This window comes from Eleutherodactylus coqui, chromosome 5 (assembly GCF_035609145.1).
Source record: "Eleutherodactylus coqui strain aEleCoq1 chromosome 5, aEleCoq1.hap1, whole genome shotgun sequence".
Classification (NCBI taxonomy): Eukaryota; Metazoa; Chordata; class Amphibia; order Anura; family Eleutherodactylidae; genus Eleutherodactylus; species Eleutherodactylus coqui.
The window spans coordinates 94,441,326-94,513,414 of NC_089841.1; the positions used below are offsets into that span (position 1 = coordinate 94,441,326).

The 72,089-nt window shown below is 43.4% G+C and overlaps 1 protein-coding gene across 1 annotated transcript; it reads left to right on the forward strand.

Annotated features, from left to right (window-relative positions):
* Positions 1-659: 659 nt before the first annotated feature.
* ENC1 (ectodermal-neural cortex 1) lies at positions 660-17,403 on the forward strand. Its single transcript, XM_066602902.1, has 3 exons — positions 660-920; positions 8,301-10,100; positions 14,434-17,403. The coding sequence occupies exon 2, from the start codon at positions 8,312-8,314 to the stop codon at positions 10,079-10,081; it is 1,770 nt and encodes a 589-aa protein (XP_066458999.1). The 5' UTR covers positions 660-920; positions 8,301-8,311; the 3' UTR covers positions 10,082-10,100; positions 14,434-17,403.
* The last annotated feature ends 54,686 nt before the right edge of the window (positions 17,404-72,089 follow it).

The following is a 72,089-nucleotide window of genomic DNA, read 5'->3' on the forward strand; positions in this document are numbered from 1 at the left end:
CTTCTTATTCACAACATACACATCATTTCTGGCACTTTTTCCTATAGAGAAGCCTAGGCTAAAAGGGCAGAACAAAAACCCCAAAGCCTCCATTCTGCACTAATTGCAACCTAAGTAAGAAAACACTACAAAAAACACAGTTTGCAGTGTGTTTCACATTTCATACTGACCTGCTCACATCTAGCCAAAGAGTTTTTGTTGCAAAAAATGCATTAAAAAACCCCTGGTTAAAGATGCCTTGGTCCACTGTGCTTGAAACCACTTGCCTGTGCCCCTAGACAAGGGTGTGCTCCCGAGTCCTGCACTTTACAAGTTACTGTCTAATCTGCAAAATGAGTTGTGTTTTATACTGATGTGAGTGATGACAATCTACGTGCAGCGCTGAGGAATATGTTGGTGCTATATAAGCAACGGGAAATAGATAAATAAGTATGATCTGGCATTCCATGTGCTATACTGGAGGTCTTGGATACAGAGATGAGAATGTGCCTGGGCTGATCCTCAGTCAGGCACGCTGCTAGCTATTGGCAATGCCTTTGTCCTCATTCAGGAAGAGTTTGGGGTGTATTAGCATACCCCGGCCCCTCCTGCAGGAGTAGTTCTGCGCTGTGGGTGTGCTCATCCAGCCTTCCCTCCTCCTTGTGCCTCTAACACCTCTGTGTGAATGAAGACAGGCTGCAGTGAGCCACAAGCTCAGACTCAGTGCAGGCTGCTCCTTACCCCTCTTGTGTGGCATGTCCTCGCCCCACCTCCGCCTGCAGTCCATGTGCCCTCCAGGAAGCCTAGTGAATATCATCTGTGTGCCCCGGATTACTGGGCAGCTGCAGGAAGAGGCTTCCTAAGGTCTTGCAAAGACTAGAACAAGTACACGATTGTCACAGTCCGCACTGCTACATCAGGAATAGTGACATGAGCTGAGGGTAAGTGCCTAGAAACATGGAGGATTGATGGCAGAAGACCACATGATCCATCTCATGTGCCCGTATATTATTTCTCTATGCTTATGCCAGGCATGCTTAGATCCACTTATTATTGATTTTTCAACCATGTCTGCCAGATGTTTGTTCCAAGCATCTACTACTCTTTCAGTAAAATAGTATTTTTGTTGTTATGTATGTTGTGCTTCATACTTGGGACTGTATGTATTATATGTAGGCAGAGTAGTCATGTACATACAGAATAACTTTTAGTACTTCGTAAAGTCAGGATATGCTGCAGAAACACTATTCATATGGTCACCATGAGTCAAAATGACTTATTGATGCTAGTGATCATTGCTACTGGGCTATAAAGATATAGGGCGCAAGCAGTAAAGTAATGCTGTGTTATAAAGATATAGGGTACAATCAGTAATGTAATGCATGCTCAAACACACTAAAACTGCAAATATAGCAGATTTATTATCACCATACACTATTATACCATAATGTGTTTTCATAGGACTGCATGTAAAGCTACTGCATTGTCTTCACTTGGTGATTTATTGCAATGCACAAAGTCAATACATTTGCTCTGCTACATATAACCATGCATAAATGGTACTAGTTATTGGATTTCAATGCTGCCTATAATCTCCTGGCAATACCATTGTAATAAGTAGGGAAGTGCAGTTTTGTGATTGTTATGGTAACTGCGATGCACTTTTGGATTGTCCTGTACTTGTGTTTCCAATGTAGGGAGGAGCAATATTTGAATGAAAAGCGCTGTGTGTTCTGCTTGTTATGTTCCCATGCTCAGCTTTCCAGTACTGTGGATCTGCTCCTAGACAGCATGGCCAGGGATCAGGGCTGTGTATACAGCTGGTTCTGCACAGGAAATGCTTCCTTAATGATCCCACCCCCAGCATACCTGCACCCCATGAACCAACTATTCCATGTTTTTATTTTGCAGAAAACTTGGTGCCTGCAAATATCAAAACACACAAAAAAATAAAAAAAATCAAGTTTACTTCTTTTATATAGTGCATACATATTCTGCTATGCTGTACATCACAAATACAATGTCTAGGTAGTCCTTTTTCCGAGCTATGTTCATGTTTGCATGCACTCATCTTTGTGCCATAGCTAGTACATTAGGTTAACTTCTGTGTGTTGCTCTAGTAGTTTTTTATATTTATACTATGTTGCTATTAGTAGTACATCGTATACAGTATGTAACTACATTTTGTTTTGTTTCATAATTCCTTACAGATGGCATAATAATGCAACATTGTATACTGCAACATAGAAAGATCAGGCAGACAAGGGGAGCTAATAGTTTGCACTGTTTGGCTCCATAACGTCTACTATTGCAAATTAATTACTAGCAATCTTGGACAGAAAATACTTGGCAGTGTGTGGACTTGTGTGCTCTAGGGTTCAGCATTAAATAATTTCATAGACACGGCTTTGGATACACCTAATGCTCCTTGCACGTGCTGCATATTCAGCTGTCATGTTCGTTTAGGCTAAAAGCGCGTTCCCACCATGAGCTGAGGCTCAGAAGAGCGCTGCTTACAGATGCACATTGGCTCTACAGAATATGTGATAAATCCATTGTGGTGTTGTACCATGTGCGGTGGAGAAGGGCGCTTTGTTTGTGCAATGCATGTTCATGTATTATAGGAGCTGATGAAATATGTGCACATATTGAAAGGCTGGTGATTGTGGCTGTATAGCAGTCTAGAAGTGTTTAATTGGGCCTGGTACTAAACAATGCTGGTGGATGCTGCTCAACTTCTAGTAGTTAGATTGTGTCATAAGACATGTTTTTTGGATCTTCCTAAGAACACTGTTCCTATTAGGTCAAGACTGTGGGGATCATTGTCTTATAATATACAGTTAATTCCCATATAGGTCTATGATATCATGATGAGTGGTAATAAATAGCAAAATCATCCCTGCTACATCTGGCCAATCTAATGTGCTCATTTACATTAACAGGGAGCTGCGGTCCTGGGACTCTTTTATTTCCCATGTTATTTTCTATTGTTTTTCATGGTTGGATATCAAACTATGGTTCATATATAAAAGCCCAGAGACGCGAACATAGATTGTACTTGCTTTCTTTGTTTCCAGGTCCAACAATCATACACTATAGGGTAATGCATAGATATAAGTGTAACACTGAAAAGACATTATATCAATATACAGTACACATTAACTCATGTCTCAACCATGTCAAAGAAAGCCTTTGATCAGCAATTACAGAATATGTTGTCATTCCCTTTCTCTGTTCTAAGTCCTTTTTAACACGAAAGGGTGACTGATTCATGTACTTCACAGTTTTGATTGGTCTTGACAACCTTTCAAAGGAATCCTTGAAGTCAAGAAATGCATGTACATTCCTTCCAGCCTGCAAGGGCTGTAGATGCTGTCAGCTAATTCCTCTAGTTTAATGTAGAAGTTAGATACTCATTTTTTCCCCCTTGCAATGAGTTCATCCTCATATACACACAATGTCTTATTCTTCATTAACTCCTGAACAGAATGACAGTTCAGCAACACAAAAGAAGCGTCAACTTCCAGAACACACTTTGCTTTCCTTAGAATTGCTGTCTGGCAGTGGAAGAAACGTGCAGTGTGGACTCTATAAATAATAGGCATTGCAATCATTCTTCTAAGGGAGCTGGGAGAAAACTCGTTTACATTCCTTTTATGTTCTTTCCAGTGATCTGTATGGCTTTCACCCCCTGGTTCAGACAGCTGTGTTGGGTGTCAGTTATAGGGGTGGAGTGATACACTGGATAAAACACATTACTAGAGGGATATTCCCATTTTACACATTTATGGCTTATCCACAGGGTATGCCATAAATATGTGATGGGTGTGGATCCCACATCTGGGAACCCCACCTAATAGGGAGAATAGGGGGCATATGTATCTTGTTAGCTAATTCTATGCGGCTGCTTTCCACACTGATTTAAATAGTGAAGAGGTTGTGCTTGTACACAGTTCTCTCTATTGATGTCCATGGGAGTTTTGGAAACAGCTGGACAAACATTCTGTGGATATGGTATAATCTGTAATATAGGAATATTCCTGTAAATAGAAGTCCTGTTTCTAATTTGAATAGATATTTTTCTCACCATATTGCAGAATTTTGTTTCTACTCATCACAATGGATAGACATTAGTATGCCCTGAAAATCATGTGGTTATTGACTACATTGTTTGAATGTGTGTGTGTGCCTTCAGTGAAAAATATAACTAAGTTTAGCATTCTGAAGCCAAGGGTCTGGTGAACTGTGCCGTAAAGGGGTTTGACCAGGGCTTGAAAAATAGAGTCTACAGTTTTTCGAGAAACAGCGCCATGTCTGTCTATGGGCTGTGTTTTGTATTGCAGTTCATCCACATTCAAGTTCACGGAGCTAAACTACAATACTGGACACAGTGTATGGACAGAGATGGCGCTGTTTCTGAAAACACAGTAGCCCATTTTTTTCTAGTCCCGAACCAACCCTTTGAATATCCTGCTACCTTTAGCTACCAATATAATTATACGTGCAATTTACAGAGTGTCTTGTAAGTTTGTTTTCTTTATAGTTCACTTTTTCCAGATTTAGGCCGAGCATGAACATATTATAACTTTATGCAGGAGCCAAGAACAGGATCAAGTCATGCAAGATCAATAAAAACTAACACTATACATGAATGGATAAAACTGTGTAGACTTTTATTCTACTTCTAATTTACTTTTAGTGCCAACTCCAGAACTCAATGTAACTTTTAAAGTGGTCCATCAATATGACCTTTCATAGACACCTATAAGGCTGTGTTCACACAGCATTTCACTCTACATCCCAGAGTCACATATATGTCGCTAAAAACGGGATTCAGACAGAACCATAGGACTCCAATTGATGTTTAAACTGAACAATTAGCGAACAAATTACCATTCATTATCCAATCATTGGCCATGTTTACACTAAATGATTATTGTTCAAATTTGGATGATCCAGCAATTTCTAAATCAATCATTCCGCATAAAAGCATCTTAAAGCGTACAATGATAACAGCAAAGATTATAATACAATTGAAGGTTGACAAATCCTGTATAGAAGGATGGTATGCCCTTGGAACAATGCCGCATATTGGCTGCAAGGAACCCTATTTACGACCATATTCTTGGGTCAGAAAGGGTATCGTTTTTTCCTTAGGGAGAACACCTAGAAGGGGTCAGGAGACTTATAAGGTCATGCATGCTCCTCTGGGAAATATGCAAATGGGTAGATGGCACAATGCGTCTACAATGCCACCTATTGGAAGGCAGTATTCCTGCAAGTCAATGTCAGATGTATTAACAAGCCATATAACAATGACTATTAACACATAAGCTAATGCCAGAGTCTTCTCCAGAGGGATGGTTATCTTTACCTTTTGGAGAAGATTCTGGTTTTGGCTTATATTGCATTCATTGTTACAAGGCTTGTTAAAAGGTGTGACATAGACTTGCAAGAATATTGCCTTCCAATAGGTGGAGCTGTAGAGGCATTATTCCTTCTTGCCATAACCATTTTCTTGGTCAGTTATCTTCAGTGTTGTTTAAACCCATTAATAATCTCCATCCTGACTATCATTAAGTAGGCTCCTGTCCAGTATGTAGAATGCAGGAAGTTCAGCAGTGAGGATGTTTAATTAGTTAGCCCCAGTAAACTTAAGATCACAATGGTATTTCCTGCCTAATGTTTTGTGCAGCTGTTGACCTGTCACATTTTGGTGTTTTGGTCTTTCTCAACGTACTGCGCCCCACAGTGTTCTCTACTAATTTACAAGGAACAGCTCTGTGATCAATGCTTCCTCATTTCAACACATGCAAGTGTCTGGGCCAACTGCTCTTCTATCCCGGGTGCATCAGAGCTATCAGATATGGTGTTCTGTTATGATTGGGCTATCTGCACGCTGACATATGTAAAGTGACTTAGTTGAATGTGACATATGGAGGTGTCAGGAGGGAAACCAGTGTAGGTCTACTGTATATCTCAAAGATGCTGGTTAACTGGTATTACAAGACTGTTGAGCGGGTGGAAAATAATTTAGTTTAATTATTTCACCCATATACCACATTAGGGAAAGTATGAAGCATAACATCTAAACAGCAGAAAAATGTAGTAATTGTAAAATCCACTACTATTTATAAATGTTTATTCTTGAATTACAGGAAAAAAGCAAAAATGGTAATTGAAATAGGTGAAATCAAGATAAGTTGCCTGCTTCAGAATTGTGCTTGTTAAATGGCTATTAAATCTTATAGGGATTATCCCATGATATCAGTTTATTCCCTATCCACAGGATAAGGGATAAATGTCAGAGACAGGGGAGGTTTCACTGCTGAGAACGGAGCTCCTGTTTCTCCCCCATATGAATAGAGCAGTGGTTACGTATGAGCACTGCCGATCCATTCATCTCTATAGTATTGCCAAAGACAAGACAAGTTTATCACTTGGCATTCTCCGGCAGTCCATTAGAGGGAAATGGAGCAGCAGGCCAAATGCTGGACCGCTGCTTAATTCATACAGGGGACATGGGACCCTCATGTTCATGAATAGTGTGGATATCAGCAGTCAGACCTACACTGATTACTTAAAGGGGTTTTGTCATTAAAAAAAAAAAATTCTATACTCACCTAAATTCTTCCCTGTTAGTCTCCTTATCACATCTTCTCCTCACTGAACTTCGGCAGTGCCCCCGCGGTCCCCTCAGCGCATGCTGGCTGGCTTCTTATGAAGCTGGCATCCCTTGCATTCTCCTTCCTGCGGGTCAGTCAAGGTCAGGTCCCTGTGTTGTAGCGTTCACTGTCTAGGAAGGAATTCTGATCTATTTCAGAAACAGCACACATGAAGTAAATCGCAAGTCTCTGAAGTAGATCGGCACTCCCCCTGTAAACTGTGACATAACGTACATTGGCTGGCAGGAAAGAGACTGCCTGTGAATGTACGTAACCTCACAGGAAGGAGAAGAATCAGCCAGCTGGAGGTGAAGTGACCCCCCCCCCCCCCAGACTGCGAGAGACAGGAGAAGATAGGGGAAGTGAAGATCTGGTAAGTAGACTGATGGGGTAAGAATAAGTAAATATAGAATTTTTTTTAAATGACAGAATCCCTTTAATCTGCTGTCCTTCGAATAGGGGAAAGGTTGATATCTTGGGACAACTCCTTTAATGTGAATTTCCACTTGGAATAATTCCTTTTTGTAGAAGGGTCCAACGATGATGAACTAATCCCGTTCCTGGGACCTCCAGCTGCAATACTTAGGTGAATCTAGCAGAAAGTGCTAAATTTCCCTATAGCACCTCCACAGGCCAAATGCAGGATTACAGAGTGCTGTGGATGCAAAACTCCAGCACTTCCATGGATTCCAGCATATAAACAGCATTTTATTTAAATATCATGATATTAAAACATCTTCCAAAATTAATCCTACATGTTTTGAACATGCTATGAATAAGAACTTTGTTCAAAACATGTAAGCATCATTTTGAAAGATCATATTACTTAATGATATTGAAATAAAACACTGGTTTTATGCTGTAATCCACAGAAGTGCTGGAGTGTTGTCTCTACTGATATTGATGGTGTTCTTGCACCTGGCGGGGAATATCCATGCGGTGAGCTGATGTCTGGAACTGCATTACAAGGTGCCTATTAAAGTCAGTACCTGTTCATTCACCGGGAGACACTTTTTTTGTAGCTGCTCTTTGCTTTCACTAGTAGATGAGGGTCCTGAACGTGGGACTCCCCTTTATTAACTTCCGAAAACTCATCTTCAAATACTTTATTAGGGAATTCTTAACTCGACAACCTATGTATATAATGTCGTATTATTTGTAAGCAGGCTTAAGCTGAGAGTACTGGTGTTCTTCAAAGTGGTTTCTGACATGAAGTCCAAGAAAAATGTCTGACCCTGTGATCCATTCGTTGATATGACTTATCTCCAGTACTATTACACCTTCACTTATTTATATAGATATTTGTGAATTCTATTAGCAGCTCTATCTGTAAACCTTATATGTTTTGTACTTTAAGTTTAGTGCAGTTGTACTCTATATAGACAATTGTTGCATTCATTTCACACACTGATCCGATTCTGACAGCTTTTTAGTTTGTTGTGACAAGTAATATTATTGCAGATTGAATGGTACTAATCCCTTGTGAATGGATTGGCCGCATTTGTAGAAATTTTGGCTCATCCCACAAAGTGATTGGAATCATACTATGTTAAGGACGGGACTGCTGTCAAGTAAGCATAGAAAGTGAAGTTGGATAATTTGCTGTTTCTTCTGTCTGAATGATTAATTATACATCTGTTGTTTTGTCTCTTACAGGAGTGAACAAAATGTCAGTCAGCATACATGAGAACCGCAAGTCCAGAGCCAGCACTGGCTCTATGAATATCTACCTATTCCACAAGTCTTCATATGCTGACAATGTGCTAACACATCTTAATCTTTTAAGACAGCAGTGCCTCTTCACCGATGTCTTATTACTGGCGGGAAACAGGTCTTTTCCCTGCCATCGTGCTGTCCTTGCTGCTTGCAGTCGCTACTTTGAGGCAATGTTTAGCGGAGGTCTTAAAGAAAGCCAAGCCAATGAGGTGAACTTTCATAGCGCTATCCACCCAGAAGTTTTAGAACTCCTTTTGGATTACGCATATTCCTCCAGAGTCATTATAAATGAAGAAAATGCAGAATCTCTTTTGGAAGCTGGAGATATGTTAGAATTTGAGGACATTAGAGATGCATGTGCTGAGTTTTTAGAGAAGAACCTTCATCCAACCAACTGTTTAGGCATGCTTCTCCTCTCCGATGCCCATCAATGTACTAAGCTGTACGAACTGTCTTGGAGAATGTGCCTTACCAACTTCCAAACCATCTGCAAAACTGAAGACTTTCTACAGTTACCCAAAGAGTTTGTTGTCCAACTCTTAGCACATGAAGAACTGGAAACTGAAGACGAGAGGATGGTGTATGAGTCGGCAATGAACTGGATCAACTATGATCTAAATAAACGTCACTGTTACTTACCTGAGCTGCTCCAGACTGTACGATTAGCCCTGTTACCAGCCATATATCTCATGGAGAATGTGGCCATGGAAGAACTGATCATTAAGCAGAAAAAAAGCAAAGAGCTCGTAGAAGAAGCAATTAGGTGCAAGTTAAAAATATTGCAAAATGATGGAGTAGTGACAAGTATGTGTGCAAAACCTCGTAAAACTGGGCATGCTTTGTTTCTCCTGGGCGGACAGACTTTCATGTGTGATAAACTATACCTTGTTGACCAGAAGGCAAAAGAAATCATACCCAAGGCAGACATTCCAAGTCCTCGCAAAGAATTCAGTGCATGTGCAATTGGCTGCAAAGTCTATATCACTGGGGGAAGAGGGTCTGAGAATGGTGTTTCGAAGGATGTGTGGGTCTATGACACCCTTCATGAAGAGTGGTCAAAGGCTGCGCCAATGCTGGTGGCACGATTTGGCCATGGGTCTGCTGAACTGAAACATTGTTTGTATGTAGTAGGAGGGCATACAGCAGCAACCGGCTCACTCCCTGCATCCCCATCAGTGTCCTTAAAACAAGTAGAACAGTACGACCCAGCAACCAACAAGTGGACCATGGTAGCTCCTCTCCGAGAAGGTGTCAGCAATGCTGCTGTAGTTAGTGCAAAGCTTAAATTATTTGCCTTTGGGGGGACCAGTGTTAGCCACGATAAGTTACCTAAGGTTCAATGTTATGATCCTTCTGAAAATAGATGGAGTGTACCAGCCACTTGTCCACAGCCATGGCGCTACACAGCTGCAGCTGTTCTGGGAACCCAGATCTTTATCATGGGTGGGGATACTGAATTTTCTGCCTGTTCAGCTTATAAATTCAACAGTGAGACCTATCAATGGACTAAAGCTGGAGATGTGACGGCCAAAAGAATGAGCTGTCATGCTGTAGCATCGGGCAATAAACTGTTTGTAGTTGGAGGCTACTTTGGAATCCAGAGGTGCAAAACATTGGACTGTTATGACCCGACAATTGATGCGTGGAACAGCATAACTACAGTACCTTACTCGCTTATCCCCACGGCATTTGTGAGCACATGGAAACATCTGCCATCTTAAAGCACCATAGACTGGCTTGGTAAGATTAATGTTGTAAGAAACAATTCTAACAAATGTCACAATACGTCTGTTGGGCACAGTATAGCATCTAGACCTCCGAGGGGGTCCTTAACTGCTGGGAATCTGTTACAATATTTATAATACCTGTGTGCTATGGTGATAAAATATGGTTGAATTTTATTTTTAATATTTAGAAAGGTCAGCCCATTACAAATCTTAATTTTCATTGGGAAATACATAATTGATCATGTAGTGCTGAAGAGCATCTTAAATAGATCTACTGGGGAGACCCCTCACTTGACGCTATCTATCAGCCTAAGTGGACAGCTGCTAAGATCGAGTGGCTCCTACTCTAGCCAACTTGTCCTGACTATGTATTACGTGGTCATCCATTTGTCGGAATGGGCGCCATGTAATATTACATTTCCTTTGTATCTCCCACTCAAATGGAAATGGTGTGCATGTGATTTCAAATGTGGAAATGTGACGTTACGTTTGATTGATACTGGGCAATGGAGACCTCCAACCTAATAGAAGACTAGTGACGAGCTCTGTAAGTAATGGAATCTGGTGCAAGTGAGTGGGAATCTAGAAGCAAAGCAAGCTTTGCTTGTCAGAGGGCCTGAAAGGTCCTTTTTAAGGACTGAAATGCAATTATGTAATTTAGAATAGCTGACATGGCTAGGCCTGGGGTGGCAAAAAGTCCATATGCATTCACAGGAGTGAGGGGACTAAAGTGAAAATGATTTTCTAGCTGTCTTAAAGGGGTTTTCCAATATATTAAAATTGGTGGCAGTGGGAGGTAAGGGGGGGTCGACAGTGAAAAAAATACTCACTTCCCTGTGTGTTGCGATGCTACTCCAATGCTACTGCCATCCTTCATTGCCTTCTTTAATTGCTCCTGTAGCGGTCATGTGGGTTGTTTACCCATGTGACCATTGCAGTCAATAGGAGGCGTGACAGGGATGTCATCAGTGACGTTCTGTGAACCTACATTATAAGATCATGTGACAGGTTTATGGGATGTTGCGATACTTCTGGCCACCTTTAAGATGCTGTGGTGCCAGATTGATGAAACGGTAGTCTGGTGCCATGGTGAGTATATTGACTTTATATAGTTAACTTAGAAAACGCCTTTAAAGCATCCTTTTCTTCTTTTCCAATCTATTACCGTAGCTAACCATGTCCAACATAGCTCTTTAAAGGGCTTCAGCTATCAACTGGAAACAGTGGATGCCCATTGATTTTAATGGGAGTTCTGCAATGCAGGGAAAATCAGTATTCACTTAGTGGCTCCCCTTCGATAGTACTTGACTGTAGGGAATCATAGAAACAAGACCTCGTGCAATCAGCTGCTGACAGGGCGAAAATCTGGAAAACCATTTACATAATAATTATTTACTACATGCAGTTTGAGCTTTATTACACAGGCATTCTATGTGAGTGAAGTATAATATTGATACAGCCAGTTTGGTGGGTAATAGGGGCAAATAAGACCCTATCTATGATAAATTCCTGGTCTTTCTTTACATGTAGTCTGCCTTGTTCAGGAGCTCGGCTTACACAAAATAGTCAGTCTTAAAAATGTTGGTGCCTTCAGCAGGAACAGACAGTCACATTCATGGCCATATAAAGGGAGCTCCTGGCCTGAGTGTTGGCCATGCTCACCCTCCTCCTCACTATTGCTTATACAGTACATAACTCTCCAGAGGCACTGCTGTGACGTACCCCTCTCCATGTTCTTTTGTTTCGGCAAACATTTCTTATCACAAGCATGTGTAAGTGTTTCAACCAGTAACACACACGTTTCCGACTCCATGTAGTTGTGTAAAGAAAACAATAGATTCCTCATCTGCGTCAGTAAGGGTTAACCCCGTGAAGGCCTTGCCTTTCTGTTACTCATTTCTCTGAGCTTTGTTTCATTCCTTAGAAGTCTGAGCTATGATTAATAATCTTCAGCTGGGGAATTGTCACATGAAACTTTTTGTTTTTTCCTCATATTTAACCTCATAGGGCAGGTGTGACTTCATGGTTAGAATGTTGAAGGTCAGCCGACCTGTAATCCCAGTTCTTTAAAGGCTTTGTAACTGTGTGAACCAGGGTTAGGGCAGGTAACCTCATTTCAATGTAATCCAGCTGACTTGGTGCTAAATGAAGATATGATTATGCTTGCATGCTGTCACCTTGGGACAGATTTAGCATTTTAAAGCCTTATGTACGATCGTTCATTAGAAAAATATGTGTGTTTTAAGCCTCCAACAAACTTCCCATGTGTGTGAGTTGGGTGTAACTCGCAGCAGACAGCACATGGACAACAGTCCCTGTGCTGTCCGATTTATGGACAGGCAGCACATTGACATGTATTAGGCATGTTCTATTTCTCATCCATGATACAGGAAAGAATAGATTATTCGGTGAGTTTAAAAAAAAAATTTAAAAAAATCAGTGTTCATGACCTCATAGCCCTAAAATGAGACTATGTGCTGTCCCTGGATTATTACAGACGGCACACGGCCCCAAATATGCTAGTGTAGCGGGAGGCCTTAAAATGAGGAACACTAAAAAATTCTATATAGAACAGAAACAGTATATAGTTTAGTGGTTAACGGGGGTTTGTCATTTAAAAAAAAAAATAAAAATTCTATACTCGCCTATTCCTCCCCCGTCAGTCTCCTTATCACATCTTTTCCACTGTGAGCTTCTGCAGTACCCCCAGGTAACCACACGCCGGCCAGCTTGTTATGAAGGCTGCATTCCTCACATTCTTCTTCCAGGCCCGATCAGTGAATGTCACGTTGTTCACTGGCTAGGAAGGAATGCTAATCTATTTCAGAGACAACTCGTATGAGCAGTCTCTGCAGTAGATCAGCACTCCCCCTGCTGACCTGTGAACTGTGACGTAACGTACCTTGGTCAGTACGAGGTCTGAACACAGGGACTAGAACTGATCTTGAGAGCAAAGTAGGGCTACGTTGTCTGTGTTACATGTTGATTGTGCAGTGGATTCACCATGGATTAAACCCTTATATATTGAAGGAATGAGATTGAGCATGTGCTGTAAATTGCAAATCTGTATCATTTGAAGTCACCCAAACTATTGTTTTGAGCTAGCACATGGACAACTGAGTTATGATAACCCGAGTTTGTCTGTGTGGCTTCTTACTGGGACAGTCTTGCAGCAGCTCTGACAGCTCCCTTCTGCCCTGTACATGTTGTATAGCTATTAGTAAAGGCAGAATTTTTAGATCTATCTACCCTGACCTCACTTCCCTCCCTTCCCATCCTATCCTTCCTTTCCCTTCTCACCCTATGCACTCCTATTCTATGCTCCCCTTCCCATCCTATCTTATCTTCCCCTTCCCGTCCAGTCTTATTCCTCCCTTCCTATCCTGTCCCCTTTGATCCATCCCTTCCTTTCCCATTCTATTTTATCCATCCCTTTCTATCTTTTCCTCCCTTTCTCACCCTATCATATGCCCCCCTTTCCATCCTATCTTATTTTCCCCTTCCCATCCTGTCTTATCCCTCCCTTCCTATCCATCCATTTCTTCCCATTCTATCATATCCTCTCCTTCACCTTCCATCTTATCCTATCCTACCCTTCTCATTCTTCCTATTCTCCCCTTCCTATCCTATCATATCCATCCCTTCATTTCTCATTCTGTTTTATCCATCCCTTCCCATTCCAGCCAATCCTATCCTTCCCTTCCCATTTTATCCTATTCTCCCCATCTCTTCCTATCCTATGCTCCCCTTTCCTTTCCATCCTATTCTTCCCTTCCCATCTTTTCCTATTCTCCCCTTCCCTTCCTATCCTATGCTCCCCCTTCCTCCCCATCCTACCCTATCATACCCTTCCCATCTCATTCTAACCTTCCCTCTCTTCCTCTTCCCAACCTATCCTATCTCATCCTACCCATACCTTCCTATTTCATCCCTTGCCATACTATTTCTCCCCTCCTAGCTTATCCTCCCCATCTTATCCCTCATTTAAGGAAAAGATTATTCATAGAAGACCCTTTCTAATGTATAAGTTGACTAGCCCTTTCTCCAGCTTTACAATTCCTTGTCTTCTCTAGAGAATTGAATTTCTGGTGGTTTCAGGAATTGCTTCTAGCAATACATTACACATTAATTAATGCAGCAAATCTAGCAGTCACAAGTTACTATGAAATCCTCATGGTGCGAGGTGACTAATCTTATTTAGAATTTAGTAATATGATTATCGCGTCATTTTGTGCCTATTATATGGGTGATGGATGATTTGATTCTGGTTTATTTTCTGTACATCTGCCCGTGTTAGTAGAGATGAGACTAATGGCCATCCGCTGTCTCTCTTTTATCTTCCACAGAGGACCTCAGCTGTGAAGATTCTGGGCCAGCTCTTAGATGAACGTGACAAAAGGACTTTTGATCTTAACAGAAGACGTTTGCCAATCCTACATTCGCCCTCCTGCAGCTGGGGATTCTGGCGCTCCGACTGCAGAAACGGTTAAGATTTTTCTGAACTGAAGATACATTTTTTGTTTTCTTGTGCTTCAGAAGTCAGTATTAACTCCTTATGATCAGAATCCAAATGTATCAGAAAGAAAATATTTTTGGCTTTGTATTTGGAACCCCCAGGAGCCTATTTAATATGTCTGCATTGCTTGAATCCATCTGGACAGTTCTCTCCGCGGACGAGTTTATCATCTGATTCCAAGGGAGATAGAAATGTCAGCACCAGCTGTGGGGGAAGCTGGCGGGTTCCAAGTAGCAAAGATGTCAAGCTGCATATAGTTCTAGCCGCACGTATCTTGATATAAGACTACACAAGTGGGCCATGCCACTGGCGATTTCTAAACTCGCGGTTTAATGCATTCTCAACATTAACAAAGCAGAAAACCACAATTGTAACCTAGCCAGAAGAAAAACTGTGAACAAATATTGGATGTCTTATTACCCAGAATCCATTGCCATTTCATTTGCCTATTTATATATGACTTTATTACATTCCCAGGTGTCTATTTATTGTCCTGTGCTGTCTGCATGCTGATACAATGCTTGTAGTTGTATTGACATGTGAAAGGCCTGAATTGAATGATTGTATATTTAAAGACCACTATGACATTTCAAGACGGTGTATTTAGGTACCTGCATGCAGCATTGCAAACTGTGTAAAATTGGTGTTGAGTACATTTTACAATTGCAGATGTAGCAGAGCTGGATTTGTCATTTAATTTGTCGCATTCTTTGTGCACTGAGTTAAAGAGACATTTCTATCTGGCTAACCCCTTTCCATATAGACTTTCACTAAGTCTGTCTCTAAGTCGTTCCTCCCCCCCTGAACAAATTCTAACCATAGGTGGGAGATATGAAGAGAATTCTAAGCATACCGTTAATTCTGTTCACAGTACTGCCAAGGCCTTGGAATCGCAAACTTCACATGGGGCATGTAGTATGCAAATTAACTGCAAGCTATCCTATAGCTATTCTGCTCGCTAGGAATGGTCCAAGTTCTCTACCCTCTCATTTGGCTGAAACTCTGCCCCTTGCCTAATAATTAATGTCTCCAGTTCCCTTGAACTGTAGATGCACCGCATTTCAGACACTGTGCATGTGCCGCGCTTCAGGTGTAGGCGCGCGTGCAGTGACTAGAATGCATGGTGTCTCCAGACCATAAAATATAAATTTTATATAAAACTTTGAGTAGAAAAGTAAAACAGTACTGCAGACTGATCTACTTGCAGAGTGTGGAACCCAAGAGTTATTACCATTACTTATGGCTATGAGTCAAGGTTGCTGAATTGACAAAATGACCATCCATTCATTGAATGCGACATTGAGTGCATTTGAGAAACACACTGACTACCTCATCGAAAAAATGCATGCATTCATTTGATTTGCATATTTTTGGTGTGATAAAAGTACATGGAACAGAAAACTAAAATCTTTCCCCTGAACTATATTCAATAGCAAAATGTGAGAATTGGGAACTCGATGTCAACCAGACTACCACTAATGGCAATTTTGTCATCTTATCAACTTCTTTCCGTATGCTTTATTAGAATATATGAACATTATAGAGGTGGGTTCCATATCAGGACGCCCCCCCTCTATAAGCCAGAGTAGAGCGCTACTAACAAGCAACAAGACTATATTACATGGACACCATTTATTTGACTGGTCACATGTAATTCTACATTTCTCCTGCAGCTCAGTATTTTCTGGGGGTCTCAGGAGCTGAACCCATGCTGATCAATCGATCACTTTGGTATCTCTCCAATTAAAGGAGTTGTCTGTGATGACAATGCAATAATAAGATACTTCTTTCAGCACAAACTCTACCTTCAGAGAGTAAATAATCCTTCATCAAGCTTTGAACAACAGATACTCGGAGCACAGAATAGCTGTAAGGAGTTGAACTTGTTTTCTGAATAGACCGTCTCTAATCGCCAATGTGATGTAAATATTGTCAGTGCTGAAAGTGGAGTTGGAGTGTCCGGTTCATAGAAAGGGTAAAGAATGCCCGGCTGGAGCTCTTCCTTGCAGCCATACTAAATGTGACTATTCACAGATATGCTTCACAGCTGCTGCCCCTAAATCTCCCACTCAAGGCACAAACATTAGCAGCTAGTCTGATGAAGCACCCTCGGTAATGATTATTAAGTGACAAGCACAAAGATGTCCTACAAAGCGGGTTCTTCTTAGAACATTACCTGAAAATTGGAGAAAAAAAAAAGACTGGGAATGCCCAAATACCTCTATTGTATCAATGTCTTATTTCTATACAGAGATGCTAGGGGTAAACTCAGGTTGCAATGCTGCAAAGGTAAAAATACATCTGTAATGGAGTCAGTGTAAAGGTCAAGGAAGACCAGGAAGGAAGACTGCAGCCTCTTCATACGAAGCTGCCGGTGTAACAAGACCTGTACTTTTAATTACACGCAGTGGTAAAATAAGAAGCTGTGGAGGTCACTTTCTCAGGCCATCCACCCGGCAGGTCACACACCATCCTGTCTACTTTGTATAAACTTGTTGGCACATAGTGTCTGTACAGTGTTATTCTGCTCTTACCTGGTACTTAAACCACCAACTTTTTCCTCTTTGCTTCTTGTTAAATACTTTGTTGTCTTTTGTATAACTATTGATTGTCTGCTCGTCGGATTGGTATTGACAACATCCAAAGTTATTTATTTATTTATGGGAATTTCTTGGTTTTTTTTTTTCCCACCAAAGCCATTTGTTTTGTACGTGTTTTTCTCGTTCCACTGTGTACTTGTTGCATTTTCTTCTCAAGTGAATTTGTGGTAAGAAAATAATAAAATTGCACTGTTTAAATATTTTGTGTATTTTTTTTCATTGTGTTTTCTTAGTTGATACAATACAGCTTTTATGTTTCACTGTTGTATACTTTTGGATAGATTTTCCGTTTGTTAGTGATTTGAAGTGTAATGGATCCAATTTTACTTCAAAGCCCATTCTCTTTATTATTATAACCCCGTCTTGGATGGAAGTAATAGAAACACCATGGGACAAGATTAAAATCTACGTCAGTCTGGCCCTTCGTTTTATCATTTAACATGAGAGCTTAAAGTGTTTTGTGAAAACATATGGATTTCTTGGGAAAAGCGTGATAAGATAGAACATAATATTTTAACGTAGTATCATAGATACTGTGCAAGTGATCTTTACTCAGATCTCATGCAAGACTTTTAACTGGAGAGAAGCACTAAACCTATAAACGGGGTTATAACTCTAGTTGGCCTTTACACTGAGATTGAATTAGCAACTCTAAACCTCCCTACCCTATCTAGAAGCCTAGTAGGTTTTCAATTCAATGTCAAGTTAAGCCTAAGGGCTCAGTCACACGGGCGCATCCGGGTGCCGATGCGCCCATGTTACTGCATAAAGAAGACGGCTGCACTGCATGTGTGGACGACTCTCCACAGCACCGGAAGAAAGAACACATGACCGGCGATGGAGCCGGTCATGTGTTCTTTCTCCTCATCTGCAGTGCGGCGCCACCCCCCCCCCCCCCCCACCGCCACACAGTGTGCGGATCGTGCACATGGGAAGAATTGCAGCATGCTCTATTTTTCTGCGGATCCGGCGGGATGGCTTCCATTGAAATCCATGCAAGCTGTCCGATTCACGGCATAGCCACAGCTGTCACTGTGGACATGTTGCGGATCCCTAGAAAGCAGGAGATTTAAAAGGAAAAAAATCCACTGCGCATGTGTCCGGCACGTTGGCTGGCATGCCGGACGCATCGCCATGCTGGAGAAAGAAGATCCAGGTGGCACAGAGGAGACCCGCGCTGAATCTGGACAGGTAAGAAAAAGTATTTTCCTGTCTAAGTCTGCAGGCACAGATGGATTCTGTTGCGGGATTCAGCAGTGGAATCCGTGCGTGCAAGTGGACATTGGGCCTTATCCAGGTGCGAGGTGCTAATATTACTGAAAAAAAACATGTTTACTGCCAGGAATTTTTTTCATCAACAGTCGGGAGAACTGTAGTTAAGACAAAGTAGTTATCATGGAAAATCCCTTTTTAGGATTTCGTCACTATACTCTCATTGAAAAACATTGCTGTCATCTTTTTCACATCCTGATATGTTTGGACTTGTAAGTTATGATCATAGAATCATAGAATGGTAGCATTAAAAGGGACCTCCAGGGTCATCGGGTCCAAGCCCCTGCTTAGTGCAGAATTCACTAAATGATCCCAGACAGATATTTATCCAGCCTTTGTTTGAACACTTCCATTGAAGGAGAAATCACCACCTCACTTCACTGTCAGAAAGTTTTTTTTTTATATATATCTAATTTGTGTCTCCTCCCTTGCAGTTTCATCCCATTGCTTCTAGTATTTCCTTGTGCAGATGAGAATAGGGCTGATCCCTCTGCATTGTGACGGCCCTTCAGATATTTGTAGACAGCTATTAAGTCTCCTCTCAGCCTTCTTTTTTGCAAGCTAAACATTCCCAGATCCTTTACCCGTTCCTGATAGGACATGATTTGCGGACCTCATCTTGGTAACTCTTCTCTGAACTTGCTCCAGTTTGTCAATGTCTTTTTTTAAAGTGGGGTGCCCAGAACTGGACACAGTATTCCAGAAGAGGTCTGACTAAGGAAGAGTAGAGGTGAATAATTACCTCACGTGATCTAGACTCTACGCTTCTCCTAATACATCCCAGAGTTGGGTTTGCCTTTTTGGCTGATGCATCACATTGTTGACTCATGTTCAGACTATGATCTATTAATATACCCAAGTCTTTTTCACATGTGCTGCTGCTTAGCCTAATTCCTCTTATTCTGTATGTGCTTTTTTTCATTTTTCTTTCCCAGATGTAGGACTTTGCATTTCTCCTTGTTAAATACCATTCTGTTAGTCGCCGCCCACTGTTCAAGCGACTAACAGAATGGTATTTCTAGATAACCCACTGTTTTCTAGATCTTTTTGAATACTCTCCCTCTCTTCTCTTGTGTTAGCTATCCCTCCTAGCTTTGTGTCGTCAGCAAATTTGATCAGTTTCCCATCAATTTCCTCCTCCAGATCATTTATAAAAATGTTGAACTGCCACATGCACCTCAGAAATATTGCTAAAATACGTCCGTTCCTAACCACGGACACGCTAAAGATGCTCGTGGTTGCCCTCATCCACTCCCGGCTTGACTACTGCAACTCGCTACTCATTGGCCTCCCCCGCACTAGACTAGCTCCGCTCCAATCCATACTAAATGCAGCAGCTAGACTCATTTTTCTATCCAGTCGTTATTCAGACGCCTCTGCATTATGCCAGTCGCTGCATAGGCTGCCCATCCACTGCAGAACTAAATTTAAACTCCTCTACCTCACTCATAAAGCTCTGCATGGCGCTGCGCCACCATACATAACCTCCCTACTGTTAGTACACCACCCAGCCCGCTCACTCCGATCGGCTAACATACTCAGACTAAACACCCCTGTAATACGAACCTCTCATGCTCGCCTACAGGACTTCACCAGAGCAGCACCAATCCTCTGGAATGCTCTACCCCAAGGCATCCGGACAATTCCCGATGCACGAAATTTCAGACGCGCCTTAAAAACGCACCTCTTCAGGGAAGCATACCAAATCTCCTGACCTAGTCCCTCGCCCCTCCCTATGGTGCCCCACCCTGTTTGCCTTCTAATAAATGATCTGTACACGAAATTTCCTATTGCCTGTGTTCCCCAACCCCTGCACCTCCTGTACCACCCTCAACCCATTTGTGTCTAACCAAATGTACCTCACATTGTATTTGTTGCAATTGTTGTATTGTTTTGCATTTATCCATGCCTGAAAGCGCTGCTGAATAAGTTGGCGCTATACAAATAAAGATTATTATTATTATTGAACAACACTGGGCCTAGGACAGAGCCTTGTGGTAACCCACTTGATATATTCTTCCACTTGGATGTGCAGCCATTTATGACCACTCTTTGAGTACGATGACGTAGCCAATTGTGAATCCACCTAACAGTTGCCTAGTTAATCACACATTTGGTCATTTTTTCAATAAGTATAGTATGAGATACTTTGTCAAATGCTTTGCTAAAGTCAAGATATACTATATCCACCACATTTTCCTGATCAACCTAGTCGATGATTCTGTCATAGAAGGAGATTAGATTCGTCTGGCATGACTTGTTTGTTACAAACCCATGCTGGCTCTGGTTAATTACTCCATTCTCATCCAAGTACTTGCATATATGCTGTTTAATAATTTGTTCAAAGATCTTTGCCGGTATAGAAGTCAGGCTTACAGGCCTGAAGTTTCCTGGACCTACCTTCTTCCTTTTTTTGAAGATAGGGACAACATTTGCCCTTTTTTCAATTTTTTTGGGACTTGCGGGTGGTTCAGCAATTACCTCTGCTGCTTCCTTTAGTATCCTAGGATGTAATTCATCTGGACCTGGAGACTTGAATTCATTTAAATTAGCGAAGTGTTCCCTCACCATCTCTCTGCTTATAGATAGCCTGCATTCTTTTATTCCCCCAATAGTACACGGAAGATCAGTTTATGTTCCATCTACTTTCTGAGAGAAAACAGATACATAATAGGAATTTAAAAGTTCGTCCTTCTCAACATCATTCTTAACCAATTGACTATTTTCATCTTGTAAGCATCCAATAGCATCTTTGACTTTTCTTTTGCTTTGGAAATACCCCCCACATGCTTTTTTTATAAAATTGCTATTGGCCTCTGTTGCAAGTCTCAATTCATTATTAGCTTTAGCTTTTCTGACACTTGCCCTACAGTTTCTGCAGACCACATTATATTTTTCTTTAGATATTCCTCCCTCTTTCCATTTGATAAACATATTTTTCTTTCTTGTTATCATGTGTGCAAGTTCTGTGTTCATCCATCCTGGTCTCTTTAAATGCTTCCCATTCTTCCTTCTGTTAACAATTGTGCTTAGAGAATCTCATTTCGCAATATTCCTCAACCTTCTTGGACATTTCTTAACATCCAGCCATTGGATTCTTCCTACCCTCTTTCTGAGTTCATTAAAAGTGTCCTTTCTGAAATCCAACCTTGAGGTCTGAGTTTTCTCAGGTCTTCCTCCCCTTTTTATCCAAAATTCAAAGATAGCATGATCACTGCCTCCTAAGGTCCCAGCCACTCTTACTTCCTCAACCATTTCCTCCCTGTTGGTAAGAATTAGGTCCAAGATAGCAGATCCCCTTGTTTTCTCTTGAAGGATAAAGTTGTCAGCAAGAGCGGATAAGAATTTTTTTTGTCTCCATTACTTTTACCTGAGAGAGATTCCCAACAAATGTCTGGATAGTTAAAATCTCCCATGATCAGTATGTCATGCTTCTTTGAGAGTTTGGCCATCTGATGTACAAAGAGTTCATCAATATCTTCTGCTTGTCCAGGTGGCCTATAGTAAATGCCTATAATAGTGTCCTTTCTGTTGTTCTATTCTTGTATTCTTACCCAAACAGTTTCTACAGAACTCCCATGCTCTGCAGCTGGAATCTCTGTGGAGATTAAAGGGGTTGTCCCGCGCCGAAACGGGTTTTTTTTTTTCAATAGGCCCCCCGTTCGGCGCGAGACAAACCCAATGCATGTGTTAAAAAAAAAACGTTTAGTACTTACCCGAATCCCCACGCTGCGGCGACTTCTTCCTTACCTTAGCAAGATGGCCGCCGGGATCTTCACCCACGATGCACCGCGGGTCTTCTCCCATGGTGCAACGTGGGCTCTGTGTGGTCCATTGCCGATTCCAGCCTCCTGATTGGCTGGAATCGGCACACGTGACGGGGCGGAGCTACGAGGACCAGCTCTCCGGCACTAGCGGCCCCATTCACCAGGGAGAAGACCGGACTGCGCAAGCGCGTCTAATCGGGCGATTAGACGCTGAAATTAGATGGCACCATGGAGACGAGGACGCTAGCAACGGAACAGGTAAGTGAATAACTTCTGTATGGCTCATAATTAATGCACGATGTACATTACAAAGTGCATTAATATGGCCATACAGAAGTGTATAACCCCACTTTCTTTCGCGGGACAACCCCTTTAAGGTTTTCCTAACATACAGCACAATACCTCCTCCTTCAAGCCTTGTATTCCAATCATGTGTATCTTTCCACCAAGTTTCCGTGATGCCTATGACATCATATTTCTCCTCTTTCCAATTCTAGTTTGTTTCCCATGCTCTGTGCATTTGTGTAAAAACATTTTAGTTTGTGCTTGGTGTCTCTTGCTCCTCTACTTTCCTTCAAAATTTCTTGTCTTTGTTCTTACTTTCCACTTCTAATAGCAAGGTTCTCAAATGTATTAATTAGCTGTCTATTTTTACCTGGCCTTTCACTTCCCTTCCCATATTGTTCTAGTTTAAAGCTCTCCTAATGAGTAAAGCAAGGCGCCCACCAAATATATGCTTACCTGTTTTTGTAAGGTGCAACCAGTCTCTAGCCAGCAGTCCATCATATATCTAATTCACTCCATGGTCTAGAAATCCAAATCTTTGCTGACGACGCCATTTAGGTAGCCAGTTGTTCAACTCTAGAATCCTGCTCCATCTTCTTATTCTATGATGTTGTAATCTATACAGAGCTGTACATACTCTTATATATCTTTGGGTCAATTTAGTCTTAAATGGGTTATTCAGGATTACAAAAAATATGGCTGCCTTATTCATCAAAAAGCACTTCACCTGGCCACAGGTTGTAAGTGATATTGCCGCTCAACCACTTGGAACCAATTGTTTTCTTAGAAATTTGTAAATACGCTTTTCAGACAATCAGAGTTCATAATGGTGTTGCTCCTTTGCTTCCATTTATTGTCCATAGTGAAGGGTGGCTACAAAGAGCATTGAAATTTTAAAGACCCAATGTGTCCATGCATTACATGGACATCTCTGTTACAATGGGGCGGCTGCCGGGGGCGCGGATGGCTGGTCGGCGCGGTGCGCACACTCGTGGGTCCGGACGACTACGTGCACGCGCACGCCTGTGAGTGCAGCTCTATGCACGGGTCCATGGTTATGGGATTCTGCTGGGAGGTAATCGCCTCCCTCTCTCCGCCCCTGGACGGAGTTATTGGTTTCTGTCAGCCTGCTTGCATCCTGCCTTTGTCAGTCTCCTGTTTGTCAGCTTTTGCTATATCTGCCAGGTTATCCCATCTGCATCGGTCTGCGTGTATTTCCTGTTGGTTTTCCTCATCTGTCCTTCCTGTCGGTATTCTACCCTGTTCCATCTTGGTTCGCCAGTCCCCCCTCTCGGTCCCTAGTGAGAGCAGGGACCATCGCCCAGTTGCCCACCTGGGGTTAGCCAGGAGTTAAGGCAAGTAAGCAAGGACAGGCGTTGTGGGTAAGTTCTAGAGAAACCCAGGCTGGCGTATCATCGGGTAGGATACTGTAACATACTAATGTTACCATACAGCGGCTGCCGGGCGGCGCGGGTCTGCAGGACTCCCTAGTTTTACAGGCCTGACGTTCCTTTTCTCTAGATCTCAGTCTCCTGTCAGCCTTTACTGCCAATTCCATCGCCTCATTAAGTGTTGCGGGAGCTGGATGGTATGTTATGGTATCCTACCTGATGATACGCCAGCCCGGACCTATGTGCGTGCACACTGCGCCAACCAGCCACCCGTGCCCCTGGCAGCCGCCGCATGGTAACAATCTCTTTGATTTCAATAGCAGCTGCAAGAATTTATGAAGTGGGCTTGACCACAAGGGATTAACCTAATACCGCTCTTTCAATCTTGCACTAGTTGCAAGATAGAGTATATATCACATCCCAACACAAGCCCCAAAAATGCTTGCTCACACCACTAATTTACTATTACTACACAACTTATTATTACAAGGCAGGTCAGATGCCCAAACTTTGGTAATGTACTGGGGTATGAGCAAGGGAATAAAACTAGAATTTTAGACCTTCACTGAATTTAGACTGGCTCAAATTTTGCCATAATGATACACATTTGGTCTTGGTCAGTTCTTGTATGGGCATTCAATCTGCTGCACTCTGACTTGTAAAATGCTGCAAAATATGTTAGCATTATATAAATATAGATTATTGTATTCACTTGCTTGGTTCTATAACAGACTGAAGCAAATCTGTGCTAATTTTAACAGCAGAACACTCTATGGTCAACTTATTGTCAAGGGATTCTACTAACAAAAAGTCAAGCAATTCCTATGGTGGGCCCACTGAATCCTTGTTGCATACTGGGCATCAGTACAATCTATGGAGGTAATTTACGTATGTCCTTCATGTGACATTTAGGAAAATGGTAATTAAAATCATGGTGACATTTACTGAGAAATAAACTTCGCATTTTATGAGAAAACAGCCTTTCACTGGAAGGTCTCTTTGGGATAAGCAAAGTATTCAAAAAAAAATCTTCATGAGTAACACATATTTGGAACTAACAAGATTTTGGATCAGCAATCTAATATAAAACACAGAATTATAAAAGTAAGAAGAGTTTGTGTTTACATGAAGATGCGTACAAGTGATACACAAAATCTACTCTAATGAGGATTTCTTCTCTTGACCTCATGTTGATGTAAATCTTCTTGGGCTTTCTAGCTAAAAGCTGGAGCTCTGGCTTCTGTCTATATACAGTACTTCAAGCTCTGGAACAACTACTTAAGTCATTTGCACAACTCCCATCTCTGGCAAGCGACTGTGGTTGAAGTGAAGAGAGGCTTTAATCATCAGTTTTGGATGGATGACTAACTTCTTAAGATCTGAAACTGTGGTCTTTGCCTTGAATGCATGGCTAATACGGATTTTGAAACTTTTCCATCATATTTTAGTAATGTTATATTCTCAAGTTACAATATTTGAATAACAGAATAAAAGAAACATTTGTAGATTCAGTGTAGCTGTAGTGAGACAGCGGTCTGATCCATTGCCTCTATTAATTATAATGTGTAGGCTGTGGAGGAGATGAATCCCGGGTGGGCCTCTCTGCACCATAGGGAACATTCTGGAGTCATGCTTCTCCCATTGATGTGGGAATTTAGGCTTGTTGCTCTACCACTGCAGAGGGGAACGAAGGGGGAAAAAAAGCAACAAAAACGTCCTACACACTGAAGTGATTCACAGCATAGTGCACATAAAACCTTGGCAGAAGGCGTGGGGGTTCCTCCTTTTCTCTATGCCAGTTGCTGTAGAAACAGTTAACAATGGGCAGCCTTCCACTATACTTGATTGCTTAGGCTCCATTCAGCTGGGCGGACACCTGTCAGAGTGACTAGAAATGAAAACTATTCCTAACCACTGGATATGTGACTTGTGTTGAAAAATAAAATAAAAAAATAAACAAAAAAAATCTGAATGTATAGGTATTTATTTATGTGTCATTTATGAGAGTAATATTGATGTATACATACATAGTTCTTCATTCAAAATAATTCAACTCCCATTGCAAATCAAACATCACAATCAATAAAGCTCTAGCCAGTCCAAGTATTTGATGTGTTTTAGCTCAAGAACGCCTGATGCAACTAACAAAACTCTTGACTAGTTACAACAGATATGTTTGAGACAACAGAGTTGTAAATTTGTGTTCTTATGAGGGATTATATTCAGAAGGTTGAAGAATTCTGAGCCAGCAGTAGTCATTAAAAGAAGCATTTTCTGAAACCACTTGTTATGTTATTTGTGTCAATTTATCAATTGATTGTTTTTTGTTTTGCAGACAGCTGAAAGTGTGTAAATTCGGCAAATAAACCCAATTTGCAATTGGGGTTAAATAATTTTGTTTCAACTTCATGCAGATTATTTCTATAATATGTGTGCGTGTGTGCCTTTGTGTGTATATATCCACTGTATATAGTGATCAGCTATAACAGTAAAACTATCTGCCTCATATTTTGTGGGTATTCCTTGTGTCACCAAAGTAGTTCTGACCCGTCAAGGCAGGGACCCCACAAAACCTCAGAAGGTATCCTATGGTAACTGGCACCGAGATGTTAGCTGCAGATCTTTTACGAGTAGATCCTGTAAGTTGTAATGTTCGGTCTTCGTGAATTGGACTTTTTTTTAGCACAGCTCACGAATTCTCATTTGCACAAGGCTGCCTCCACCAGCTTCAATTCTTCCCATAAAGCATCCGAGTGACATCTCTTCTCTAGGTAAGTAATACACACACCCAGCCATCAACATGATGTAAAGAAAATATGATTCATCAGACCGGCCCACCTTCTTCCATTGCTCTACATCAAGTACTGATGCATATGTGCCTATTGTTAGCACTTTTAGTGGTGGACCAGGTTAGCACGGACAGCCATCTGGGCAATGTAGCTGGCAACTTGTTCAGATATGCGGAGTATTCAGAGGGCAGGCTGATTCCCACAATGGGGTGGATCAAAGAAATTTTCGAATCTTGCAGTTCAAGGTAGCTTTCTGGCTCCCCAAAATGGAGGTATACGACTTCCATGTGCTGCCATAGGTCTCTATAATACAGCATGAGACAGAGCATGATACAATTATTTTATGTCCGATTTCATGCAGAGGCTGCTGAGGTTTTTCCTTTCGGATTTGTTATGAATGAGGTATACAAAAGTACAATAAAGATCCCATGCACTTCAATGGGGGTCCTATTATGGCTCTGTACAAAATGGAGCAGAATTATGCCTGTATACTTCAGGCCATTAACATAGATAGTGAATTGATGACAAGGCTGAACACATACAGAACAGAGGAGCAAGTTAATAGATAACTAAGATAATGAAGTTAACACAGAGCTTATAGAACCTCATGTTTGTTGGTTAGAATGGGATTGTGGGAAGACGATGTGGATCATTTCATAGGTTTTGGACATGTGCTTTGTTAATGTGCTTTTGGCAGTGAGCATGTGATCTCATTAGAGATGGGTCCATTATCTGGAGTATTGGGGTATATGGGTGATATACTGGCAGATAAAATGCAAAAGCTTTGTATTTCCAAAATATTATATCAGGCAAGGAAAATTATTGCTAGGCATTGGATACAGCAGGACACATCCATTATGGTATAGCTAAAAAGCACTTTGAACTCAGTGATATTGCTGGAAAAAAGGCAATATGGCTGCATTTGAAAATCAATGGGCTTAGTGGATAGATCATTCAGGGTTAGCTTCCCCTGCACTTAGTAGATAGTGGGTGGTAATGGGGCTGGACAAAATAGAAATAATATCTTATCAAGGATTGAGTAGTTCTCTTTTGTTCTTTTGCCAATTCACCTTCCATATGGTGCTATATACAACTATTCTCTTTGTGGGGCTACTCCATCATGGGCACCATGAGATTGAGCGGTCCTTTTGCACTGTAACAACCTTCTGAAATGTGGAGCTGCAGCTCTATTGTGTGTTGTGTGCTGACTGTATGAGGTGGGGGGCTGGTTCCAGTTTTGGGATATTTGTATACAGTTTGTTGTGTTGTATCCTGTCTTTCTTAGGCCTCATGTCCACAGCATGCGCAGATTTTTCATGCAGATTTCTGCAGCAGATGCACTGTGAGTCATCATTAGGGCCCCGTTCCACTGGCGAGGAAATCGCACATTTTTTTGTGCAATGCGATAGTGAGTGAAAACGCATGATTATGAAATCAATGAATTTCAATGGTTTCATTCTCATTTGCAATGTATTCATTCCAGCAATGCTGTGTGAAATATAAATCGCAGCATACCCTTTTTTTTTTGCAATATCACCCATTGTTTTCAAGGGGGCCGGTGGCAGCTGTGGCGGCCCCATTGAAAACAATAGAAGAGGATCACTATTCACTGCAGCAGCTGTAACAGCTGCAGCAGGGGATTCCTTGGATGTGAAACCCCTGGATGCAGTCACATCGAAGAGCTTCACCTTGTTGTCAATGGGGCTGGCGGCAGCAGCGGTAGGGTGTTCAGTGACGAGGGGACTCCCCGCAGGGATGGAGGAATCACCTGCCACAGCTGTCACAGTAATGGCAGGGGATCGCAATCTTCTCCCATTGTTTTCAATAGGGCCGGCACTGCTGCCGCCCCATTGAGAGCAATGGAATGAAGGGAACCCCCGCAGGGATGTGAGGCTGTTTTCACATGAAAACACCTCGCACCCAGGGATTTTCCTTAGATTGCGAGAGTGATTTTGGGCCGTGAATCACGGGCCAATATTGCTCTTTCCAGTGTGCAGGAGGCCTTAAATTGATTTTTTATTTCTTGCGAGATATCGTGGCTTGTGGGGGTTTTTTTGCATGGATGTTTGCGGATGCACTGCGGATCATCTGCAAATCCTCAGGTGTTAAATGAAGTGTGAATGCCCAATGCTTCCCTATGGGCAGCTTGATTTGCGGATCTCACACGCGTGTGCGGCATGTGGATTCCGCATATCAAATCCGTCCGCGGACATTGGGCATAATGGAAAAAACGCAATGAAGACTGATTAAACATCAAGGATGATTAAGTTAATAGAAATAGTTTTTTTCAGATTTTGTATGTGCTCCAATGGTATATGTGTATAACATTTCTACTACTTCTGCTTCCTTGGATAGAAATTCAACTGGCTGTCTATTCTATAGGATTAGAAAGCATGTCTGCTGTCTTCCAAAAACAGTCCTACAACTATGCATGCATTGTGTCTGGTACTCCAGCTCAGCCTCATTGAACTAAATAAGACTTCAATACCACACACAATCTGCCGACAGATATATGTTAAGTGTGACGAAAAGGTGAAGCTGTATGGGTTTCACCCTAAGGGCTCTTTCCTAAGAGCGTAGATGTTTTTACGTGCACCCGCCAGTGCCGTAAAAACGCATGAATGAGCGCACAAATCTAACATTTGTGCGCCCGTTCGGAGGGCGCGGGCCCGGCGCATATAAGTCGAGGCCACAATGCTGTTGCCTCCCCTTCCCTTCCCCTTGCTGGCTCACCTCCTCTCTCCTTCCCTCCGGCTGTTTGCAATGGGAGTGGGCGGGGCGGGGCTAAGCACCCGCCCCTTGTCTGCAGCCAGCAATGGGAGGGGCAGAGCTTAGCTCTGCTCCCATCCCTTTCATTGCAAACAGCCGGAGGGGAGGAGAGAGAAGGAGAGAAGGGGGAGAGAGTTTAGCAGTCACGCTGCTAAATTCCCTCCCACCTCCCTTCTCTGGCCGCTGTCGTTGGCTCCCATAGGAGCCTATGGAGTGGCCAACGTATTCCGGGCACAAAGATAGTTCCAGGACTATCTTTGCTGCCCGGCGTAAAAGCGCCCGGCGCTATATTTGCCGGCTGGGTGCTTTTACGCCGCAGGAATATGCCTGTGTGATCTGATGCATTGGAATCCAATGCATCAGATATGAGCGTATATCGGCCAGTCGTAAAAAAACGGCGGCCGATATACATTCATGTGAATAAGACCATAAGCTCTATTCGGCCATGATTGGCTGAGTGTAAAAATGCATATGGTCATGTGAAAGAGGCCTAAAAAGCAATGCCTTTTTTTCCCCCCAGAAACAGCACCACTCTTCTCCTTGGGCTGTGTCTGGTATTTGTCCCAACTAAGTGAACGGTACTGAGCTGCAATACCAGACATAGCCCATGGACAAGCATGACCAGCCTTAGCTACGTATAACCTGTATGGCATCACAGGGCGCCAGTGCCAAGCTCTGCAGAATAGGTTAGTGCTATACAGATAAAGATTATTATTATTATTGTAGGGGAGGGGTACCAGGCAGATGTAGGCTGGGGGCAATTGCTCACCCCTTAGATCCACCCTGCCAAATGATCTTCTTCCTCTATGTGGCAGTGTCTTGTGAAGCTAAATGAATTCTCTTCCTCCTGGCTCTGTTTCCTCCCCTCTGGTATTTCAAGGGGCCATCATCAGCCCATTGGTGTCCATACAACACAACTGCTTAGTTCTGCTACTGTATTAATGTTATGAGCATAGTTCTAGTATTGTATCTATATATATTGTGGTTGGCCTGTGCTGTATTTATGTACTGAGTTTGGTTCTGGTTGTGTATTTATGTTATGGACTTGGTTCTGGTGATGTATTGAGGTTATGAGCATGGTTCTGGTATAGTATCAATGAACAGAGCTGTTCTGGTGTAGGTCGGCTACAGTCTTGCTGCTTTCTATATAAGCCTATCAGTACAATATATATAAATATATATATGGCACCCACCCTGGTCATAAGAAAAGAAAAAAAATAAAATAAATATATATATATATACATATTTTTTTTTTTCTTTTCTTATGACCAGGGTGGGTGCCAGGAAAAAATTCTGCATCCAGTCCCATCCAGCCTAAGGCCAGCATTGTGGACAAGAATGGTGCTATTTTTTAAGGAAGAAGCAGAACTTTTTATTTTCCTTACAGACAACCCCTAGATTATAAGTATGGCATTTGCAAACCAATGAGGAATCATTCTTTCTATTGCAGCAGACCATAAAGTAACATTTCTTTTATTTACCATCCTGTATAGTTTCACACTTGTTTCTGGCACCGAATGGCTCCATGACCTGGATTCTCACATCATCAGAAAAGGAAAACTAAGTGGATATAACCAATTATATTTAAAAAACACAACAAAGGAAAACAAATAAGGCTTCATAATGTGGCTCCAGCTGATGCCTGGATTAGCTGAATGACAAAAGTATATGTAAAGTATCATTCTATTTCCCTTCCATGCCTTGGTTTCAAGTTCCGAAGGAAATTTGCAGTATTCACACTTGATTGAATGCTTCCTATTGTGAAGATTCTTGCTGGTGGTTAATACGCAGAAAGGATTATTGGCTATTGTTAATTTGTGGTTACAATAATATGCTGCCATGAAGCATTACAGCGATACAACAAACCCACATAATTGTCCTAGATTCTCACATCAGACAATGCGCTTTACTGCAGGGGAAAGTGATAGAACTTATATGAATTATGCGGTAAACACATCTTATATAAATAAGCTGACCGCATCGACTCCTATTAGACAAGACCTAATCTCCTGAGCTCCTTTACCATCCTTCCTTCGTGCACACATGGCATACGCCGCAGCTTTAAACATTGATTGGATTTGAAAGTACGTAGAGGAAAACAATGCTTGTCAATCTCTGGCACTGTGAAGCATGGAGGGATCTCAGAGCTCGCAGCTGTCTCCCTCCATCTACTTATTTGTGTGAAATTACATCTAGAACTGCTGTCAGTGCCTCCAGATTGTTATAATCAGCGGTAAATGGGATCACAGAGATATCGGTATTTATGGGGCGATGCCAAACAGGCTGACATAGCCTAATAAAAGCGTATCGTATGGAGATCAGTAAACATTTCTGGGAAATGCAGCACTTTTAAGTTGGCTAGGTGTAAATTACAATGTCTGTATTTTTGCACAGTTATTAATGCCTTAAAGGCTGAATCGATTTTGGCCTGGGAATTTTTTTTTTTTTTACTTTTGCACCCCCATTTACTTTTTACATTTAAAATACTATGTAGCTGTCTTGCGTTTTGCAGAATGAGTAGTAAATGCTTTGCTATTATTTTGGGATATAAACAAAACAGTTTATAGGACTTTTTTCTGAAATTTTGGCAGAAAACATTAAAAACAATCTGGCTATTTGTTTTTTTCTTTTACAATTTTTATGCTGTTTAACCCTTCCCAATCAAAATTTCCCTGCCACCCACACACTCCCCAGCTCTTATTTATTTTGGGTGGGAAAGCACATTGTGGATTCCTTGGAAGTACTCAACAGAAACACATAAAAATGTACTGTCATGATGATTTTATTAGCTATTTTTTGAAAATTAACCATTTCCATTCCAGTATCGGTCGCCGTCTGACATATAGGTTTCCATGCATAAGGGTGCATTCAGACAACTGTATATGGGCTGGGTTTTCACGCCCAGCCGATATACGGCGTCTCTCTCTGCAGGGGGAGGAGGCTGGAAGAGCCGGGAGCAGTGCTCTGAGCTCCTGCCCCCTCTCTGCCTCCTCTCCACCCCCTTTCCGCCCCTCTGCACTATTTACAATGAGAGGAGGCGGAACGGGGCGGGGCTAAATTCTGGGAATTAGCTCCGCCTCTCCTCATTGAAAATAGTACAGTGGGGTGGAAAGGGGGTGGACGCCCATGTAGCAGAGCTGTGTGTGTCGCCCATGTAGCAGAGCTATGTGTGACACCCATGTAGCAAAACTGTGTGCGACACCCATGTAGCAAAACTACATGCATTTAGCAGAGATGCATGCGACATGCATGTTGCAGAGCTGTGTGCGACATGCATGTAGCAGAGATGTGTGCGACACACATGTAGCAGAGCTGTGTGCGACATGCATATAGCAGATGTGTGTCTGACACGCATATAGCAGAGCTGTGTGTGTGACATGCATGTAGCAGAGCTGTGTGTGTGTGTGAGACATGCATGTAGCAGAGCTATCTATTATCTATCAACCACCCTACAGATGCAATGACAGTGATGTTATCACAGGTCCTACACCAGCAGGTTCTAAAATAGCAGCCGTGTGCTTACAACTTCAATCCATTTCACTATATTATATCAGTAAGTGGCGCACTATAATTTCCTAGTAATTACTAGTACTGATGTAACGAGTATGTTTGGGTTAGGCTGGCTTCACACCTATGTCGGACTCTCCAGTCGGAAGAAAAAGTGCTGCATGCAGCGCATTTTCACCAGTCCCAAAACTTGGCAGCTGGGCGGAAAGCATTATAGTTACAGATGGAACAGTTCGGCTGTGAGGATTCCCCCTTTCTGCTCCCCGAATGGAACAGGAAAGCGGAATTTACAGCGCAGATGTGAAAGCACCTTAAAGGGGTTGTCCCGCGCCGAAACGGGTTTTTGTTTTTTTTTAACCCCCCCCCCACCGTTCGGCGCGAGACAACCCCGATGCAGGGGTTAAAAAAACAAACCGCTCAGCGCTTACCTGAATCCCGGCGGTCCGGCGTCTTCATACTTACCTGCTGAAGATGGCCGCCGGGGTCTGCTTCCTCCGTGGACCGCAGCTCTTCTGTGCGGTCCATTGCCGATTCCAGCCTCCTGATTGGCTGGAATCGGCACGTGACGGGGCGGAGCTACACGGAGCCGGCATTCTGCACGAGCGGCTCCATTGAAGAGAGCAGAAGACCCGGACTGCGCAAGCGCGGCTAATTTGGCCATCGGAGGGCGAAAATTAGTCGGCTCCATGGAAACGAGGACGCTAGCAACGGAGCAGGTAAGTGAAAAACTTCTTATAACTTCTGTATGGCTCATAATTAATGCACAATGTACATTACAAAGTGCATTAATATGGCCATACAGAAGTGTATAGACCCACTTGCTGCCGCGGGACAACCCCTTTAATGCCGTATGTCCTTAACAAATATTTATTGTAATGTGATCCAATCTTATGTTTTGAACTATATGTTTTTGTACCTGCAGAGTCCGGGCATCGCCTGGCGTGTAGTAAAAGCTGGTGAACTTGTCTCAACAGTGTTGACATTTCTTGTATTAGTTGATAACACGAGGCCAAGCATTCCAGGATCTTATCATGCAGGACTAAGTGTTAAGGTACCTTTACACAGTATGACTATTGGGCGCACAAGCGCCCGACAACCATACAAGTAAGGGCTTTTACCCACTAGCGTTTTTTAGCGCTGCGCTATTGCTGTGTTTTTTTTTACTGCAAATGTCAATAGGACATTCTAATGTTAAAATCGCTTTTGCGATTTTTGTGCAATGCGATTTTAACATTAGAAAGTCCCATTGACATTTGCAGTAAAAAAACGCAGCAATATTGCAGTGTTTAAAAAATGCTAGTGGTAAAAGCACTAACTATGATACATAATCGATATTCGTTGATTCGTTAATGAAGTTAATGGAGGTAGAGTGGCTGGGGATCATTCCAACCTGCCCACCTCCTGTTTTCATTGAGTCAGAAGCCACTCAGCAGTCATTTTGTTTCAATGAGCTGAAACAGAATGACTAGTGACAACTGAGCGACTTCTCGCTCAGTGCCCATGTACACGGGCCAACAGTCACCTGAAATCACTCATTTCAGCAATTATTCAGGCGACTATTGGACCATGTAAACGTAACTTTAGTTAGATGGTGGCATTGTTCTGGTGCCCTGCATTGATTTGATGGTGGTCATTGTGGCACCAGAAACATTGCTTCGAAGCTTAAATATGTGGGGCTGAGGGATGTCCATAAAAATGTGAGTTCTCAAGGCCTCATGTGTGCAATAAGGTGGATCTGTGGAAGAGAGGCCTGCTGAAGGGTGACGAGAGTTCTGGACCTAGTCAGCCCCTGAGGAGCATGCCAATGGGGTGAGTTACTGTGTAGATGGTGACAGAGGAAGAGAGGTTCAAGAGAATGGAAGCAGTCAGAGGGGTCAGTCATACGAGAGAGAGCCATAGTGGTTGGTCAGTCCTAGTGAGATTATTGTCCAAGAGAGTCAGTGGCAACATATTGTGTCCAGAGCATCATATTAGCCCCAAACATGTTCAGTGTTGTAGTAAAGACTGGTTGCTCCATGGCCTGGTTAAAAAGGCCTCAACAATAAGTATCTGTGCCAGTGGGACGTATTATCACAAACCAGAGTCTGTAGTAACCCTCTTCCTGCATGCAGAAGTGGTGCAGTAGACATCTAGTGCTTGGAGCAACACAAAAGTGTTTATAGCAATCTTGTTCATGAAGTTTGGATTGCTTTTACAAGTTGAAGTTCTTAGGCTACATTCACATGGACGAGAATCTTGCTGGAGTTTTGTGCATTGCGAGACGCACAAAACTTGCACGAATATGAACTGCATTCTTTTGAAGGGACTTATTCACATCAGTGATTTTTTTCCCTCACACCAATGCTGCGGGGATAAGAATCGCAGTATGTTTTGTTTTTTGGCATTCCCTCGGAATGCCTCGCCCATTGTTTACAATGGGACCTTTAAAGATATTGCATGGCACTTGCATGCTGTGTGAAGTGATGTTTCCAATTAAAATCAATGGGAAACAGCTGCGATCCTCTGACCCGTGTGAAATGCTTGCCTGAGGATCGCAATCTCACAGAAGTGATGTGAGGTGTTTTTGAACTAAAAATGCCTTGCATCTGTGTTGGCAACGCGATATTGGGCTGCGTTTCTCCATCCGATATTGCGCTCGCCCGTATGAATTTAGCCTTACAAAGGCAGTAAGCCTTGCAAAAGTCTAAGGACTCAATCTGTGTTGACCACATATTGGTCAGGGAGTGCGCTCTAGTTAATACTCAAGTGTTGATGAAGTACACACTGTATGTATGTGGCTTGTCAGCAATTCCCGAGAAGGGTAGCAGTCCTTCAGTTGCCAGGCACCAGGGCATCCTTACACAAGCAGCTCATGCAGCTCTGCCAACTACACCTAGGCGGGGCATGCTGTGGTAGGGAATAGAATACCTTGAACTCATAATGGTATGGAAGGTTTGGGAAAGAGCCATGAGCCAATTGGGCACAACCGCACCCTCTGGAGAAAGTGTGGCGGATCTCTGGGCCCTTGCAAGAGAATGCTAGTTCTGCAACTGTACGACCATTCAAGTGCATGTTAACCCACCAGCTGTGAGTGTAACCATTACTCTGTTGTACCACTCTCTGGTAGAAGAATGAAATACTTTGTTCCTGCATAAAGTGTCTGCAACACCCCAGCGGGGCTCAGCCCTCTGACAACTGCCTCTTCAATAGGTGTTCAGTCTTTGCCTACATACTTATGAGGAACGCTATCTAATGTGATTGTATTATACACCAGCAGGTTATCCAATTACATGTTTTAGTAATTAAATGGGTTGTCCAGTTACAAACTATTGATGGCCTATCCACAATAGATCAGCAGGGGTCTGCTCTCTAGCGCAAAGAACTCTGTTTCTACTGGAATGGTCAGTCTCAATGAGAATTTGCCTGGAATACCAAGCGTAGCCACTGCATTGGGAACGGAGTTGTTTGTTTCCTGCAGAAATGAACACCCTGAATAAGTACAATGGTGCAGTGAATAGTTGATGAGTGGAAGACCCTTGCTGATCTACTTGATGGCCATTAATAATTATTGCCCTTCACAGTATAGACTCAATTAAAATATAACGTTTAATAATCAATGTTAAAAAACATAACCACCATAGGGCACACCTAACATACAGAACATATAACGAATAGAAATGAGCGAACGTACTCGTCCGAGCTTGATACTCGTTCGAGTATTAGCGTGTTCCAGATGCTCGTTACTCGAGACGAGTACCACGCGATGTTCGAGTTACTTTCACTTTAATCTCTGAGACGTTAGCGCGCTTTTTTGGCCAATAGAAAGACAGGGAAGGCATTACAACTTCCCCCTGCGACGTTCAAGCCCTATACCACCCCCCTGCAGTGAGTGGCTGGCGAGATCAGGTGTCACCCGAGTATATAAATCGGCCCCTCCCGCGGCTCGCCACAGATGCATTCTGACATAGTTCAGGGACAGTGCTGCTGGTGCCGGAGCTGCTATAGGGAGAGCGTTAGGAGTTATTTTAGGCTTCAAGAACCCCAACGGTCCTTCTTAGGGCCACATCTAACCGTGTGCAGTAGTGTGGAGGCTGCTTTTTGCAGTGTTGCACATTTTTATTTTTTTTGTATATCGGCCGTGCAGAGCATTGCGTTCTGCAGTAATTTTACATTGTCCAGGGCCAGTAGTGGTGAGGCAGGGACAGAAGACATATTTAGTGTATATAGGCAGTGGGCCTTTCCAAAAACATTTGGGAAAAAAAATCTATTTGGGCTGCCTGTGACCGTCCTCAGTGTACTGGGTCTCTGCTGGGGGTAGTTGTCCTAATTCATACGCAGCCAGCTAAGTGTTACAGCAGGCTTGCGCAAAATTCTTTCCTGCCTCTGTGTTGCCTCTTACATCACCGCTGTATTCCTGTCCACAAGTGTAATGGGTCTCTGCTGGGGGTAGTTGTCCTAATTCATACGCAGCCAGCTAAGTGTTACAGCAGGCTTGCGCAAAATTCTTTCCTGCCTCTGTGTTGCCTCTTACATCACCGCTGTATTCCTGTCCACAAGTGTACTGGGTCTCTGCTGGGGGTAGTTGTCCTAATTCATACGCAGCCAGCTAAGTGTTACAGCAGGCTTGCGCAAAATTCTTTCCTGCTTCTGTGTTGCCTCTTACATCACCGCTGTATTCCTGTCCACAAGTGTACTGGGTCTCTGCTGGGGGTAGTTGTCCTAATTCATACGCAGCCAGCTAAGTGTTACAGCAGGCTTGCGCAAAATTCTTTCCTGCCTCTGTGTTGCCTCTTACATCACCGCTGTATTCCTGTCCACAAGTGTACTGGGTCTCTGCTGGGGGTAGTTGTCCTAATTCATACGCAGCCAGCTAAGTGTTACAGCAGGCTTGCGCAAAATTCTTTCCTGCCTCTGTGTTGCCTCTTACATCACCGCTGTATTCCTGTCCACAAGTGTACTGGGTCTCTGCTGGGGGTAGTTGTCCTAATTCATACGCAGCCAGCTAAGTGTTACAGCAGGCTTGCGCAAAATTCTTTCCTGCCTCTGTGTTGCCTCTTACATCACCGCTGTATTCCTGTCCACAAGTGTACTGGGTCTCTGCTGGGGGTAGTTGTCCTAAATTATACGCAGCCAGCTAAGTGTTACAGCAAGCTTGCGCAAAATTCTTTCCTGCCTCTGCTGTGCGTTCCGTAAGCGAAGTCAGCCTCCAACCACAGGCCAATAAGCGGCACATTTAATTACAGCGTTCTGTTTCTGCACTACTGGTAATACAGCATGCTGAGGGGTAGGGGTAGGCCTAAAGGACGTGGACGCGGGTGAGGACGCGGAGGCCCAAGTCAGGGTGTGGGCACAGGCCGAGCCAGTGCGGTGGCCAGGGGTAGAGGCAGGGCCAGATCGAATAATCCACCAACTGGTTCCCAAAGCGCCCCCTCGTGCCATGCCACCCTGCAGAGGCCAAGGTGCTCTAAGGTGTGGCAGTTTTTCACAGAGACGCCTGACGACCGACGAGCAGTGGTGTGCAACCTTTGTCGCGCCAAGATCAGCTGGGGAGCCACCACCACCAGCATGCGCAGGCATATGATGGCCAAGCTCCCCACAAGGTGGGTCGAAGGCCGTTCACCGCCTCCGGTCTGCACCACTGCCTCTCCCCCTGTGCCCCAACCTGCCACTGAGATCCAACCCCCCTCTGAGGACACAGGCACGAGTGCCTACCGGCCTGCACCCACACCCTCACCTCCGCTGTCCTCGGCCCCATCCAGCAATGTCTCTCAGCGCAGCGTCCAGACGTCGCTAGCGCAACTGTTTGAGCGCAAGCGCAAGTACGCCACCACGCACCCGCACGCTCAAGCGTTAAACGTGCACATAGCCAAATTGATCAGCCTGGAGATGATGCCGTATAGGCTTGTGGAAATGGAGGCTTTCAAAAGCATGATGGCAGCGGCAGCCCCGCGATACTTGGTTCCCAGTCGCCACTACTTTTCCCGATGTGCCGTCCCAGCCCTGCACGACCACGTCTCCCGCAACATTGTACGCGCCCTCACCAACGCGGTTACTGCCAAGGTCCACTTAACAACGGACACGTGGACAAGCACAGGCAGGCAGGGCCACTATATCTCCCTGATGGCACATTGGGTGAACTTAGTGAAGGCTGGGACAGAGTCAGAGCCTGGGACCGCTCACGTCCTACCCACCCCCAGAATTGCGGGCCCCAGCTGGTATCTGCGGCGGTGTATGCTTCCTCCACTAAACCACCCTCCTCCTCCTCCTCCTCCTCCTCCTGCAACGCAACCTCTGTCTCGCAATCAAGATGTGTCAGCAGCAGCAGCACGTCGCCAGCAGTCGGTGTTGCGCGGCGTGGCAGCACAGCGGTGGGCAAGCGTCAGCAGGCCGTGCTGAAACTACTCAGCTTAGGAGAGAAGAGGCACACGGCCCACGAACTGCTGCAGGGTCTGACAGAGCAGACCGACCGCTGGCTTGCGCCGCTGAGCCTCCAACCGGGCATGGTCGTGTGTGACAACGGCCGTAACCTCGTGGCGGCTCTGCAGCTCGGCAGCCTCACGCATGTGCAATGCCTGGCCCATGTCTTTAATTTGGTGGTTCAGCGCTTTCTGAAAAGCTACCCATACTTGTCATACCTGCTCGGAAAGGTGCGCCAGGTCAGCGTACATTTCCGCAAGTCCAAGACGGACGCTGCCACCCTGCGGACCCTGCAAGATCGGTTTAATCTGCCAGTGCACCGACTGCTGTGCGAGGTGCCCACACGGTGGAACTCTACGCTCCACATGTTGGCCAGACTCTATGAGCAGCGTAGAGCTATAGTGGAATACCAACTCCAACATGGGCGGCGTAGTGGGAGTCAGCCTCCTCAATTCTTTACAGAAGAGTGGGCCTGGTTGGCAGCCATCTGCCAGGTCCTTGGAAACTTTGAGGAGTCTACCCAGATGGTGAGCGGGGATGCTGCAATCATTAGCGTCACCAATCCTCTGCTATGCCTCTTGAGAAGTTCCCTGCAAAGCATAAAGGCAGACGCTTTGCGATTGGAAACGGAGGCGGGGGAAGACAGTATGTCGCTGGATAGTCAGAGCACCCTCATGTCTATATCTCAGCGCGTTGAGGAGGAGGGGGAAGAGACAGCTTGGCCCACTGCTGAGGGCACCCATGCTGCTTGCCTTTCATCCTTTCAGCGTGTATAGCCGGAGGAGGAGGAGGAGGATCCTTAAAGTGATCTTCCTAGTGAGGACAGCCATGTGTTGCGTACAGGTACCCTGGCACACATGGCTGACTTCATGTTAGGATGCCTTTCTCGAGACCCTCGCGTTACACGCATTCTGGCCACTACGGATTACTGGGTGTACACACTGCTCGACCCACGGTATAAGGAGAACCTTTTCACTCTCATACCCGAAGAGGAAAGGGGTTCGAGAGTGATGCTATACCACAGGACCCTGGCAGACAAACTGATGGTAACATTCCCATCCGACAGCGCTAGTGGCAGAAAAAGCAGTTCCGAGGGCCAGGTAGCAGGGGAGGCGCAGAGATCAGGCAGCATGTACAGCGTAGGCAGGGGAACATTCTCCAAGGCCTTTGCCAGCTTTCTGGCTCCCCAGCAAGACTGTGTCACCGCTCCCCAGTCAAGGCTGAGTTGGCGGAAGCACTTTAAAAAGGATGGTGAGGGAGTACGTAGCCGACCGCACGACCGTCCTCGGTGACGCCTCTGCCCCCTACAACTACTGGGTGTTGAAGCTGGACACGTGGCCTGAACTCGCGCTGTATGCCCTGGAGGTGCTTGCTTGTCCTGCGGCTAGCGTCTTGTCAGAGAGGGTGTTTAGTGCGGCTGGGGGAATCATCACGGATAAGCGCACCCGCCTGTCAACCGACAGTGCCGACAGGCTTACACTCATCAAGATGAACAAAGCCTGGATTTCCCCAGACTTCTCTTCTCCACCAGCGGACAGCAGCGATACCTAAGCAATACGTAGGCTGCACCTGCGGATGGAAGCATCGTTCTCTATCACCATCAAAAACGGGGACCTTTTTGCTTCATCAATCTGTGTATAATATTCATCCTCCTCCTCCTGCTCCTCCTCCTGAAACCTGACGTAATCACGCCGAACGGGCAATTTTTCTTAGGCCCACAAGGCTCAGTCATATAATTTTTGTAAACAATTTTTATACATTTCAATGCTCATTAAAGCGTTGAAACTTTTACCTCAACCAATTTTTATTTTAACTGGGCTGCCTCCAGGCCTAGTTACCAATTAAGCCACATTAACCAAAGAGATTAATGTGTTTCATCTGCCCTCTTGGTTGGGCATGGGCAATTTTTCTGAGGTAAATTAGTACTGTTGGTACACCAATTTTTTTGGGCCCTGGCCTACAGTGTAATCCAATTAATTTTTTGCCCACCTGCCTTAAAGCTGACGTTACATCAGCTGTGATGGGCAATGCAATGGGATATATTTATGTACCGCCGGTGGCTTCCTGGCACCCACCCATGCTGTGGGTCCACAGGGAGTTGTAACTGCATGTGTCCACTTCTAAAGAACCCCAGTCTAACTGGGGCATGCAGTGTGGGCCGAAGCCCACCTGCATTTAATCGGACGTTACCTCAGCTGTGATGGGCACTGCAATGGGATACATTTATGTACAGCCGGTGGGTTCCAGGGAGCCACCCATGCTGTGGGTGTACACGGAATTCCCATTGCGGAGTTGTACCTGCCTGTGACTATTTATAAAAAACTGCGTTCTGACTGGGGCATGCAGACACCTTGACAGAATGAATATTGTGTGGCACATAGGTTCCCCATTGCTATGCCCACGTGTGCAGCTCCTGATGGCGGTGGCACAGGATTATATTTCTCATGGCTTCTGTACAGCATTGTGGGCTATTGCCCCGCCCCTTTTAAAGAGGGTCGCTGCCTAGCCGTGCCAACCCTCTGCAGTGTGTGCCTGCGGTTGCTCCTCATGGCAGACGCACTTATAAATAGACATGAGGGTGGTGTGGCATGAGTGCAGCTGAAGGCTGCGCAGGGACACTTTGGTGTGCACTGTGGACACTGGGTCGTGCGGGGGGGTTGGGCAGCATGTAACCCAGGAGAAGTGGCAGCGGAGTGTCATGCAGGCAGTGATTGTGCTTTGTTGGAGGTAGTGTGGTGCTTAGCTAAGGTATGCATTGCTAATGAGGGCTTTTCAGAAGTAAAAGTTGTTGGGAGGGGGGGGCCCACTCTTGCCGCTATTGTGGCTTAATAGTGGGACCTGTGAACTTGAGATGCAGCCCAACATGTAGCCCCTCGCCTGCCCTATCCGTTGCTGTGTCGTTCCCATCACTTTCTTGAATTGCCCAGATTTTCACAAATGAAAACTTTAGCGGAGCATAGGTCCCATACAAAAATGCTCGAGTCGCCCATTGACTTCAATGGGGTTCGTTACTCGAAACGAACCCTCGAGCATCGCGATAATTTCGTCCCGAGTAACGAGCACCCGAGCATGTTGGTGCTCGCTCATCTCTAATAACGAACAATCGACGTATAAGTAGTGGACTGAGAGCTAACATCCGAATAGCAATCCTATAGGATAGTATTGATCGGAGTAGTTCTCTCTCAGAACAGGCCGTTTGAATTATCTAGATGACACAATGGGAGAAAATACTCTCAATGTAAGAATGCCTAATGCAAGTCTGCGCGCAGTACACCAATATATTAGGGCAAAACACGCAACGTGAATTCTTACATTATGGGCGCTCAAATGCACCCAGATGGAGATATAGGTTAATTTATACGGCTTGTTGGATAGTATAGAAAGGTCTCGATTTCACCTCCTTGATGCGGAGGAAAAACGGACCTAGCTTCTAGTAACAATGTTCTCTACTCATCAGTGATTGTAATATTTAAAGGGGTTGTCCCGCGCCGAAACGTTTTTTTTTTTTTTCAATAGCCCCCCCGTTCGGCGCGAGACAAACCCGTTGCAGGGGTTAAAAAAAAACCCGGATAGTGCTTATCTGAATCCCCGCGCTCCGGTGACTTCTTACTTACCTTGCGAAGATGGCCGCTGGGATCTTCACCCTCGGTGGACCGCAGGTCTTCTGTGCGGTCCATTGCCGATTCCAGCCTCCTGATTGGCTGGAATTGGCACGTGACGGGGCGGAGCTACGAGGAGCCGCTCTCCGGCACGAGCGGCCCCATTCAGAAAAGAAGAAGACCGGACTGCGCAAGCGCGTCTAATCGGGCGATTAGACGCTGAAAATTAGACGGCACCATGGAGACGAGGACGCTAGCAACGGAACAGGTAAGTGAATAACTTCTGTATGGCTCATAATTAATGCACAATGTACATTACAAAGTGCATTAATATGGCCATACAGAAGTGTATACCCCCACTTTGTTTCGCAGGACAACCCCTTTAATCTTCAACGCGTTTCCCCGTACGTCAACGGTTCATCAGGAAGATTTGTTTCAGTGAGAGAATAAATAAAACGTCGATGAGGCGATAGAAGGTTAATATTAGAAGAAAATTGACCCCTTTGAGTGTGCCCTTAGCTACAGGAAGGTTGTTGGTCGAGTGTGTGGTGAGGAATCTTTTTTTTATAATGTATCGCATACTCTAGGTCTATATAATAACATGACCATTTCAGTTGCAATATACTCTACCGTATCTTCACCGTTGGGTAGAGGTTCAAATGGACAGGAAAAATAGGGGGGCCTATAAGCAAACTGGCTTTGGCCTACCCCAAAGTGGCTATAGATGGAATGAGCCCCAATAGGGAGGGGAGAGGGTTTTGTATTGTTATCTCCCTTATCCCTGTTGGAGTTCTAACAGAGGGTCATTCTGTATGCTACTCGTATTAGGAGTGGAATAAAGGCTCACAAACTATTGCATCTCAGATGCTATTTTGTTTGCGCATAAGTCGTAGCCTCTGAGCTTTTAGGCGTAATGGAGGCTAATTCAATTCAGCCTGCGCCTAGGATTGTTTATTCCACTTAATAGTCTGGAGAAGCAGCCACTCTCCTGGCTACTAATAGTTAATCACTCAATGCTATAGTCATAGTCAGTTAACTATCACTTTACCCAGATCTGTGTCATTTATTACCATGTTGCTTATATGCCCCGCTTAAGTATAAATTGAATGGCCTACTCTGTGTAACAGATCGCCATGATCATCATAAAGAGTGCCAGTGGAGCACCTTGTAGCTTTTAGGCGTAATGGAGGCTAATTCAGTTCAGCCTGCACCTAGGATTGCTTATTCCATTCCATAGTTGTTGCCATACACTCCTAATAGTCTGGAGAAGCAGCCACTCTCCTAGCTACTAATAGTTAACCACTCAATGCTATAGTTCCTCACAGAAGATTCTCACACTCATTCCTAATTTTAAATGTTTCCCATGCACACAAAATAATAAAAGGTGCCCATAGTCCTGATGGTGGACGTTGAGCATTAATAATTATTAAATTATAATTTACACCTGGACAACCTCTTTAAAGGAGACCATACAATCATGCTTACTGACTGGATAGTTAAATATTGAGGTACATATCAATAAAACATACAATCGTTATCAGTGATTTTGGTACTTTATTTGCATATATATATTATGAAAGAAAGTACACTTATTTGCAGATTTACTGATCATTTGTCATTATGATGAACTGCTGACTGCTGTATTTGTCTTCAATCATTTCTGTAAAATTCTAATAACCTGGCAGGTAACCTCGGGACTGTTGTTCTGGATTTTTTTTTTAATTGGAGGTATTGGATGTCCCACAAATAAATTTACAAATTACAGTCATAGGTCCATTGAAGGTCCTTTATGAATCAATGGCTAGACATGAGGAATCCATCACAAGCTGTGAGAACTACATATGATATAAATAATAGGGCTCAGTTTCCTTACAATATTGGGATCCAAGGTTAAATATATGCATGGAATTTGTACATTCGCATCCCCTTTGCATAGTTTTCTTTCTAAAAACTCCAAAAACATATTTACAGATTAAAGGCGTATTCCCTTTCTTAAGAAGGGATGGCTTATTGCTATGATCAGAGCTGTAATATCCAGGGTGAAATGGAAAGGTACCACCCTACACAGAAAAAGCACAACACAGAGTTATTACAAGTGTGTGTCATATGAAAATTAGATTTTTATCTCCATTGGGAACAGATACTTTTGTGAGGGATCACAATGCTTTTATGGTATTGTACAAAAAACAGGTAATAGCAATAAATGGCACTTAGTTGAAAAAATATTGATATGCATTAGGTATGTACCGAAGGAAAAACAGGTGAACATTCTGTAAATTATAAAAAGTTATAAAAAGTATTATAATATTTCCTCCTGGCGGGTTTGCTATTGACCAATTCCATTCTTTGATAAAGGACCCTGTGAGGTCCGAAAGCTCGCGTTAACATCATGTATTTTTGTTAGCCATTAAAAGGTATCATGTCTACAAGATTACTTAGTTTCTGTTGCTGGAAACAATCACATATTGACCAATTCTACATAGTACAATAAAAAAAAAATGGTTACAATTTGAATATCAATCATAGGCTGCCAAAGTAAATATCCTCAGGTTTTCACATTTTTACTTTTCCTTGGTGTACAGCAAAAGTAACATTGTACCGTGGCTTTTAATTCTCTTCTATTAGAAAAGACAAACGTATTATAGAGGTGATAACTTTATTAGCGAACCAGAAAAAATGACTAAATTTGCATACTTTGGGAGCACAGAGGCCCCATTCATCAGAAAGACAACAAATGGACAACTATGACTAATTACATGGATACTTCACAGATCTGTGACCTCTTAGTCATCACCTTTTCCCCTTTTATCTTGTACATAAACCTTAGTTTAATTGCTCTGGCTTATCTCGATGATATATAGCCCCATGTACGAGGGGGGTCTGGATGTAACATCATTTCAATTATTGTGCTTTTCTCTCATTTGTTTATTTGCTACCTGCGTAATAAAGGGGCTTCTGAGCTTAAAAGCTTGCAAATATAATTTTTATGGTTAGCCAGTAAGGGCCCTATGACACGTCACAAAATATTCCACAAGAGCGTAGCGGAATATGCCATTTCTGAATTCCGTACCCAAATCTTCACTGCTAATTGCGGATTTGATGCAGAATTGCGGCAGGATTCTATTTTTAATTCCGCACCAAAAGCCCCACGTTAGCAGTGCAGATTTGGAGGCTCAATATAATTCCGCAGGAGGGCATATTCTCGAAGGCTGTGGCAGAATATTCCATCCTGTGTGAAAGGTCCCTAAAGCTATCTCTTCTATAAGGCTTTTGTCTTTTTTATACAGGAGTATTTAACACCACGTTATGCTTGGTATAGGATACTAACAGATTCGCTGCAAGGATAGATACCGCTATTCTACTGATTTTAATGGATGCATCATAAAAGTACTATAAATTAGTACAAGACCTTTTCTATGTAAGTAACGCTATTGACTGTGATATATGAGCGGCTTCGTTTCTTATTAAAACAAATGATTTCACATGTGAAAAGCAATGAAAATAAATGAATGTATATCTTCCTGAAGTAATAGAATCTCCCTTGATACTTTGTAGCAGTTGGATTAAAAGAACATTTCTTATTATTAGTGGATGCGCTAGATGGAAAGAAGGTAAAACCAGCAATATCATAATCAGGTCTCTGCAGCAGGCATGACCCAAGGGGCTCTCTGAGAGAGTTCAGAAACCAAATTTGACAAAAGTTTGTTCTTTGTTTCCAGTTGCCATAACAACTGTAATCTTTATCTGTGCAGAGATGAGGGCGTATGAGGGTGGAAGGGAGGTCGGTATTTCACAGACCTGTTTAGTAATCTCTTTCTATGTTACTATTAGATCTCTTGTAAAAGATGGGATTTCCCTTCCCCCTCCTCTGTGGGAGCTGATAAAAATGAAGATATTTTTTATCATATGGATAGGGGTTCAATTTTTCTTCATTAAGAGAAACTCCTAAAGATAAAAAGCATAGTTTGACAATTTCAACATAACTGATCTGCAAAGCTTTATAGTTCTTTCCTAAAAATAAGGTTGGTTTCCATTCAGGGGGTAGGAAAGGGGAATCCACTGGCCAAACGGGTTCATGTTATGACGGAACCGAACAGGTCTGAATGGGCTCCATTGACTATACTTCTGGTATTTTGTGCCGGATCTGTGATGGAACCTCCAAGTAAAGCTTCCAGCGCAGATGTGAAACCAGCCTGATATGCTTAATAGCTGCAATATATTTGCTTTTAGAGTAAATTTTAAATTTTTTTAGCTATTTCTATTTTTATTCAATTGTATGAATATCTAGATAGAAAACAAATCAATATAACACAACGATGTACAGACAGAAGTGAGTTGGTGATTGACTGTAGGTGATTACATATCACTGAAGTTGATGACGTAGGGACCAAGTATCAGTAAGACAGGAGTGGTGGGATCTCAGGGGAGATGAGTATGGCATTTTATGTCATTTCATCACAGCCTTCTTGCAAAAAAATGTTTCCATCCCGTACAAAGTCTCTTACTAAGACATAATTAACAAATAAAACAATAATAAATCAGTATTATAACATTATTTTAATTGATCTGTGTCTTATCTCTTATGGGATTGTCTCACTAGGGCATATGAATGTCATAGAATGGGGGCTCCCACTTTTTAGCTCTTCTATGAGCCAGAATGGAAAGCAGCCCTGGAGGACATGGTGTATGCATGGTTGGCCATTTATTTAAGTAGCCAGGAATGACTTCACTTACTCCTACCTATCTAGCTAAGTGTTAGAGAAAAGTCACCATCAGCATTCATCTAATTGTTGTGTTAGGGGGGTAGACTTGTGTTTTGTCATTGACTGGTTGACATTTCACTATCTTATTGTTTTGGATTTGTATATGTTATTGAGAATATGTGGAAAAGTAGACAGTAATCAGAGCAAAGGCTGGTGGCATGGGAACAGTGGCTCACAAATACGGCTGAAATAGGAAAAGTATTGGTATTGGTGTACAGATGCCTGATTGGTAAGGGGAGGTCACATGGTGTAACTTGAAAATAGATGAAACATCCATTTTTGATGATGCTGTTAGTCTGGGAGAAGAGAGTTACTATTGATCCTTGTTCATTATTTAAAATGATATGGTGTGCCAGCACACTGTAGAAGCATAGGGCCTTTAGTTACCTCAGACCCAACAGACATAACTCTGAAAGTGTTTAGGAAAAATAACAAAGCCTCTGAGTGCCCTTGAGCTTAGAGGCTATGGAGACCTTTGTGTATAAGATATCAATCCATACATATCTTACTAAGTCCTTGCAGAAACAAATGATGCACTTATCCATTTTTACATTGAATTTGCCTTTTTGTGTATATAGAAGGCCTCATACTTGGTTTGCAGGCTCTCCTACATTCAAGTTTCTGGCTGGGGTATTTCCACCACTGATCAGCTGATCTTTCAGGAAGGTCCATAAGCTCAGCTCCTTCTCCCCTCTTCTCCTGCATAGGCTGTGTAGCAAAACCACTCAATACTACACAGCTATTTCATCCTCTCTCTGAGTAGTTGCTTGTCATTCTCCCTTACTGCTGATAAAAGCGTGAAATGAACCCAGAGGGAATTAGAGCCCTCTGTAATAGTAGTGTTCTCTGCTCCTGATCTATCCTCCTCATCCCCTTCATCATCCCCCAGCATTGTCATACAGCCCTCTTTAATAGCTCAGTGGAAAGGCAATAAATGCACATATGCAACAGCAGAGCAAGCTAAGGGAGGAGTCAATCAGTTTACTCTGACTGACAGGATTTGCTAAGATTTCAGTTCTCCAGTTCCTTGGAAAGCAATACAAGTATAGAAATAAAACAATAAGAAATTTGTAATGAATACCAATTACAAAAAGTCTTAATTTCCAAAAAAACTGTGATTTAAAAAAAATAAGAGTATTTAGCCTTTAGGGAAAACTACGCCACCTGTCTGAAAACCCTCGGTAAATGCTGAAGATAATGTTGCCTTCTGTTTATTAACATTCAAGTAAAGACATTTGGTTACTGCAAAAACTTGGTGTCTCCTGTGTGTTATTGAAGGCAATAAACATGGCTAATTAGCTCTGTGACTGACTTTTCTCGAGTCAATTAAAAGACAACAGTTTATGGAGGGAAACTATCCCAGAATTTGAGCCCTTACCAAGGGCATTGGGCATTCCATGACACATGCCAGTGGCCACCCTAACAGCCATGCCCACGCCTTTTTTTAAGGTGTTGTTTTGTTAAGAAAACCCTTTTAACTTTCAAAGCTATAGACAGCAAATAACTAAAGAAGATACATCCTCAGCCCTCTTGGTTGGTCGTCAATATAAATTCAGAATCTTGTCCTTGTCCAGCCCTCTTAAGGGGAATCTGTCAGCTCGAACATGCATAAAACAGAAGGAGCTGAGCAGATTGATATATATAGTTTTATGGGATAATATTCACTATAACTTGTATTTTAATAATTTAGTCCAATGGGCGGTCCTATCAGTGATTAACAGAGGAGTATGAGAACAGCGTCCAGGCTAGACACACAAATTGTCAAATATAGATCCTTCAGTCAAAAATGGGCACTCATCTGGTGCACAGTAGTCAAAGACCCTCGAGCTCCTGAGGAAGGGAAAAAGACCGCTATACCATATAAACACCCTCAAACTTTTAGAATCAATTTCCAAACATCCAATGGATTCAGCGCAACTGCAGGACCCCATCCCAGGTTCTGCCAAGGTTTCCAGGAAAGACAATACAATAAGTATAATAAAAAGCGGATCCACGCTACTTGTTGGGATGTTCAGCTGTTGTGTGATACACAGCAGTGGCTGACTTACTTATATGGGAGCCTTCTCCATGAAGGCCCTCTCTAATGTGATGATAGGCCTTGAATGTCAGTCCACAGAGTGGTTCACCACAGGTCCAGAAATGCTTGTGTAGACTATTTTATTGAAGACTACAGAAAACAATACAAAACAAAAACAAAAAGACCCCATATTAAATGAGGCTGCATTCAAAATGGGTGCGGGCAACGTGTTTTGGGGGACATACCCCCTTTCTCAAGTTTCTGTGGACTAACATTCAAGGCCTATCATCACGTTAGAGGGGGCATTCATGGAGAAGGCTCCCATATAAGTAAGTGAGCCACTGCTGTGTATCACATAACATCTAAAAAACCCAATAAGTAGCGCGGATCCGCTTTTTTATTATATTTATTGTATCAGTGATTGACAGCTATTTGCGTATGACTGTACATACAGAGGTAGCTGTTAATCACTGACAAGACTGCCCATTGGACTGTTCATCTCAAAATGAGCAAAGGTTTAGGGGAGTAAGACAAGTTATACCAAATCTTTCCCCATAAAACTACATATCAATCTCCATTTAAAGTACATAATTTAACAGCTGACTGGCCCACCAAGTGATCTCACATTCATAATTGGCCAGATTAGACATCAGTCCTGAACATGGTCTGAACATTTTGTCAAGCTCCATCCTATAGACTTATCAAGAAATTGGCAAACCCCATAGACTGTATGGCACCCAAAGTGTTCAGAAACATGAAGCAAATGAGAAATCAGAGTAAATAGATTAATCCATTGCTCCAATGCCTATATTATAGGCTAACATGGAGTTCGTTTGTCGTTCATTTTATGCTGGCATAAAAATCATTGTTGGCTCATTCACTTATCGTTCGGTTTAAACAGCAATCGTTCAGAACTTCTCATTCACTTATACAGCGAATGTGAAAGACTGAACGATTTCTCTTTTGAATGAGCCAACAATGTATCTGCCTATATAAACAGGCTGCACAAGAGCAATCGAGCTAACAATGACGTCATTTGCTCGTTCAAACGATAAGTTGGCTAGTCTAAAAGAGCCCTTAGGCCTCGGTCACATGGGCGTTTTTTCGTGCGATTTGCGGATCGCATAACGGATGCGCATCCGCGAATCGCGTTACCGGGGCCGACGATTCGCTGAAAAATCTGCACCTAGCAGCGTTTTCAGCGAAACGGCCCAGTGCTGCCTGCTATCCTCTTCCACAGCTGTGGCAGAGGAGAATGATGTTCGCCCATTGAATTCAATGGAGCCGGCAATACAGCCGGCTCCATTGAAAGCAATGGGCTGCCGGCAAACGCTGGATGAATTTTCAGGGAGGGCTTAAAATATAAGTGTAGTATTTAGAAGGCGGGGATTTAAAATCCCTGCCTGCTGAATGGGCTGCTTCTGATTGGTCACAGCCCTCACCAATCAGAGGCAGCTCTCACTCACCCATTCATGAATTCATGAATGGGTGAGTGAGTGCTGCCTCTGATTGGCTGAGCGCAGGGACCAATCAGAGGCAGCTCTCAGCTGTTTTAAATCCCCGCCTGCTGAATACTACAGAGAGCAGTTCAGGAGAACTGCCGGCCGGATGTGGCTGAACTCCGGCTGCAGGAAAAAGGTGAGTATACTTACTTTTTTTTTTTTACACATTTTCAGGATGGTTTTCAGGGAAGGGCTTATATTCTAAGCCCTTCCCCAAAAATTCATCCAGCGCCTTCCGGTAGTCCATTGCTTTCAATGGAGCCGGCTGTATTGCCGACTTCATGGAATTCAATGGGTGAACATCGTTCTTCTCTGCCACAGCTGTGCCACAGCTGTGGCAGAGGAGAACGATCTTTAATATATGTTCTCAATGGGGTCGGTGCTGCTGCCGCCGGCCCCATTGAGCATATATAGAACACAACGATTCGCAGAACGCAGATAGGCGTGTTCTGCGAATCGTTGTGTCCTATAATTTATCGCACATCCGCATAAAAAACGGACATGTGCCTGCTCCCATTGGGATGCATTGGGTCTATAGATTTGCAGATCGCAAGGGCGTTTGCAGATCGGACCAAAAAACGCCCGTGTGATCGAGCCCTTAGAGTGCAGATATCCCAGTGACATGTTGGCAAGCCTGTGATTTTACTTTACAGTATATATAGAACTTTGCAGGTTCGTTGTACTATGATACAATTGACTTTTTGATTAAGATGTTTGAAGACTCTTAAGATAAGAACTTTTGTATGGATTTGATTAAAACAGGTCAGGTACTTCTAGAGCAAGCATCAAGACTGTTAAGTTTCATCCACATAAATATGTTAGCAAGTGTGCCGTCATTGTGGTCGTGTAAAATGTTTAGACAGAGAGTAATTGAATGTGACTTGGCATGTTCAAAGTAAACACACCGGATCCTCAGCCCGATAAACTCATCTAATGATACTACAAAGGCTTATTGAGGAGTTGAGTTTTGGATGGTTAAATGGAGTTGAGAGGAAACAGAACCCCTGACTCAGTGATCAAGGCCAGAGTCATGGAATGGACATGTTGAAACTAATAGTGGATGAAAGGAGTCTCACAGATAAGACTACATGCTGCCGCCAGCAAATGCTTTTATTCTGCCTGTTCTGATAATGCGGTGTTAGTATATGTGTAGGGGATTCCCTTTACTTTTGACTTTTCTACATATTACTAAGCAATGATACTGATTAATTGTATCATTACCATTCCCTCTAAGGCAAACTATAGTCTGCAAAGATGCGATCCATCCTCTTAGAACACTTTGGCCGAAATTGCAAGTGTATGGCATGACCGGTTTAATTCAACCTATCGTTTGCCATACTGCTCAAGCCCAAGGGAGTTAGTTTGATTTTTTTAAAGTGACTGCTTGAGTCCTTCGTAGTAATGATCCCATGAACGATTGATATTGTAAATCTGTAACGGGCTAGCCACAAGGGGTGTGGACAGCCTCTACAGATGTCAGCAGCCTAAAGTCAGCCCCTAAGTACTGGGGATAGTAAGTATGCCCCTCCAGAGGTCCTAAAAAGTCAACGGTCGCACTACAAGACATAAGGACTTGATAACTGCATCACGGGGAGAGACCAGTAAGTGTGAGCTGCTGTGAGGGGTGCTGATAGAAGTTTGAGAAGGAACGTCCTCAGCCTTTCTCACCTGAATGCCTGTCATGTTCTGCACTTCTCCTCTGTATATTGCAGTGACCTCCAGGCAGTGCAGCCGCCTGTCTAACGCTTAACAGGCACCATGTTGATGCTGCGATTCTTGCTTTCACTTCAATTCCATGATGCATCAACACAGCATTAAGCAGCAAGAGACTTTACCATCCCTGCCACAGGTGAAACACTGCTATTACATTCTGTATTGATTTAAATAACCTACAGACCCTAAATATACATTCTGGAGAAGGAGGAGCTGTGATCTCTTTCAATATAACTGTGTGACAGGAGCTGTGTAATCGTCATGAGTAATTGTCATAGAAGTGCCTGCATAGCCCTCTAGGTAGTTTTTGTTCTAGGGTTCATGTAATAGCATCACACAGACTGATAAACTGAGTAGAAACGAAACACATAACCCCAGGTAAATCTGTAGTGATCAAAATTGAGGTCACATGACTATCTGAGGAGGAGGAGGCCAGGAGTTTCAGATAGAAAGGAATAACTAACCAAGATTACACTAGCTCACTTATATATACTTGAGGGATTGGGTATAGCTATATCAGGAATGAATAAAAAATGTCATCGGAGTGGCCATTTAACCCTTTCCAATCCAATTTGTATCCTGGTTTTCCTAGGGGGCTTACTCTTTTTCTGCCCTATACAATGGCACTATCTGCTGGCTAAAGCCAGTACTGCATGAGGTGACACGTTGGATAGGCTTTAACAGCAGGGAGGCTGGCAATATACAGTAAGAGAACCCCGACGGAAGTCTTCCAACATCGGAGCTGTACAGCCTTAAATCATAATGTCTTCAGATGTCAGACAGTGGATTGGAAAGGGTTAATAATTAAGGGACCTACATAAGGAAAACCATCTAATTAATTTAGAATGATGTAATAGTGGATTTGAAAATGGGTTTGTAAACTATACAACACCTTCAAATTAAAGGAGATGTCTCGAGGAAGCAGTGAGTTTTTTTTTTTGCCCAGTCCCCCTTATTCAGCATACAAAACTAAGCACCCGTTTAAATGACTTTTAAAGCCGGTTTCTACTCACTGTTCCAGCGTTTCAGCAACTTTTAAAAACTTTTCCAAAGATGGCCGCCGGTTCTTCTCCCAAAGTGTACAGCCCTTGCTTCAGCCCGACGTGCGCGCTCCCGAGACGCCAGTCACGTGATTCTGTTGATGACGTCATCTCTGGAGGCGGGAAATTCAAATGCTTGTAATCTCCATGGCAACCGGACGCCCCGCAGCCGCCGACCAGACGCCCCGCAGCCGCCGACCAGACGCCCCGCAGCCGCCGACCAGTCACCCACCGCCAGGCAGCAGGTAACCGGCGCTAGCCCCCGGCTCCCCAGCGCTAGACCCTCAGCCCAGGTGAAGGCCCCGGAGCCCAGCGCTAGGTTCCGGAGCCCAGCGCTAGGTTCCGGAGCCCAGGTGAAGGCCCCGGAGCCCAGCGCTGGGCTCCGGGGCCTTCACCTGTCAGTGAACATCACCCCCGACCCATCACTTACCCCCCTGGCCCAGCGCTAGTTCCCCCGGCCTAGCGACACCCCCCCATCGCAGCGGCAGCCCCCCCCGGCCTAGCGACAGCCCCCCATCGCAGCGGCAGCCCCCCCCGGCCTAGCGACAGCCCCCCCATCGCAGCGGCAGCCCCCCCCGGCCTAGCGACAGCCCCCCCATCGCAGCGGCAGCCCCCCCGGCCTAGCGACAGCCCCCCCATCGCAGCGGCAGCCCCCCCGGCGCAGCGACAGCCCCCCCCCATCGCAGCGACAGCGACGACAGCCCCCCCCCCCCCCCGGCGCAGCGACAGCGACGACAGCCCCCCCGGCCCATCACTTACCTGGACGGCAGGACAGCTGGGCGGCTTCTCCGGACAGCTGAGCGGCTCTGCACCTTCCTCTAACAGAGGATGGTACAGAATGGCCGCTCCAGCGCGCTCCCGAGCAGTGACAGCTCGTCTGCGCATGCGCAGAAGAGCTGTAGCGGGGAGCACACTGAAGCGGCTCGTGCTGAAAGGAGAAGACCGGACTGCGCAAGCGCGTCTAAAAAAGCAAGCTGCCAGCGAATTTAGACGGAACCATGGAGACGAGGACGCTAGCAACGGAGCAGGTAAGTGAATAACTTCTGTATGGCTCATATTTAATGCACGATGTATATTACAAAGTGCATTAATATGGCCATACGGAAGTGTATAACCCCACTTGGTTTCGCGAGACCACCCCTTTAAGCTATACCTTTAATGTAAAGTACATGAGCGCCTGACAGTTATCCCAGTGACTATCGCTTCCGTGCTTTCACACGGGAGCAATAGTGGTTCAGTGAACGGAGGAGGAGTGACTAGGCAATTGTTCAAAGATAAACTACTACCTGTTTACATGAACTTACAGTCGCTTGGTATTTAGGTGAGCTAAAAGTCAAGCAACTCCAAAAAACAAGTAATTTCTTACTCAGTGCCCTGTCAGTAGTTGTGTGTACATGGGTCATCTATCGCCGGAAATTGCTGTTTCTAGCAATTATTGGGGCGAAAATCAGCCTGTGAAAAGGTACCTCAGGATAGGGGATCAATTTTAAATTGGTGGGGCTCTGACTTCCAGCACTACCCATTCTGCATTTGGGTGAGTACTGGGCTTCTTCATTGTATATCCGTAGCAGGGAGGGTATAGTCTCTTGCTTGTACACAGGCCATGTGACCAATAGATGTGACATCATAGACTTGAGAAGGGTGCATAGTGTTTGTCTCAGCACCGTGGCCTCTTCAAACAGCTGATTGTTGGAGGTGCTGGGAGTTGGCCTGCCATCATTTGGATATTGATGACCTATTCTGAGGGTAGGTCATCAAACTGTTAGTCCTGAACCACCCCCCCCCCCCTTTGAATTTGTTTCGATAACTTCTAGTAAGAAAATGTCTTACAAGAGTTCTTACTGGTGCCCAAAAGCATCAACTGACTCCCCCCTCCCTAATGTAATATAAGCATAAAGATCAGTGTCTTATAAGAATATGAATTTACATCAAGGTTTGCTTTAGTTATTTTTTTCCAGCTGTGATGGTCCAGCAGAGAATTCCCTGAAGGGTTACATAAACAGCAATGGTATGTTCGAGCAGTCATTTGTCTGTTTGACATAGATAAGTTGGAGTCAACTCAGGGGAGAGATGCCGGATATGTTTTCTCACTTGTTGATTAGACAGAAAATCCATCTAGAGCATCCTGCTTTCATAGGACTGTGCAAACCTGGAGAATCTGGCTGATACTAACATTGGAGGATGGGAAAATCATCATAGGAATGTCCATCTGTAAATTTCATCTATGATTCTTTGTATAGCATTCTCAGATGTCCATGTCTGTAGCCTGAGAATACTCATGTGTACCCATATTATCAGCCATCGCATTTTAATTCCAAACTTTTGTCAGCTATATCAATCTGTATATATGTTAGCTTTACTAGATACTTATCGAAAAGTTCACTACTACCATGTTCTAGAAGTTCGGAAAGGTGTACGGACAATTTTGTGTTATATTCTTCAAATATAAACAAAAATGATAAAATGACAAGAGAAATTTGATGTGAACTTGTTAATCATGAAGCCCTTTTAGGATGGGGAAGGATAAAGTTTCTACTAAGGAAGAGTTCCTAGTAGGTGTAAGGAGACTTATAAGGCCATGCATGCTCCTCTGGGAAATGTATGCAAATGGGAAGACGGAATAATGCCTCTATAGCGCCACCTTTTAGAAGATTGCATTCCTACGGTGTCAGTGTCTGACCTTCTAATAAGCCTTGTAGCAATGATTGAGAATATAAGCCAAACCCAGAGTCTTCTCTGGAACAAAAAGATCAACCATTCACAGACAGATTGTTTAGGGGTATATGCTCCTCATCAGTGTGCAGCATGTTGCTGGCTGAGTGAGAGGCCTATGACATGGGTTGGGAGGAGTTTCTCCTTAGGGAGAGCACCTAGTAGCTGCTCTGCCTTGGCTTACACGGGTCGGACAAAAATATGTAAACACCGTACGACATACATGCCTTAAATTGCATGGGATTATAAATAAGACATGTAGAGACCGATTTTAAGTGGAGGTAATATGACACAGATACTGCCGGGCAGAAGTGAACATCTGCCCCAGCAACAAAGTTCCATCAGTCAGTGGTTTGAGCCACTCAGCTGATGTTGCCAGCTGTTGCCCAGAATTACCCAGAGCAGGGCAAGAGGTGAAGTAAACACAAATTTGGCAGGAAAGTTCTCAGCCAAGCAGGAGTCAAAAGGGCAGCTCAGTGCTAATGATTAAAATAAACTCCCATGCATTTCGAACAGTGTTTCCATATTTTTGTCCACCCTGTGTATATTCCCAGTAATTGTTACAAGGCCTGTTAAAAGGCTGGACATTGACTTGCAGGAGTGCTACCTTCTAAGATGTGGTGCTCTAGAAGCATTGTTCCATCTTTCCATTTGCTCTATTAGGACATATGGGAATGTAATGTTTGGGATTCCCTTTTTGAACCATCCACAAAGAGCAGCTCTCACATTGGCGTAACCCACGCATTACATAGTCGACCATTCATTTTAAGGTCTGCCATGTAGTATTCCAGAAATATCCTGCCAGACACAGCCCACTGTCATGTTTATAAGACTTTTCTAAAAAGTCTATCAGGTATATACCATCCCTTATATATAAAACTGGTCATAGATTGAATATTTTTTTCTTAAATACTAAAAACATTCCAAGATATTTTTCTCAGAGCGCAATATTTTTATTAAGAAATTCATTATCCAAAGTGAATTATCATTTACAACTCTTCTGGTCTCCATGTCACAATCAAACAACTAGGAATAATAAGATTGATAAAGCGTTTTGAGTGAGACCACATGGTGCAGCTGAATGTATGAGGCAAAACCATGCTTCCATACAGTGCCTAATGCCCACACGAATTACTGAGAAAATCATATTGTCACTGGTCACTACGTGTGCGTGAGATTTGGCTGTGTACGTTCAGTTGCACCAGGTAGTCTCACCAGAGGCGTAACTTAAAGCTCCTGAGCCCCAATGCAAAATGTGTAGCAGGGCCCCTGATTATAATGTTTTATTAATAGTATAGGGCTCCCTATATGGAGAAGAGAGTCCTTATGGGCCCCCTAAAGCTCCTGGGCCCGGGTGCAACCGCATCCCCTGCACCCTCTATAGTTACGCCCCTGAGTCTCACCCTTTCCCAACAATTTAAAGGGAACCTGTCAACTCGAACACACAGGCTGTCCAAACTGCAGGCATCATGTTAAAGAGCAGGAGATACTGAGCATATGGATATATAGGTTATGGGATAATATTCAGTAGAATTAGTATTTTATTCATTTACTTCTCTGTTATCAGTCCTATGAGCGGTCCTATCAATGATTGACAGCTATTTCTCTCCGCCCACTCATACTGAGATAGCTGTGAATCATTGATAGAACCATTTATTGGGCTGATAACAGACAAGTCAATTAATAAAATACAAGTTCTACTGAATATTATCCCATAAACTACATATCCATCTGCTCAGCTCCTCCTGTTCTATAACATGATGCCTGCAGTTTGGACATGTTCAAGTCGTTAGGTTCCTCTTAAATGAATTGATACTATGTAGAGCACAGTCATTCAGCCGTCCGGAAATGTTTATTGCTTTGTTGTATATCCACTATGTTTGGGAGAATCCCTGATACAAGCTGCCTGGAATATGTACACAGCAACTGTGTTTTTGTGTTTGTCTTTCTCCCACTCTTCCTTCTACAATGTTTCCTTTCCCCTACCTACACAACATATGTTTGAGTCATTATAGTATGGAAATAACTTGTAATCAGTCGCTGATACATTTGGCGTTTAGTGTTTCAGATATTATGTTCGACAGATATTCTCAAATCACTGCTATAGTATGTGTAATACAGGGCAGTAACCATCAGGGATCTGTCATATATGTTATCACTGAGAATGCAACATATTTGGAAATTATTGTGTTCTTTTATTACTGTTGTAATGGGAAATATCTGCTTCTCAACACTAAGGGCTCCTGCACACTGGCGAGAGCGATATCAGGATGTGATTCACACCCTAATATCGCTCTTGCAGTCCTTCTGAAGTCCTGGATGCGAGGCGTTTTTGCAGGGAAACACCCTACCATCCCTGTAGGGCTGAAGGAATCTCCTGCTGTGGCTTCTCCCATTGATTTCAATGGAACATGATCACTGAAGGAATCCCCTGCTGCAGCTGTCATAGCTGCAGCCGTGGATTCTGATGTTCTCCCATTGAAATCAATTGGAGATGATCGCAATCCTCTGCCAATGCTGTGACAGTAGTAGCAGGGGACTATCTGCAGCAAGGATTTTTAAGGAGGTGGGGGGTCTTGAAATATAAGCCCTACCCCAAAAATAATTCCTAACTATAAAAAAAAAATAATACTAATAGTACATCACCTTAGAAGCGCTGTCATCTCCGGCATATCTTCTAGCAGGTCCCTGGCACTCTTCTTCAGCTTCTCTTCTGGCCGGGTTCTCTTCTGGTCTGTTATACAGCTAAGCACTCCAAGCGAGGTATGCAGAAGACAAGCGGGGCCGCTTATCTTCTGCATCCAGCTGTTCTCTGCTCGGAGCGGTCGGCTGTTATACAGCTGAGTGCTCCAAACGGGGTATGCAAAACACAGCTGGACCGCTGTATTCTTCATATCCCGGCTGTTCATGGAGCGCTCAGCTGGTATACAGCTGTGCGCTCCATGCGGTGTATGAAGAACACAGCTGGACCATTGTGCTCTTCATACCCCACCTGTGTTCAGGGAGCGAGATACAGCTGAAAGAATAGTATCAGCTGTATCCCCCTGTGAATTCCTGATAAGGCTGATCATTGTCTTTCAGCATGCTGAAGGAGATTGATCAGCGATTCCTTAACAAAAACTGCAAAATGTCAGTGCAGTTAGGCACAACGATTATCGCTCAAAAGTTGGCTTTGAGCGATTTTTAAGTGAGAATCGTTACGTCTAACTCAGCCTTTAGGTACTTGCGGTGCCAAGAGGTTATTTGCTGAGGAATGGAGGGAATAGTACAGGTCCTCTTGTGCGCACACTAACTCCTAATAGTGCAGGGACAAGTTACACTCACAATTGCGTTGCCTAATTCCTTTCCAGCTTATGCGGGGTCTGCCATGGCTCAGGTTTCTTCTGGCAGGGTTGAAGAAGAATCCCCTCTAGCCTCCAGCTATTACCTAAGGCTGACCTCCAGGACTACACTTGCCCAGACTTTGACTCCTCTACTCCAGACTTCCTCTGGGCCTGGGCTCCCAGCCTAGTCTAGCCTGGACTAGGCTTGCCTACATCCTTTTCTTATCCTCTGCTCTCTACACAGTCTCTCCTGGACCAGACTCAACTAGACTAGACTCTTACTCCTCACTCAAAGACTGCCTAACCCCACCCATGCTCTGTCTTTTATATCATACCCACTAACCAATCCTGGGCTAAGCGGAATCTTTCTACCCAATCCCAGTCCTAGCTAGGGGTGACTGACAAATAACAGAGTGGGTTAGGGTGCATTCTGCATAGTCTCGTAGAGTTAGTTAGCAAAGACACCAGACATTAACTATTTCATGACCCTTTAGGGCCAACACACAGAACTAAATGTTAGTAGACATACACATACACATTACACTTGCGGTAGCTATAGAAGTGTCGTGAGGCCCCTACATTGGGGTACTACACTCACAACAGTACATTTAGCAATAGCTAAATTGAACAACAATCACTCTGTGTAAAAACACCCAAACAGCAGTCATTTGTACGCTTTAATGATTAATTTGAGGAACTATTCAGACAATAGTTTTTCTGTGTAAAGCCACCCTAAGGATTGCTATCATAAAACCAACCTTGTGAAGACCTGGACCTGCCTGGTTAGCCTTTTACGCTCTTTTCGATTTGTATTATTGTATAACTAGATAGATCTTAAAGTGACATCTGGTTTTGGGACAAATTTCTGTTCTGGGACATGGGAGTAAATTATGTGCATTTGTTCTTTTCTGCCGCACTTACGATCCTCTGGTTTTGGGCCCTTTTTTCGTCCATCCAAGATGGCTGCAGTAATTTTCAAAACTATTTAATGCACACTGTACACTGCTGTTTGACTGGCCAGTGCTGATCACATGAGCAACTCTGACCAAGTCTAACCCTACCAATGTACTGTGGGGGATTAGGTAGATTGAAGATTGTGTCAGCTATCTTGAGTGAACAAAAACAGGACCAGAAGCTAGAATTTCGGAGGGACAGCAGAGAAGAACAACTGCAAATAGCATACCTCCCTACGTAGAACCTACAAAGATGCTTCCAAATATGTAAAAAGGAACAGCAATCCTTATTAGAATCCAATGTACAACCATGTCCAATGAGACATCATAAATATAATATAAAGGGGACAATGGAGCTAAAACCAGCCCCTCAGCAATCCCTTCTTACAAAGTAGAGTCCTGACAAAGCTGCTCATGCAGTGAAATGTGCATTGTGGCGTTTCCTGTGTCGTATTCCGGTATCTGTTATGTCTCAGGGTATATTTACTGTGTACATTATAATTTTTGGTGGCTTTATCACTTTTTGACTAAGTATGTTACTATTTCTACACATCCACTTTGTAGTGTTGCAATGAACAGTTGTCTTATGCACTTATATCAATGCGCACTGGAGATACGTAATTTTTTTCTATTCTTTCTGAATGGTCACCCTCTTGTGGAGGGGCTGTTTTTTAGCTCCATTATCTCCTATATATTGTATTTATGATATTTCTTTGGACACGGTTCTATATTAGGTTAGTTATCAACAAATCTCCCTACTCCTCCGGTCCCAGGACAGAATTTTGTCCTGAAACCAGAGGATCGCTTTAAATTCAGGAGTATAAAAAGTCTAGGTGGCATCACCAATAGGAGTTGCATTAATAGCCATGTGGGTTGTCTACCAGCTTTTCCAGAAACAAACGTAGCTACAAATGGCAGAATAGAATTGGAAAGAAACTTGACAGAAGATAATAACTTAAAGGGGTTGTCCCGCGCCGAAACGGGTTTTTTTTTTTTTCAACCCCCCCCCCGTTCGGCGCGAGACAACCCCGATGCAGGGAGGTAAAGAAAGCTCACCGGAGCGCTTACCTGAATCCCCGCGCTCCGGTGACTTCTCTACTCACCGCTGAAGATGGCCTCTTCCTCCGTGGACCGCAGCTCTTCTGTGCGGTCCACTGCCGATTCCAGCCTCCTGATTGGCTGGAATCGGCACGTGACGGGGCGGAGCTACACGGAGCTACACGGAGCCCCATAGAAGACTGCAGAAGACCCGGACTGCGCAAGCGCGGCTAATTTGGCCATCGGAGGCCAAAAATTAGTCGGCACCATGGAGACGAGGACGCCAGCAACGGAACAGGTAAGTATAAAACTTTTTATAACTTCTGCATGGCTCATAATTAATGCACAATGTACATTACAAAGTGCATTATTATGGCCATGCAGAAGTGTACAGACCCACTTGCTGCCTCGGGACAACCCCTTTAAATGAAGGACTTAAACTTCCCAGTGTGGTTTATATTTTCTGCCTTGTAAACCACTAGTCCTGGGAGCAGACAATGCCTTGCATCATGCACATATGTTAACGTACAGCATACTGCTATTAGAATTCTTTAAAAGACTAGAATAATGTCCTTCTGTCCTATTACAGGTTATCTCACCTTAAAATTTTCTTACTAACTTAGTTCATTTAAATTTGCCAGTGAAAGATAATGAATTAGTTATGCCTGCTGTGCTGGGAAGAACTGCCGCTCAACCTCTTCTGCCTATGGGCACAGGACAACTGCTGTTACTGCTTAATGATTAATCTGGCCCAGATAAATACTGAAAGAAAATAAAAAGGAAAAACAAACACTTATAATTGCTTTCCCCTCAAGCCTATTTACCCTAAAACAAATCTAGCCTGGTGGACACCACTGGGAGGAAATTATAGAGTGCCGTCTTATCTGTTACATATATTTAACTTTGAAAACTTCAAACCACTTAGTGTGTATTATTTTATTTTGTAGTACAAAAAAAAAAAATCACTACAATCTTATTTTCTAATCTTAAGGGCTCATTCACATCTACATCAGATGTTTCATTAGGTGTATCTAGAGATGAGAGAGCACGCTCGGATACAGCAGTTACTCGAGCAAGCATCGCTCTTCTTGAGTAACTGCTTACTGGTCTGAGCGTGCTCGGGGGAGGAGGGGGTGGTGGGGGTGAGTGGCGGGTGGCGAGGGGTAGCGGTGGGGGAGAGAGATCTCTCTCACTCTCCCCCCCCCTGCTACCCCTCGCCGTTCACCCCCGCCGCTCCCCCCGAGCACGCTCGGACCAGTAAGCAGTTACTTGAGAAGAGCGATGCTCGCTCGAGTAACTGCTGTATCCGAGCGTGCTCCCTCATCTCTAGGTGTATCCTTTTCAGATTTTGTTCAATATACCCAAAGAATAACTCAGAATGCAACTATAAGGAGGTGAAGGAGCCCGTTCACTTCTTCACTCTCCCCCACTGCTGAAGCGGCCAGTTGGGCCTCCGGGAATAGGCCATGCCTCCCACGTTGGGACTCCACCCACGTTGGGACTTTGAGTTTCCGGCTCCCCTGCTAGAAAGCAAGCAGTGGCAGGCAGTGGGGGTTGAGAGGAACTTGGGGTGCCATTTAGTTGAAGCCTCAAGGAGTCCCATCCCTCGTCGATGTAGCGGTTACGTGGCTAACACATTACCACTGAGAGACTGTCCCACTGATAGAGAATAATAGGCTTTGCCCATCTCCTAAGTCTGTGAGAAGTTTCTAGGCACCAAGGAGGAGCATATAGAAGTAATGTGGCTGCCTCATAACGGCACGGATGCAGGCAGAACAAAACAACAGCCTGATGCCCCTGGGACTTTGTAATCCTTGGCCAGGATGTAGTGGATTATGGACTCACTGGGACTGTGTTCCCACTAGCATTCAAGGTTTACTATGGCGCCAGTAGTTTATACAACGCCTTGTTGGGTAATCGAAGGGTTACTGTCATGAAGCAATATATACCTAGTAATGTGTGATGTCTCTGACAGTTAATAGGATTATAATTGCATAGCAATGCATGTGGGCAGCAGGTAAAATGTAAAGTCTTATATGTCGTGGCAATTGAGCTGTGAGTAAGGAGTGACGACCTCTGGATATGTAAGTGACATCTACAATGCGTATTGTGTTTTATGAGTAAGGACACTGCTCCTACGGGGCATTTCATACAATCATAGAATGGTAGAGTTGGAAAGGACCTCCAGGGTCATCGGGTCCAACCCCCTGCTCAGTGCAGTGCAATTGAGGTCAGGGCCTATAGCCATAGGTGATGTATGTAGCGGTTATGGTGCAGATAAGAAAAGTTGCAAAAGATGCTGATAGTCGTGTGTAGTCATGTGCCTTGCTGCTGCCAGGAGGGCAGAAGACGGAGGTGTACATGTCGTTGAGTATTACAAACCTTCCTATGGAGCAAAGTATGTTTATTGCTTGATGTTCAGTAAAGTATATTTTGAATTTAAAAAACACCCTTTTATGTTTTATCTAAATTGCTTTCTATCGTCATGTTTTGAGCTCCATAACTTTTTTTATTTTTGCTTCTATAGGCTGTATATGGACTTGTTTCTTACAGGGCAAGCTGTATATTTATTGGTACTACTATGAGGTACATACAACTTTTTGATTGGTGTTTATTTTTTCGAGAGGAAGAATGACCAAAAACTGGCTACAATTCTGGTATTGTGTAATTTTTTTGATGGTGTTCACTGTTATTTACGGATGTGGCAATACAAGTAATATTACATTTTTATAGTTAAGATTCTTCCCTGAAAAATAGGATTTTTTAATGTGGTAATAAAAATATTTTTACAATGGGAGTCAATGGACGATATATGCATATGGCATAGTGTTATGTCTGGGGTAAAAATGGAAATGAATTCAGGCTTGTCCCAATAATTGATGACCTTTGGATGACAGCGGAAGAATGAGGACCTGTGGTGGAAATATTACTGGATGATATCAGATCTGTTCCATATACACAGCCCAGCTTAACGTGTTTTAGTGAATGTGCGGTTAGCCTGCATCTATTTTCACTTACATGAAATGTAACAAGCTCCATTTAAGTCAGAGAAGGTAGATTGACATCAGGACATTTCTCGATACCACTTTGTAGAATAAATTCCTTTTCCAGATGTTAGGGTCTAGAAGTCAAGAAATTGCCTTAATCAGAAGATTGGCTGCTTAGAAGTATGAACTTTGGGAAAAAGTGATGAATTTGGCAGAGAAAATAAAATCTTGACTGGAGATAAAGGGAAAGGAAATTGAATAAGCATGTGAAAATGATTAAGGACACAAAGAGATAGTAGCGCGCACATCTGCGATCATGCTGCTATCATATTGCAGAGTGCACCCAGCATGCTCGTGTGCATAGAGCTCGTTTAGACGACCTATTACCAGTCGCACACTTTGCAGACTTTAATAAACGAGAGACTTAGTCATGTAATCCAGACCTGATGACTGGCTATGTCGTGGGCTGGTGTTCTGGATTATGTACAAAGTGAGACACCTGTCAGATGGATAGCAAATCTGTCTCAGATGTGTTCTAGATGTTCAGTTACTGTGTCTGCAGACTCTTCTTTCTAAACCAAGAAACTGATGATTATGGAATTAAACCAAATGATAAAGCTCACAGTTCCGTGTGAACTAATTACTAAAGTCGAAACCATGAGCTCATCGTCTTCAAAGGAGCAAGACACTCAGCTCAGGTGTTACTCGCTACACTTTGTTTTCATGCAGTCCTTCTGATCACAAAGTCATAACATCAATGGGACAGATATCAAAGGATGCGTTCTGCATTTACATAATGTTACTTGAATTGTGAAGATGACGGGAACAAAAGTGCTGAAATGTTGAAAAGTGGAACCTATATGACTGTGTTAATCCTATATAATAAGTATATATAGTATAGTAATATATAGAAGGAGAGAGGCTGCTGCGGAAATAAAAAAAAAAGAATTGACATGCTGCGTCTTTGTTTTCTGCGTGGCATGTCAGTTTCAGTGCGGATTGGCCGCAGCATGTGAACGTGCTTTTTGCAAAATCTTGTCCACTTTGCTGGCTAATCCCAGGATTAGGAGCCGCGGGCGGAAGTGCCGTGCACACATTCTGCACAGAAATACAGCGGACATTCTGTCCCCTGTGAACCCAGTCTTAAGCTTTCAGCGGTGTTAACCTTTCGATTGATGGAGAGCAGTATGGGTGTGTGTACACTAGTTCTTTGGCCTTCTCCATGGCTTTTGGCAGCGAGAGTTTGGGGTGTATGGACTATGTTGGGGTGTGATCTATGCTCAATTGACAGCTTAAGTGAAAAGTGTGCACAAGATCAAATGGAGCCGTGGCGGTTGCACCGCGTCACATGTTGTGAGAGTGCATATGTGAGAATAAGTAAACACATTATCTTATTTGGGCAATAGAAAGATGATTCCACGTGGGATTGAATAGTGTATGATGAAGTGAATTGTGGGTAATACTTCAATAGAGAGCACTTGGAATTGGCTTGTATTCTAATTAAGACTATATCTTATTAGGCCTTATACATTCTTCCATCTTAAAGTGTGTTTCTGAATCCTTAAAGGGGTTGGCTCATCACAGCAGAGGAGTTGGTTATCTCTGGCAGTCCCATTGATGAATGGGAGGGGGAGTGGCATGCACATTCTCTGCTGCCCCACACTTCAGGAACTTTGGGACGTGGCATTCTAGGTATGCGCTGTCATGAAAGAACCCGTTTAAATCATTTTTTTCCTCAAAAATATACCTGAAATTATATGATACTTAAAGACCACTCAATACTACAAAACATTCTCACAGTAAAAATGTCAGTAGTGTCCTGGAACAATTTACATAATTTGTACTAGAAGACGGTGCTGCGGGTAGGGGTGCATAGATGATTAGGCAGTTTCTTAGAGCTCTATTAATGGAAGAGAGGGATTCACACAGTAGCCATAACATTAGAAAGGTAAAGTCCCCTGGTGCAAGCACCGAGTCATGACTGACTTCTTGGGTTGTGTCGTCTGAGTCAGAGGCCGGCCCTTGTGGGGGAGACCACGGTGGAAACAAGATGGATGTCACAGGTGACTCTCCCGACAATGGCGCGTAATGGGGCCCAACTCAGTTGCGTGCAGTGGAACAGGGTGCAATGGCGATAAAAGTTCTAACAATGTTGTCATGTGACTTCAGTACTTGTGGGGAGGGAACTCCAGTTGATGGTTTGGAAATAATTGAAACGAGTCCACGTAGCTTTGTTGAAAACTGAAGATACACAGTTTACTAGATTTTTTGTTAAGGCATGTATTAACAGTTCAATTTACAGTGGTGCAGACTTGACGTGCATTTGAATTAATGATGCTCCGAATACAGGTCTACTCCAATGCTCTCTCTCTCTTTTGATTTAAGGTTACTCAAGGAAGAATCCCACCAGTCTAAGTTATCTGAGGATTTGTTTCCAAAGGATTAGGTTAGCAGAAAATGTAGTAACTAGGATAGGGATGCTAGCACTTTGCCTGGCTTTGCATTTACAGGGGCTTGTACAAGTCAATGTTGTGTAGATAGTTCCTAGTTCTTGTCTTTCCTTCTGTAGCTTTTTGAGCTCCCACTCTCTGTTCCAACATTGGCTTCAGCAGCACGGCTGCATACCTCCTCTCTCATCCACCTCCCGATGACAATTCTAACCTTTCTCCTAACTCCTCCTGCACTTCCGCCTGTCTCTCCCTTCTCATGTTCCCTCCTCCCTCTACCAATCAAGGATTTTCTATCGGCAATCCGGAGCATGCTGTTACCGAGCAGACTAGTTTAAGTCTGAGAAGAAAGGGGGGAGACAGGATCTCTCCGTCGTATGATACCTTCTATGTCTCCACAGGAGCACATAGGCAGGTATTTTAGAACTTATGCTTGCATGAGTATCCTGTAGGACCCTCCACATTGTGACATTTTCTTGGTAGACTGTTTTTGCCATTGCCTTCCCCAGACATCTTTTTACCCTCCAGCAAGGTACTCATTTTAGCGACCTCGGAAAGATGGAAGACTGAGTCAGCCTTTAGCTGGCTACCTAAACCAGCAACCTTCAGTGAGTGTGAGAGCTTAGGACTGCATTTCTGCTGCCTTAACTCTCTGCGCCACACAAGACTCATTATAACATTAAAGCCACCCGTCTAAGACTGTGTGTATCCTCTCCATGATCCCCTCAGATGCCTAAACATTTGACAGGAATGAGATGGAGGTAACTTGGAGACCAAATCAACGCCTTGAACTCTGTCTTGTTCCTCAATCCATTCCTGAAAAATTCTTGCAGTGTGGCAGGATGCATTATACTGCTGATAGAGACGACCATCATTATGGAATACTGCTGCCATAATTTGGTCTACTTGATAAGTAACAATGTTTAGGCAAGTCATAAGTGTCAAATGGTAACGTTTACTTAAAAGCAATTGCTCAAAGTTTCCCAGTAGAACATTGCCCAGAACATCACACTGCTGCTGCTGGCTTCCCCTGGTGCATCCTGAGGCCATCTTTTCTGCAGGTAAGCAATGCACATACACCTGGATTCTATATGATTAAAAAAAAAAACATGATTCATCAGACCAGGTCACCTTCTTCCACTGCTCCATGGTCCAGTTTTGATGCCCATGGCCGCATATTTGCTGCAGAATCCACAGCGGGCATTCGTACCACAGATCTGCAGCAAATATTTTCTATAGCATGCTATGGGAAATCAATTCTTCCTCCACACTTGCAGAAACTAATTGCGGTTTCCGCAAGTGGAGGATACATCGCAGCATGCTCCATTTTTCCACAGATTTCGCGCGGACGGTTTCCATTGAAGTCAATGGAAGCCAACCGACCCGCGGCCCTTTTGCAATGACATTGCAGAAAGGTTGCGGATTCTGTGTCGTTGCTAGGCGATGACACAGGAAAGGCAGTGGGTGAAAAAAAAAATCTGTACTGGATATGTCTGACGGTGAGCCGTGCGGACCATCCGCAGTACAGATGAAAACTGAAAATGACAGGTACATGTGGACGCTGCTCCCAGGGCCGGATTCCGCATGCGGTATCCTGCTCTGCAGTGTGCAGCAGCCCTTACTCTAGAGGATCGGGCATGTCAGTGTATTACAGAGACATCCCATAAATTTCAATGGGAGCTGTGTAATACTTCATTACACCTCGAGTGGCGCTGCAGGGGAAATTGAACATTTGCTGCCCCAGTAGTTTATAGTTGATCTCTATGAGTACTGTACCTTCTAACCAAAAGAGATTGCTGAATGTAGACAACACTTTTAGGGCTCACTCACACGGGCATATGCTGCCAATACACAGTGCTATAAGCCATTGATTCCTATTGGGCCACTCACACCTACATATTCTTTCATGTGCGTATTACGTGTGTGGAAAAAAACGCAGCATATCCAATTTGGAAAGCCATCATAAAATGTGTCCAAAGTGAAAAAAATGAGTGTGGCAAGAATAGTAAATTAAAAAAGGAAAAAAGCATGCTGCGATATTAGTATTTCAACTGATTAAGTGGACTCAGACAGGTTTGTGGTCTGTGTCCTCTTTATTTTGAACACAGACTATTTGCAAATGAATTATCTGAACCTGCCAAGCTGTTGTAACTAAGAAAAGATCAATTAGAGGACCCCAGCGACAAGCGCAGAACAGATGTCTGACAGTTGATCAGCTTTCTAACGCTATGCAAAGCCAGCCATAATAACCTGAAGTAGCCTATTCAAATTAAACTCTGTAATCCTTGAGCTATCCCGCTTGGCTTGCAGCAGACTGACACTTGGCGAGCTGTCTTGATCATCCTCCCCCTTTGCTGCATCGTCCCATTTTTAAAGTGCTGAGCGAGCGTATATATATATATATGGTCCTCTATAAATAAAAGGCTCAGTAATAAATATCAGGGTTCTCCCTGTAGATTTTAGAGCATATTTTCTACTTCAATTGACTATAATATTTCTCCCGGTTTACAACATTAGACCCTTTTATGCTTCACTTTGCGTGACAACTTGGAACCATCTCTCATTTTTACCTTTTTACATTCTAAAGGTAACCTAAGTGCAGTTACAACGTTTTATAAAGAAACCATTATGCTTTTGTGCTATTCTATAGATAATTTGCTCCATATGTCGAATCATTACAACCGTTATCTCTATAGAACCACTTCTTATGTTCAGGATCTGTATTGCTTGGTTCATATTCATTGTGAATTGTATAGGACCAGCGATGTCAGAGCTAAATACATCTATTTAACACTGTTATGTCTGTGGGTCCTATTAAAAATAACTTACATATACAGCACCATGATTTATATGAATTGGGTATACTAATTAAGGTTATTTAAGACTATGCACACATATGCACTCTTCTTTTTCTCAATGTGTTTTTGGAAATGAAGACTTTTTGTAATGGGGTTTCATTAAAAATGTCTGATTTTTGATTTCTATGCCTGTAATGGTTTCTAATGCACTATAGACTGGAGGACTAAAATTTTAGTAAATTTAGTCAGTTAGAGTAAGCTGACTCCTCCTTTCCTCCACATGCGCCTAAACTCTGCATGGATCCCAATGTGCACTGTTAATTCCAGTGCATTATGTTGTAAGTATTCCATGCCATGCAGTTAAACACTGACAGAGCACACTGGGTTCTTACTGTGAGCAGGCAGGATGTGAGAAGGAGAAGCTGCATGCAGCAGAGAACAGCTTCTCCTCACACAGCGCACATGACCAGGCATGAGGCAGACAAAAGCATGAATGGGGGAAATCTGTACATAAATTAATCACAGCCATTATTAATAAACTATTGTTTGTAAACTACTGTGCCTACACTATAGGCGGCAATGCAGGCACAGCAAAGTACAGCGGTCCGTATTGACTCTCCATATTCAGCTATGCAGCTAGCTGCAGATGGATTTCATTAGCAATGCTTCTCATAGCTGCAGGAGTGGATTAGGAACTCGATGTGGCCCTGGAAAAAAATTACAAAGTGGCCCCATGTTGTAGGTGGACCTAAAACAGCAGCAAGTGGGGCAAACACATGTAGACAGGGATCAGCAAACTGCCAGCAACAGCCTTGAGCGTTGTAGGAGAGGAGAAGTCTATAAGGTGAGCAAAGCTTGCCACAGCAAATTTTCTACAAAGCACAGAGCATGTTAGGACTGAAGGTATACTTTAAGGGGTCACCTATTTTTTTTACCTGTTAAGCCTCCATGAAGTGAATGAACATCATAGCTTGTCTTAAGCTGTGAGAGTTCTGTGTTGACTGAATTCTGGCTGAATGGCCAGGATCAGAGAAAACTCTGACCCTTGTCATTTAACTCCTTAGATGCCGCGGGTCAGTAATGCCATGGCATCTAGAGGGGTAGACATTGGGAGGGAGCTCCTTCTGATCCCATCAGGGAGGAAGGGAAAGAAATAGCAAATGCAGACAAGATGTCAAAGGAAGTGGAAACATTTTTTAGGTGGAGGGTCACATAACATAGATAGAAAATGAAGAAAGCAGCTAGACCAGGTACAATGAACCTATTACAAAATTACTGATTTTGATGATGTACATTAGATTTTAAAATGTTAGTCTGTGCCCGGAATACCCCTTTAACTGATATACTGCAGGAAAAACTGACCCACTGCTTTGGAAGAAAGAGCTCATCTAATCTGTTAAGAATCTGTCAAGCATGTTGATTGTTTGCACTGACAACTAACAGAACCGTTAATGCAGCTATGGGCTATAATACAGGGTGTAACCCAGGATCTGTATAAGATGGATAGGGCAACGAATTTACAGACTTACTAAACTTAGATATCCTTATCCATATAAACTGTAAAATGGACTCGAACTGTGAATATATAACCTGACCCGACTTTCTATAAATGATTCACTCCATACAGAATGATAGTAAATGATTTTTACTGTTTGTTCTGTTTTAGAATTTGCAGCAATAAAAATGCAATTTCCAGATCTTTTTGACCCAAGTATCTATGACAATGATATATTGAATCCTCGTATCATTTAGGACTAGAGATGAGCGAACGTACTCGTCCGAGCTTGATATTCGTGCGAATATTAGGGTGTTCGGGAT

Coding starts and splice junctions, on each gene's coding strand:
- ENC1 (XM_066602902.1), top strand. CDS start 8,312: ATGTCAGTCAGCATACATGAGAACCGCAAGTCCAGAGCCAGCACTGGC.